The sequence below is a fragment of the Myotis myotis genome, unplaced genomic scaffold (genome assembly GCF_014108235.1).
Source record: "Myotis myotis isolate mMyoMyo1 unplaced genomic scaffold, mMyoMyo1.p scaffold_m19_p_14, whole genome shotgun sequence".
Classification (NCBI taxonomy): domain Eukaryota; kingdom Metazoa; phylum Chordata; class Mammalia; order Chiroptera; family Vespertilionidae; genus Myotis; species Myotis myotis.
In genome coordinates, this window is record NW_023416318.1 from 3,418 (window position 1) to 74,710 (window position 71,293).

At 47.9% G+C, this 71,293-nt stretch overlaps 2 protein-coding genes across 3 annotated transcripts in view; one reads left to right on the plus strand and one right to left on the minus strand.

The window, feature by feature from the left end:
* Positions 1-30,393: 30,393 nt before the first annotated feature.
* Positions 30,394-36,679, plus strand: FABP1 (fatty acid binding protein 1). The gene is made up of 4 exons (XM_036335572.1): positions 30,394-30,566; positions 32,486-32,658; positions 34,333-34,425; positions 36,570-36,679. The coding sequence occupies exons 1-4, from the start codon at positions 30,500-30,502 to the stop codon at positions 36,618-36,620; spliced, it is 384 nt and encodes a 127-aa protein (XP_036191465.1). The 5' UTR covers positions 30,394-30,499; the 3' UTR covers positions 36,621-36,679.
* Positions 36,680-46,521: 9,842 nt separating this feature from the next.
* The window catches only part of SMYD1 (SET and MYND domain containing 1), a 40,961-nt gene continuing 16,189 nt past the window's right edge, over positions 46,522-71,293 (minus strand). The window contains exons 2-10 of one of the 2 annotated variants that reach the window (XM_036333872.1): positions 68,069-68,245; positions 66,096-66,309; positions 63,328-63,458; positions 61,091-61,129; positions 57,610-57,799; positions 53,704-53,796; positions 51,501-51,664; positions 50,385-50,553; positions 46,522-48,886 (exon numbers count right to left, since the gene is read on the minus strand). In XM_036333872.1, the coding sequence (XP_036189765.1) occupies positions 48,728-48,886; positions 50,385-50,553; positions 51,501-51,664; positions 53,704-53,796; positions 57,610-57,799; positions 61,091-61,129; positions 63,328-63,458; positions 66,096-66,309; positions 68,069-68,245 (1,336 nt within the window). In that variant the 3' untranslated portion in view covers positions 46,522-48,727. The remainder of the gene's footprint in view (positions 48,887-50,384; positions 50,554-51,500; positions 51,665-53,703; positions 53,797-57,609; positions 57,800-61,090; positions 61,130-63,327; positions 63,459-66,095; positions 66,310-68,068; positions 68,246-71,293) is intronic. The other variant, XM_036333873.1, reaches the window with a different exon arrangement.

Genomic DNA, 71,293 nt, shown 5'->3' on the forward strand with positions numbered 1-71,293 from the left:
AGCCACTGCCCACAGGCGAGGGAAGGAAGGCCTACTCTTGCACAAATTTTGTGCATTGGGCCTCTAGTTATATATAATAATTTTGTAACATCCTAACCTTATTATTTCTATTTTTTATTTTTATGTTAATCCGCACCCGAGGATATTTTGTCCATTGATTTTAGAGAGAATGGAAGGGTAAGGGAAGAGGGAGAGAGAAACATCGATGTGAGAGGATATTTTTTCCATTGATTTTAGAGAGAATGGAAGGGTAAGGGAAGAGGGAGAGAGAAACATCGATGTGAGAGAGACACAGGAATTGGTTGCCTCCTGGACATGCCCCAACCAGGGCTGGGGATCAATTCTGTAACCCAGTGCACATGTTCTTGACCCGGAATGGAACCGAGACCCTTCTGTGCTCCGGCCGACGCTCTAACCACTGAGCCATACCCGCCAGGGCACTAGTACTTTTTAAGTCCACTTACATTACCCCTGTGCTCACACCTCCAGGCACATATTTGCCGGCTTTAATTTGCATGTGTGTGATGACCATCGGGGTCAATACCCTTCTTAAGTATATTTACCATTTCCGTGACATCTTCTGTGAAAGCCCCAGGGTTCCGGTTTCCGGGGTGCCTTCTGGGCCTCAGGAGAATCAGTCTTGGGATTCTATTGCCACATGGTCCTTGGCCCCTCAGGAGGGTGTCGGTGGAATGAAAGGGACACTGACAGGCATCCCCTGTGGCTCAACGTTCTGTGAGCGGCGCCCCGAGTGCCAGAGCGGTCAGTGTCCTAACACCCCAAAGGGCCCGAAGGGGAAGGGCCGGGCGTGCTGGCTGCTCGATCCTCGTGCTCCGGGCCTGATCGCCTTCAATGTCCACACCCAGGAGATTACACCAACTCCCTCGTCTTCCTGATAAAATACAAAGCCCATTGCTTTGCAGTTCAAGTGACGCTTTTGCTTAGCAAAGCCATTGGAAGGAGACTTCTTCAAGGCATGGACACAGCATTGCGCTGGTGGGACAGCGGCACCCCCAATATCTCACTGTAATCCCAGCTGACGTGGCCGCCTCATCGACTCAGTGTCGTTCCCTGGGCAGTTCTGGACGCCATGCTGAGATTCCTGAGGCTGGGAGCCCAGGGAGGCCTGCTTTCTGTTAGTAACAGGGAGGTAAAGGGCAAAGATTGTTTGTTTCTATCCTGTGACTGAACGTTTCTTTTCCAGACACTCCGTTTAGGGAAGAAAAAGAAGGGTGCCCTGGCCGGTGGCTCAGTGGTTAGAGTGGCGGCGGTGCCCTGAAGGGTGTCAGGTTCAATTCCCAGTCAAGGACACATCCTGGGGTTGCAGGTTCAATCCCCTGCCCTGGTCGGGTTCCATTTGGGAGGCAACCAATCCCTGTGTCTCTCTCACTGAGGTTCTCTCTCTCTCATCCCGCTCCCTCCTTCCCTTCCACTCTCTCAAAAATAATTCAATGGGAAAAATATCCCTGCGTGAGGATTCTTTTAAAAGGAGGGCAGGGGGAACTAGGCGCACTGCGCGACTGTGATGCTGGGCCTCTTGTCCGCTCCAAAAGCCTCGCGAGGCTTGGGGCAGCGATCTTTGTGAGGGCGTCGCCGGGCCAGGCGCTGGGGTCCGGGTGCCGGGATGGCATCCAGAGCGGCTCGCTGGCTGGTATTGGCGCCTGTCCGACATGGGGCTCTCCGGAGAGGACCCAGCTTGAGGAAACATGGAGCTATCTCCGCGGGACGGGGCGGCTCAGGTCAGAGCCTGGTACCATCAAGGTCAGTCATCCTTACTGGCAGCGTGCCATTTTGCCCAAACCTGTGAAAGTGAGTGTCTGCCTGGAGGCGGGGAAAAGGTGCCGAGGCCAATCATAGTGGGAAATGTGTGCGGGTAGACTTTGATTGATAGGAGCAAGGGCCAATCGAACGGCTGCCTTAGACTGGAAGACGGATCAAAAAGTTTTGCACAGGCAAAGGTGCTGATGCCTGGAGGACTGAAGGTTGGGTTCCTTCGGCCTTGCCTCTGAGTCAGGCATCCTGTGACGTTTACAGTGATCACAGGATTCTAAATCTCCTCTCAAGTAAGTTCCTGCTCCCCGAAGGCAGCGCCTGCCCGCATGCAGCTCCTACACACACCGTGTCTCCTCCTTAGACCCGTGCGTGGCCGCGCAGCACAGTCCAGACACTGGGCAGCATTGGGTTCTGGATGAAGGCGGAGAACAGGGAAATTAGAAAACCGAGCCAGCATAACCCAGCTGCCCCAAGAGCTCGCACCTTAAGTGTCCCCTTCCAGAGGGGCAGCACGTGTCCCGGCTCCCCCAGCTCCGGCCTGTGGCAGGGGGAGGCTGGGAGGCCGGGAGGCGTGGCCTGACACAGCTCTCCCATCTCAGGCCTCACAGTGCAACTAGGAGAAAGTGAAGACAAAGTCTGTGGCTGTCCCCCCAACACCCCCCCAAGTCATCACATCCCTGGGGTGTGACACACCCAGGAAGGCTGCGAACATCCTGGGCCTCCTGCCCATCCGCCAGGGCTCGGAGGTGGGCACGCGGCCCCCCTTCCACTGCTGCCCCACCCTGCCCTCCCACCTCCACGTTCCGGAGGCTCCGGTGGGTGGGGGGATGGTGAGTCTCTGGGACTCACACAAGAACAGACCCAGCTCTTGGCCACGCCACCCCCAAATCCTTTACTCCTGAGCCAAGTTAAGTCCGTGGACTGTCCAGGGGCCTGACGCCCTGTGTGTGGTGGTGCCACTTGAAGAAAGGGAAGCCAGGAGTGAGGGGGTGTCGAGCGCTGGAGCCTGAGTTTGCAGGCATCAGGGGGGGCAGGCTGCTGTCCCTGGGGGTTCCTCTGCATGCGCCTCCAGGACGGGGCGGCGGGGGCGGCTCTCTTGGTGGGTTTCATAGAAGAACGTTTATTTCATTGCAGCATTGTTCCAATTCAGGAGGAATCATCTCTAAGGGGAAAGAACGCTGGAAGGGGAATTGAAACTAGGGAGCAGGGACTGTCTGGGAGGCGGGCGTGACCTTCCCAGAGAAACTCCTGTGTGGACCCTAACTCGGTGGTGCCAGGATGGGGAGCTGATTGTTCTGCACCGAGACCTCCCCATGCAGGTAACACTGAAACAGGATGCTTAGCCTTCGACGGGGAGGGCGTGTGCGTGCGAGTGTGTGTGTGTGTGTGTGAGAGTGAGTGTGTGTGGGTGTGTGTGTGTGAGAGAGAGATTGTGTGTGTGTGTGTGAGTGTGTGTGAGTGTGTGTGTGAGAGTGAGTGTGTGTGTGTGTGAGAGTGTGTGTGTGTGTGCGAGTGAGTGTGTGTGTGCGAGTGAGTGTGTGTGTGTGCGTGAGTGTGTGTGAGTGAGAGTGAGTGTGTGTGTGAGTGTGTGTGTGTGTGTGTGTGAGTGTGTGTGTGAGTGTGTGTGTGTGAGAGAGAGTGAGTGTGTGTGTGTGCGAGTGAGTGTGTGTGTGTGCGTGAGTGTGTGTGTGTGTGAGAGTGAGTGTGTGTGTGAGTGTGTGTGAGTGTGTGTGAGTGTGGTGTGTGTGTGAGTGTGTGTGTGTGTGTGTGTGTGTGTGTGTGTGTGTGTGTGCTGCAACAGAGAGAGAAACAGACCAACACAGGGAGTCAGAGAAAGACACACAAAGAGACAGAGCGAGGGGCAGAGAGAGAAGAGGAAGTACACACAGAGGTCAGAGACAGAGACAGAGAAACCGGGTTTCGTCTAAGCTGCTCGAAGCCCCACCATAACCACAGTTTGAGGACTGAGGTAGTCTGCCCGCCACGCTGCTGTCTCTGTTGGCATTGCTGTCCTTCACCTCAGGGAATGACAAGGGACCTGCCTCCTGATGGGTGTGTGGCCGAGTTGCCCTTGAGTCCCAGGCGGCTTTTCAGGGAGCCATCCGCACGCCCTTGGTCCTGCGGGTGGGTCCGCACGGGTCGCACCAGCTGGGCACCACAGAAGGCCTTCGGCTGCCCACCCCCAAAAACAGCCTCTTGAAGACGCCCCACTTAAGCACCTGCAGCCACAGACAGAAGCATCTGCTGTCTTTTATCCCAGTAACAAACAGCAGCCCTGGGCGTGGGGCAGTATGTCAGCTCTCCAAGACCATTTTCCGCTCGGCAGCCATGGTATCTGACATCGCAAGCGGCACTGGGGTCAAGGTGGACAGAGGGAAGCAGAGAAAACAGAGAGAAGAAACCGAAACACATATCTTCTCTTCTAGTGTTTTCCGTAGTCCACTGCTTCCAGGTACCAGTTGTGTGATTCCAGCAAATTGTTTCAACTTTTCCCCCATTAATTTCCTTGGGCAGCACCGCCTGGGTGGCTGAGGGTTCAGTGGAGCTACTGGAGCTGTCCCCTCCTACCTCTGTCCCATCAGCCTCTGTCCCACCAGCCTCTGCCAATCAGCCTCTGTCCTATCAGCATAAGTTCCTACCCTTGAGTCCCAGGCGGCTTTGCAGGGAGCCATCCGCACGCCCTTGGTCCACACCCCCCTCTGTCCCATCAGCCTCTGTCCCCTCTCTCCTCTGTCCCATCAGCCTCTGTCCCCTTCCTCCTCTGTCCCATAAGCCTCTGTCCCCTCACTCCTCTGTCCCATCAGCCTCTGTCTCCTCAATCCTCTGTCCCATCAGCCTCTATATCAGGGGAGGGGAAACTTTTTGACTCGAGAACCACAATGGGTTCTTAACTGGACCGGAGGGCCGGAACAAAAGCAAAGGCTTGGGGGTTGAGTTGCCCAGGACCCATGGGTGGTAAAGTGGTGGAGCTGAGATTTGCATCAAGATCATTGGAGTTGGAGGGAAGATGGCGGCGGTATAGGCAGACGCGTCCCAGGTCGTGTCCCTGAGCAAATGGAGTGAGCAGCTGAAACTAGTAACATCCACCCCGAATTGGCGAAATTCCTCAGCTGGCGAGACGGTTTGCAGCCGGGAAGAGCAGAACTCCCCTGGAAAGGTAAAAAAAACCAGGGATTTGGGCAGGAAAGTTTGCCAGACCTCTGAGCCCAGAGAGTCGGAGGGAGACCGCGTGGCAGACAGCCGCGTCCCTTGGGACAGGCACAGCCCCTGACGGGGGAAAGGAGAACCGCGGGATTCCTGGCGCCGCCAGGGGAATTGTGAGCTGGGTTCTGTGATCACGGAGGACTGAGCCTAAAGGGGGCAGCCTGAAGAGCTGACCCGACCATGCAGTCCCGGTAAGAGAGGAAGCTTACAGAAACCAAGCCTTCCCCGTTTCCGCGGCCGGCGTTTGTTTGTTTGTTTTCACTGAACCCTGTTCATGGGACATTTCGGATACAGACACTCACCTGTGCTGAAGAGAGGGAGAGTGTGCGGAGGAGTGGAATCTGGGGAGAGACTGAGGAGAGAAGGGGGGCCGGGAGAGGTGGCAGCGAATTGAGTGCTGAGACACCCCTGAGCCCAGGGCTGAGGCAGCCATTCTCTCCGGAGAGTGAGACTCCTCCCCCCAGCCCCCAGGCAAGGAGCACAGCCACACCCAGATTCCACCCTGTAGGAGATCAAGGATTAAAATAACCTGATCAGTCCCTGGGAGTTAACAGGGTCTGGCCTATAGAGGGATTTTCAATCCCAGCAACAACACAGCACTGGTAACTCTTACGCAGCCAGCTCTGGGCAGTGAACTTCCACTGGACAGAGAGGCCCTATAGCCTCAGAGGCCAACCCCAGAACACTGCCACCCAGAGGCTGACCCACAAACTGACTCTTTGCTAAACACAAAATAAGGCAGTCTGGGAAACAAATGCGGCTTGCTTTAAAATAAGGACTGTGGTTTACAACACAGAGGAACAGTGTATCGCAGGGAAACTCAACACTCTCCTGAATACCTGGCAGGTCTAAAGCGAGCCACACTGAAGAATAGAAGAACCGAAGGACCTTCACTACTGCAATATTTTTTTTTTTTTTTACCTTTTAACTAAGAAACCATTTTTTTTTTTTTTTTTTTTTTTTTTTCTTTTTTTTTTTTTTTTTTTTCTTCTTTTTTCCATCACCTGATTTTACCCTTTTAATTACTACCTTCTTATTTTTAACCAGTATTATTACTGCTACCATTTTACCATTTTTTTTTTAAAGTGCCATTTTATTTTCTCTTTATTTTATTTTGGGATTAGTGTTCTCCATTCTATTTTCATCATTATATTATTGGTTGTTTCTAGTTTGCATTCATCTCCAGGGAGCTGTTGCTGGAATTTGTTGGGATTAATGGCTGTTCTATAGGAGTATTCTCCTCATATAAAAAAGTCTCTTCCCCTCTTCCACTTCATTCTCTCTTTTCGCTCTTTTTTTTTTCTTTTCTTTTCTTTTCTCGCTTTTATTTTCCCCCCTCCTTTTTCCCAATTTCATTTTTGCACTCCTTTTTTTGGTCCCTAATTTTCTTTTCTTTTTTCTCTTTTCTCTTTTTCTCTTCCTTCTTCCTTATCCCCTAATTCTCTTAATTCAGGTGGCCACCTTTATTTGGGGTTATTCATATCGTGAATATATTTGTGTATAGTGCCTGGTACGTGGTGCCTTGTTGTGTTGTATTTTGTGCCTTTAAATCAACGCAGCAGATCCAAGCAACAGCAACCTCCTGAGCACCACACCCTCTGCTGAGGAACAGCAGCTGTACGTGAAACCTTGCCCCACCAGCCAGAAGAGCCACCACAGCTGTGAACAGCACCCACCAGAGGAGCTGCTGCCAACTGAAGAGCAGCTGCTACCGCAACCACCCGAAGAGCAACCACAGACCAAGGAGTCACTGCCACCAAGGGAGCAGCCACTGAACGACTCAACGTCTAGATATGTCAGCGAGATCAAACATGGGTAGACAAAGAAACCCCCAAAGAAAAGAGAAGGAGGACTCTCCAGAAAAGCAGCTAAGTAATACAGAGGCATGCAACATGACAGAAAAAGAATTCAGAATAAGGGTCCTAGAGTGCATAAACCGGATGGAGGAAAAAATCGACAACCTCTGCAAGAAGCTAGAAGAAACAGATGAAAAAATCAACAACTTAAGTAAGACCCAAGAAGAAATGAAGAGTGATATAGCTGCAATGAAAAACTCCATTGAAAGTATCAACAGTAGACTAGGAGAAGCGGAGGACCGAATTAGTGATTTAGAAGACAAGGAAGCAAAACACACCCAAAACGTACTGCAATTGGAGAAAAAAATGAAAAGACAGGAGGAGAGCCTAAGGGAGCTTTGGGACAACATGAAACGAAACAACATACGAATAATAGGGGTACCAGAACAACAGAAGGATGAACAAGGATTAGAAAACCTATTAGAAGAAATAATATCAGAAAACTTCCCTGAGGTGGGGAAGAAAAAAGTCACACAAGCCCAGAGAGTCCCAAACAAGTTGAACCCAAAAAGACCCACACCAAGACACATCATAATTACCATGGCAAATGTTCAGGACAAAGAGAGAATCTTACAGGCTGCAAGAGAGAGACGGAAAGTTACATACAAGGGATCTCCCATTAGATTGTCAAATGATTTCTCAACAGAAACACATCAGGCCAGAAAAGAATGGACGGAAATTTACAAAGTGATGCAAAGCAAAGGACTAAATCCAAGAATACTCTATCCAGCAAGGCTATCATTCAAACTTGAAGGGGAAATAAGAAGCTTCACAGACAAAAAAAGGCTAAGGGAGTTTATCACCACCAAGCCAGCAATGCAAGGAATGCTAAAGGGACTGGTATAAAAATAAGACATAAAAAGCTCAGAAAGAAAACAGCCACACAAAAACAGAAATGCCTACAAACAAGTACCTTTCAATAATAACTTTAAACGTAAACGGACTAAATGCTCCAAACAAAAGACATAGAGTGGCTGAATGGATAAAAAAACATGACCCATACATCTGCTGTCTACAAGAAACCCACCTCATTAGAAGGGACTCACACAGACTGAAAGTGAAAGGATGGAAAAATATCTTTCAGGCAAATGGAAAGGAAAAGAAAGCTGGGGTAGCAATACTTATATCGGACAAAATAGACCTCAAAGTGAAGGCCATAACAAGAGATAAGGAAGGCCACTTCATAATACTAAAGGGATCAATACAACAAGAAGATATAACCCTGGTAAACATATATGCACCCAATGCAGGAGCACCCAAATTCATAAAAAAACTCCTGGAAGATATCAAAGGAGAGATCGACAACAATACAATCATAGTAGGGGACTTTAATACACCACTAACAGCACTGGATAAGTCCTCTAGACAAACAATCACCAAAGATACAGCAATCCTAAATGACTCACTAGATCAGATGGACTTAATAGACATCTTCAGAACACTTCACCCCAAAGCCAGGGAATATACGTTCTTCTCAAATGCTCATGGGACATATTCAAAAATAGACCATATATTGGGTCACAAGCAAAGTATCCCCAAATTCAAGAAAATTGAAATCATAAAAAGCGTCTTCGCAGACCACGATGGCATAATATTAGAAATAAACTACAATAAAAACAACCCAAAATACTCAAACACCTGGAAGCTGAATAGCATGCTATTAAATATTGATTGGGTTACCAATGAAATCAAAGAAGAAATTCGAAACATCCTGGAAACTAATGACAATGAAAACACAACAATCCAAAACCTATGGGACACAATGAAAGCAGTCCTGAGAGGGAAGTTTATAGCTCTACAGGCCTATCTCAAAAAACAAGAAAAAATGGTAGTAAATCATCTAACTCTACAACTCAAAGAATTAGAAAGAGAGCAACAAGAAAACCCCAGAGTGAGCAGAAGGAAGGAGATAATAAAGATTAGAGCAGAAATAAATGACATAGAGACCAAAAAAACAATACAGAAAATCAATGAAACCAAGAGCTGGTTCTTTGAAAGGATAAACAAGATTGACAAACCTCTAGCCAGACTCACCAAGAAGCAAAGAGAGAGGACCCAAATAAACAAAATCAGAAACGATAGAGGCGAAATAACAACAGACCCCACAGAAATACAAATGATTGTTAAAAAATACTATGGACAGCTCTACTCCAACAAACTAGACAACCTGGAGGAAATGGACAAATTCCTAGAAAAATACAACATTCCAAAACTCAATCAGGAAGAATCTAAAAATCTCAACAGGCCAATAACTATGGAAGAAATTGAAGCAGTCATCAAAAAGCTTCCATCAAACAAAAGCCCAGGACCAGACGGCTTCACAGGGGAGTTTTACCAAACATTCAAGGAAGAACTAAAACCTATCCTCCTCAGACTACTACAAAAAATTCAAGAGGAAGGAACACTTCCAAGCTCATTCTATGAAGCCAGCATCACCCTAATACCAAAACCAGGTAAAGACAACACAATGAAAGAGAATTACAGGCCAATATCCCTCATGAACATAGATGCCAAAATCCTCAACAAAATCTTAGCAAATCGGATCCAGCAGTACATCAGAAAGATCATACACCATGACCAAGTAGGATTTATCCCAGGGATGCAAGGATGGTACAATATCCGCAAATCAATAAACGTGATACATCACATAAACAAACTGAAAGAAAAAAACCACATGGTCATATCAATTGATGCAGAAAAAGCATTCGACAAAATTCAACACCCATTTTTGATAAAAGCTCTCAGCAAGGTGGGAGTAGAAGGATCATACCTCAACATAATAAAAGCCATATATGACAGGCCCACAGCCAACATCATACTCAATGGACAAAAACTAACACCATTTCCCCTAAGAACAGGAACAAGACAGGGATGCCCCCTCTCACCACTCCTGTTCAACATAGTACTGGAAGTGTTAGCCATTGCAATTCGGCAAGAAGAAGAAATAAAAGGCATCCAAATTGGAAAAGAGGAAGTAAAACTGTCCTTATTTGCAGACGACATGATATTATACATACAAAACCCTAGAGACTCCATCAAAAAGCCACTGGACTTAATACATGAATTTGGCAATGTAGCAGGATACAAAATTAACCCCAAGAAATCCAAGGCATTTCTATACACCAATAGTGAACTTTCAGAAAGAGAGATTATAAAAACAATCCCGTTTACCATCGCACCAAAAAAATTAAGCTACCTAGGAATAAACTTAACTAAAGAGGTAAAAGACCTCTACTCAGAAAACTACAGGACGTTGAAAAAAGATATAGAGGAAGACATAAACAGATGGAAGAACATACCGTGTTCATGGATTGGTAGAATCAACATCATTAAAATGTCCATACTACCCAAAGCAATCTATAAATTCAACGCACTTCCCATTAAAATACCAATGGCATACTTCAGAGATCTAGAACGAACTCTCCAAAAATTCATCTGGAATAAAAAAAGACCCCGAATAGCTGCAGCAATCCTGAAAAAGACCAAAGTAGGTGGGATCTCAATACCAGATATCAAGATGTATTACAAAGCCACTGTTCTCAAAACTGCCTGGTACTGGCACAAGAATAGGCATATAGATCAATGGAATAGAATAGAGAGCCCAGAAATCGGCCCGAACCAATATGCTCAATTAATATTTGACAAAGGAGGCAAGAACATACAATGGAGCCAAGATAGTCTCTTCAATAAATGGTGTTGGGAAAATTGGACAGATATATGCAATAAAATGAAACTAGACCACCAACTTACACCATACACAAAAATAAACTCAAAATGGATAAAGGACTTAAATGTACGACAGGAAACCATAAAAATTCTAGAAGAATCCAAAGGCAACAAAATCTCAGACATATGCCGAAGCAATTTCTTCACTGATACAGCTCCTAGGGCACTTGAAACGAAAGAGAAAATGAACAAATGGGACTACATCAAAATAAAAAGCTTCTGCACAGCAAAAGAAACCATCAACAAAACAACGAGAAAACCCACTGTGTGGGAAAACATATTTGCCAATGTCATATCTGATAAGGGCCTAATCTCCAAAATTTATAGGGAACTCATACAACTTAACAAAAGGAAGATAAACAATCCAATCAAAAAATGGGCAAAGGACCTAAATAGACACCTTTCAAAACAGGACATTCAGAAAGCCAAGAGACATATGAAAACATCCTCAGAGTCACTAATCATCCGAGAGATGCAAATCAAAACAACAATGAGGTACCATCTCACACCTGTCAGACTGGCTATCATCAAGAAATCAACAAACGACAAGTGCTGGAGAGGATGTGGAGAAAAAGGAACACTTGTGCACTGCTGGTGGGAATGCAGACTGGTGCAGCCACTATGGAAGACAGTATGGAGTTTCCTTAAAAAACTGAAAATGGAACTCCCATTTGACCCTGCGATCCCACTCCTAGGAATATATCCCAAGAAACCAGAAACACCAATCAGAAAGGATATATGCACCCGTATGTTCATAGCAGCACAATTCACCATAGCTAAGATCTGGAAACAGCCTAAGTGCCCATCAGTAGATGAATGGATTAGAAAAGTGTGGTACATCTACACGATGGAATACTGTGCTGCTCTCAAAAGGAAGGAACTCTTACCATTTGCAACGTCATGGATGGAACTGGAGAGCATTATGCTAAGTGAAATACGCCAGTCAATGAAGGAAAAATACCACATGATCTCACTCATTCATGGATAATAGAGACCATTATAAACTTTTGGACAATAATAGATACAGAGGCAGAGCTGCCTCAAACAGATTGTCAAACTGCAGCAGGAAGGCCGGGGAGGGTTGCGGGGCAGAAGGTAGGGGGGTAAGAGATCAACTAAAGGACTTGTATGCATGCATATAAGCATAACCAGTGGACATAAGACATTGGGGGGTAGGGGAGGCTAGGGGACTGTCTAGGGCGGGGGGATAAAATGGACACATATGTAATACCCTTTGTAATACTTTAAGCAATAAAAAAAAAAAAAAAAAAAAAGATCATTGGAGTTGGGATCAGGGAAAGGCAAGTCAGAGTGGCCAAGGGCAGAGGTAAGGCCTGTCCCACCCACCCTGAGAGCCCTAGACTCACCGCATCCATTGTTGTCAGTTGCTCGGCCACCAGTCTTGGAGGCAAGGTCAGGATGTTAACCTTCTCCTCCCTTATAAAATGCGTAGGGGTCCCAGCCCTGGGGTAGTCAGTTGTTGGGGGTGGAGCTGGCTCTGTTGTTGGGATTCCGATCAGAGCTGGTGGTCCAGATGGCTCCAGCACCCCCACAGCTGGACCAGGCTCTAGCCCAGGAGCAGGCCCTTCCTCCGGCTCTGGAGTGCGCTTGAGCTCTGGAGGTGGTTCTGGAGCAGGTTAAAGAAACAGGATTTCGCACATGCCCCACTTTCCCATGCATTTCCACAGACAGGAAAGATACAGCTGACTTGAAGGGAATTCTGGCCCCTGAAACACCCGTGCCCCCTGCCCCATGCCCCCAATCATCTTCCCCGACTGCAGTCCCCTCACCTTCCCACTATGCCTCAGTGGGCTCTAGATGCGCCAGCTCCACCCAAAGACTTCTGACGAGGCCCACCAGGTGTGGGGCTGGGCGGCTGTGCAGCACCTAGGCCTGCTTCACGATGAACCAGGGGGAAAGGAGGGTCTGGCCCAAATATTGTACCCAGTCTCGCCAAGTTCCCATCACAGAACTGGTGGCCTGGGGAGAGGCAGACGGGCAGCAGTGTCAGAGTCCTGGTCTTTCCCTCCACTCTGCCCTCCCATGGCACCTTGTTTGGGACTCAGCCTCTGTGCAGGCCCCTCCACATCCAGGGGACAGCCCCAAGCCAATCCCGGCCCCTGTGTGGCTGTCCGGGTTGTAGCAGGTGTGAGATCCAGCAGGTTCAACACGGAGTCTGTGTGAGACTCTTCTTCCCACTGGAAGCTCTCCTGAAGGTCCAGTGCACTGCCCACCCCCACCCTCCAGGCCCTGAGCATCTGGGATGAGGACTGAGACAGACTTGTGAGCACCCCGCTCACTACAATCCTGTTTGAGCCTGCCCGTGGGGATCAGGGGAGATGGATGTGGAGAGGGGCAGGCAGAGCGGGGTGGGTCTGTGGGGGGAGGAGACTCTGAGGCACAACTCAGCCCAGCCTCCGCTCTGGGTCCCCAAGGCCAGGGACCCCACCCACTGTCCTCGTTGACTCCTGTCCTCCTGGAATTGAAGCCACCAGAGCTCAGCCCTCCCTTGGGAATCAGAAGATGTGTAAGAGCAGGGTTCTGCCAGGCCCTGCCCTACCTAAGCCCCCACTCTGCCAACACAGGAGACCCTCCTTCTGCACCCACAGACCACTCACTTTGCTAATTGCTCCTGCGGTGTGTCGTCCCGGTCATTATGAGGAGGTGTCCCTCCAGATGTGGAAAACACCTTGATGGCATCCAATCTGATGGATGGTGGACAGGACCTGCGAATGATGGACAGTGTGACTGTCTGACTCGATGACTATAACTGAGGCCCAGGGATTGTGTCTGCTTCATTCCTTGAGTCAGGCTAAGTGTCGCCAAAAGTGGCTGCCTGTGGGAGGAGCTGAATGCACATTGTCGAGTAAATGAGCTCCAACCAGAACCATCCCAGCCATCTGAGTAGGCCTGGGGCCCTGCTCTCCCCTGCCATCCCCCATGTGGCTCCACCAAGGACCAGGACACGGTCAGCGAGGTGACATCTCTCACTGCTTGACAGGTTGTTTCCCATGTGCTTTTCCACGCTCAGATGCCACAGGCTGCTGATGGGAGAGTCAGGGGACTTTCCATGGGACAGAGAGACATAATCGGCATGAACAACCACAGCTGGTCCAGCAGCCCTTTCTGCAGAGTTGGCAGCAGATAGGCCCTGCCATGGCTGGTCCCCACAGCAGTGCCTACCACAGCCCTATGAGGTTGTCATTGTCAAGACCCACAGCTGGCAGTGGACAGAGTCCCCACTGTGCTGAAGAGGGGACCGTGCTCACCTAGTTAACAGCTCATCCAGGAACCACTGGGCTCTGGAGAAGGCCGGGTTGGTGGGCATCAGGGTGCAGATGTGGGGGATGTTGCCAGCCTGGAAAGCTGGTACCAGGGATGCCGCCACCTTCTTCAATGTGCCTTTCTGCAGGGCTCGCATCCTGCGGGCCTCACACAGTGTCAGAGTGAACTCAGCTGCACACTGAGGGGGCAAGGAGGGACATCCAGTCAGCGGCATCACCATGATTCCCAGGAGGATGGAGGTCTGGAGCTCACACAGGAGTCCCAGGCCCTCAGGGTCGTGCACAAGAGGAGGGACAGGAGGGCCCAGGCTGAATGTGGTTCTAGGTTTTCAAAGTTCCACTTTAGTTCGGCAGGTGGGAGATGTTCATACAATTGTTACCTTCTTGGTATGTTTTTTGTTTGTGTGTTTTAGCTGAGAAACAACAAACCTCCTTGTATTAATAGTTTGTATGATGAGCATTGTCCCCGTGAGTCCTCAAGAAACATCCCCATTACAGAGATGAGAACACAGAGGCTTAGGGATGTCACATGCCTTCTCAAGGTCCTGCACGTCAGAACTGTGAACTGTCCTGGATGCCATTCTGTCTCAGCTACCTGAGACTGATCTGCTCCCGAAATCGATAGAAAGGGCGTGGGAACCTTGCCCATCCCTGTGTGGGGACAGTGAACATGGTAGATATGCCCTATGAAAACCACTAACTTCAAAAAAGACATTTTTCATCCTTTTATATTAAAGGGCATTTTAAGACCCTCATTATGGAGATGCCAGATTCTGCAAAGGGGCAAGTCCTACAGACTCCACACTGGAGGAGGGTGGTCATCAGGCATGAATCTGAGCAGAGGACTCAAGAGGGAGCAAATCCATGTAGTGGGTGAAAAGTGACAGGTGACTCAGTGTCCCTGTGAGGCAATTGCCAATGAAAGAACACTGTGATTGCCTTGGACAGCCTGACGTCAGACAGGTGAAAATTTCAATGAGTGAGAAATCCCCGGGCCCGGCTGGGGGCAAGGCAGCAGCCATCATCAGAAACTGCTGTTGGCAACGTCCCTGCCACAGCCCTGTGGTTTGGAATCTGCCTGCAGCCGTTACATTTTACATGTGCACGTCCTTCCAGCAGCAGTGGGCGTCCAATCCAGAGGGGGGTGGTACATATTGTGATCTGAATTGTGATTCCCTAATTCCATGATTTGGGGACCCCTAGAACTTCACAATGTGTCTGTATGTGAGTTTTAGTCTTTAAGCATGTAATTAAGGTGACGTGAATTCAGTGGTGTGGGTCTTCATCGAATCTGACCAGTGTCCTGAGAAGAGGAGGGGAGGACACGTGGCAGTGCAGAGGGGAGTCCATGTGACACACAGAGAGAAGACAGCCATCTACAAGCTGAGGAGCGACCCCCTCAGGCACCAGCCCCGCTGACAGCACCATCTCGCACTTGTAGCCTCCGGAATTGTGAGAAAATGAATGTCTGCTGTTACCACCACCCAGTGTGGCCCTATGTTATGGCAGCCTGAGCAAGCAACCTAACGCAGTCCATTCCAACACACATCAGTGTTCCGGGCGGCACTGCTGACATGGCAGCTGAACTGCATCAGACCCATGTCCGACAGCACTGAAAGGCCGCATCGCTGGCCAAACGACCTCCGCTATTGGACCAGGTCTGCAAGGACAGTGGAGCTGACTGCTCCACAGGATTCTGGCAAGGTTGGTTTAAACAACAAAAACCGATAGGTAAATGTGCTTCTGGTCTACCATGAAGTGAAATAATATTTTTTCACTCTAATATTTCCACAAATATATGAGGAGCGTCTTTCTACTCTCCCATGTAACTGAAGGGAAGAGTGGAGGCCCAGATCTCTCTGTCATGGGGCTGAGGCACACCCTAGAGGCCATGGGAGGGCATCCGGGGTCCCCAGATTTGAGTCTGGGTTCTGGGCACTGCCAGATTGTCCCGGGTTTGTGGGTGTAGAGAACCTCAAGGCCAGTTCTCACCTGAGTCCGGCCCTGGATGGTGTCTGTGGCCTGATGCACCTTCCTGGCCCATGTTATCTCCATACCTGTATACAAGCGTCCAACACAGCCCTCCCCCCAAGCTCCCTGGGAAGGTACCAGGTCCCTTGCTTGGGGTGAAAGCCGAGTTCACACCTCCTTTTTCTTAGGTGTTCTGTGCCCTGGGGGAAGCCTCTGTGCCTCTCAGGGCCTCCCCCAGGCTCCCAAGCTGCCCAGTGAGGATGATGCTAGACACCATTTCCCTAGGAAGTCATCAGGTGCAGATGGGACAAGGCCCCTAACAGCTGTGGGCTGGTGTCCCATGAATCTGGTACACAAACATAGAGGTGGAAGGTGACAAGAACGATTGGCACACAGCATGGAACACTAGACCAAAGAGCCCTGGGCCCAGCCTGTGATCTCAGGGAAGTCACTGCTCATGTGGGCCTCATTTTCAAGTCTGTACCTTTAAGGGTTTGAAAGGACAGGAAATTCCGATATGGTCCCTCACTGGCCTAAAGCCTCACGGTGGTCTCTTGTTAAACTTAGCCTCGGACAAGTGCCTCATGTGGGTCCAAGCGTTAGGGGCCTTCACAGTGGCTTCGAGTGAGTCCAGCCTCCTGGTGGGAACATCCTTGTGTGTCCGCTGAGTGCTCAGTAACTGGCTTCTGAACAACATAGAGGACAGCCCAGCTGATGGGGTGTCAGGTCCTGTCACTTGTCTTGTACTCTCGTTCTTGAGGTCCCTTCCTTCCTCTCAGGCTCTATCTCGGTTTCTCTCTGTGTCTGTGTCTCTGTCTGTCTGTCTGTCATATCTCTGGATCAAGGAAAACAAGCACCCATGTTTTGAGCTGCCCTATGTAGAGGCCCCACAGGAGAGAACCCAGGGAGTTCCCAGGACAGCAGGCAGGAACTTGGGCTCTCAATTCAAACTGCATCCTGACAAAAACCACACAAGTGAGCTTGGGAGCAAATCTATCCTCAGTCAAGCCTCAGTGGAAACACATCTCCTGCTTCACGGACACCTTGAGGCAGAGGCACCCAACGTGCCCAGAGGCCTGCTCCACAGAAGTTTTGAGGTGTTAATATCCGTACTTCACAGGGTTTGAGGGCAGTGTTGTTTGTGTCCCCAGTGTACAATAGGAAAAGGGAAAGCATTGCTGGTTAAAGTCAGGAAGCAAGAACCTGATACAAAGGGATTAATCAAACTCACCTCAGAGTTGCCTCCCTAAGAAGATGGCAGAATCCCGTCTGGTATTATTTCGTTTCCACATGCCACCTACTCCCAACCTAATGTCCGATTCCAATTCTCGAAGACTGTTGCTTTTTGTTCTGTTGTGGTATTTTTTTGAGGAAAGTTGGTTATTGAGGTTTGAAAATGTAACATTTCAATTGTGAAATGACAATGTTACAAATCCTCTCTTTGAGAAGAGAAAATTTTATATCAGAAACATTAACTTTCCTGTGAGATGAAACAAGCCTGGAATAAATGACAAAGCTTCTAAGTTCTTATGTTTTTAGACTTTGCGTGTGTTTGATGATATAAATTGCCCCTAATGTTGGAACTGATTTTTACAAATACCTTGTGAAAGGTGGGCCAGCCAGGCTAGCCAGAAGTTTGAAATGGAGAAAACACGGCATTTTATATGCTGTGGGTCCATTTCCATCAAGTGTACCCAAGACCCAAGGTCCCAGAAGGTAAGATTTTGTTCAGATGTGTATAAAGCCCACCTTTTAGCACTTGAATTAAGGTAGCCAATCTCAGTCCTAGCCCCTATGCTTGAATTGGCTTTAATTTGTGACCCATGTATTGGAAAATTTAATAAATTTAGAGGGCGTGGCTATGTGATGGTTCATTAATGGTACCAGTTGTCAATCACATACCATGTAAATCAAGCACATCAAACTCACGGCCCGTGGGCCACATGGCTCATTCATTTGGCCCGTGCTAGCCTTCGAGTTTGACACGCTTGAAATGAACTGATAATGACCGCCATACTTTTTCCCCTTTTTCCTTTCTCCCTGACCTTTTGGTTCTTTCCCTCCCAACTCTACAAAAATCAGGTGCGATTTTAGGTGTTTGAGAAGCAGGTTGTTTTGCCAGTCTACCCAGCAGTAATTAAAAAATACAAAACTTTTGCTTGTCTTTTGGATATTTTCTAAACATTGAAGAACTAGAGGGTGAGAAGGGTGAGGCCCTCTGCAGGCCTGGCTGAGAGGCAGGTGTAGGCACCAGTGCCGCCTGAGGGAGAGGTAGCCGTGCTCTGTGAGGGTCTGGCAGTGAGGCAGCCTGGGCCCACCACAAGGCCTAGCAGAGAGGTAAAATGGGGTCCCCTGGAGTCCTGGTGGCAAGGTGGCTGTGCGCCCTGTGCAGTCACTCAGAAAGGCAGCATGGGGCCCTGTGCACACCTGGCACAGACGACATTGAGGGGCCCTGTGCAGTCAGGTCCAGAGGCAGCAGGGGTTCTGTTCAGTCCTGGCTGAGAGGCAGCACGGGGTCTGCCATGGGCATGGCAAAAGCGCAGAACAGCGCCTTATGCCGGCCTCTCTGAAAGGCTTCCTGGGTCCTGTGCTGGCCAGGCAGAAAGTCAGTTTTAGGGTTTTGTGCAGTCAGGTCCAGAGGCAGCAAGAGCTGGTCTTGCCAGATACAAATAGAATATAAATTTCCCCCACCTTGACCAATACATTAGTAGCGAAGCTTCTTGGGAGTGATAAGGGATCAAGAATATCCCAGGCTATAAGAAAGCAAACATTTAGCCCTGGCTGGTGTGGTTAGAGCACTGAAGGGTCACAGATTCCATCCCAGGCTCCGGTTGAGCACATGCAGGAGGCAACCAATAGATGTGTCTCTCTCATGCAGATGTTCTCTCTCTCTCTCTCTCTCCCCCACCCCCCACCCACCTTTCCACTCTCTCTAAATATCAATGGAAAAATATCCTTGGGTGAGGATTAATATGAGAGAGAGAGAGAGAGAGAGAGAGAGAGAGAGAGAGAGAGAGAGAGAGAGGAAGGAAGGAAGGGAGGGAGGGAGGAGGGAGGGAGGGAGGGAGGGAGGGAGGGAGGAAGGGAGAAAGGGAGAAAGGGAGGAAGGAAGGAAAATATCTCAAAAAGTTGCATTTATCTATTGTAAAAGATAAACCTGTCAACTTGCGGAAGTGGCCCCAACTCTCCTTCTCCTTCAGATCCTAATAAGAATGGCCTTTCTAGATAAGGAATGATTTTGATAATGGCTGTTCCTCATTTCATCCATTGGCTCAGATTTGCTGGGAAGGGGTAGGGCAATCAGTGCAGTTGTGAGGTCCAAAGGTCTTTAGCCATCTTGTCAATCGTGAGAAGACCTTTCATCCAGACAGGAGCCAGGGTGCAGCTCTGCCCATTATCTAGGACCATCGGAGGCCTCTGGACTGAGTGCTGAGTTCAGAACATTTCAGGCCCCATCAAAGAAGCCATTGGCTCCTGCTGCTTCCTTAATCTCAAGGAGATTAATTTTATCTGCAAGTCCATGGTCATAGGACCAAGTTCTTAGATAGGAAGAGCAGACTCAGGACCACTAACGCTGTGATCCGCCCACTGGGACGTGTGTGCTGACACGGGACTCCCAACCACAACCCATCATTCTTCCCAGCCTAGAAAGAGAGGCCCCAGATAGAAGGAGGGTGAGAACAGGGGAGACACATCAGAGGACTCACCTGCCCAAGATATTTATTTCCCCCATTCACCTGCTGTCCTCCTCTTCTCATTCCCGGTCTTAAAACCCCACTATCACATCATGACTGGGTTAGATAACATACCAGAATAAGATTACCAACTGTTCTATCTGAGATGATGCCTTTCTTATTTGTTTGTCTTTTTTGTTGTTGTAGTTATTTATGATATGACATGATAGTCCATGGTAACTATTATTATTCTATTTTAACATCTTTGTAACAATTCTTTTGAAAATGTTACTGGTTTATGAAGTCCAAAAATTGGGGGCACTGGGCTATAAAGTAAGGTTAGTAAAATGCCCCCCTTCACCATTCCCTACCCAAGTCCTCTTATTCCACTAGACCTCTTTTTTCACTTCATCTGGTTGACAATGAAAACCAAAAAGTAATAAGAATAGACAACATACTCCCAGAATTTTAAGCCCCACATCTACATAAACATGATTCACAGATTTACCTCTACTCGACTCAGACAATAGGTACCCTCCAGAATGAAAGTTAGTGTATCCAAAGGTCATTAAACCCAACCAAGTATACTTTTCCAATCTCACTTCTCACCAGGTCCATCCCTCCGTCAAACACTCATCGTTCACAGTCAAATAGACTATTTGCTTTCATAGCTCTGCTTTCTTTTCTGCCTTTAGTCAATCTGTTGAACTCCTACTCATTCTTCAAGATTAGGCCTCAGTATCACTGCCTCTGTGAAGTCCTCCCTGACTTCTCCCCACATCTTTTCTTTCAGGCAAATCAAATGCCCTTTGTCCCTATGTCCTTAGCACCCTAGACATATCTCTTGTTCAGCATGTAACACATTGTATTTGGAACAGCTGCCTTGCTCTTCTGCTTTCCCTAATAAGCTACAGCTGTCCCTCAAAGCCTTTACCACCTCTGTCTTTCTACATCCAGCACCTAAAATAAACTATTTGGCATATATTTGTGCTAAGGAGATTATTGAATTCAAAAGAAACAGATCAGAGCAAGTAAAGCTTATTGGCTAAAACGAACATCAACCATTATACTTAGTTAAAATATTAAGAAAACTTAATAAAATTAAAAGTAAGGCAAGGTAACTTACTATGACCATTATTGTTATCACAGTTTTGGGGGTCCTGGCCAAGACTATAGAACAAGAAAAAGAAACTATAGGCATAAGAATTATAAAGGAAGGGATAAATTATTATTATTTAAGATTATATGATCATCAACAATTAAGAGAGAGAGAGAGAGAGAGAGAGAGAGAGAGAGAGAGAGAGAGGATTTCAGTTTCTGGCCATGATTAACCTTCCTGCTTGAAACAACCAAAAACCTAACAAAATATATGAAACAACAGTTTTGAAGCTACTGGACAGCATGCAATGAGGGAAACTGATCTCCAAGAGACTGGAAATCATTGATGTGGACCTTACAATCATCCCAATTTATGACCTTGAGAGAGTTTCCAGGCTGTGGCAGAGGTAGGGGAATCTCAGGCAGACCATGGTGAATTCCCTGAGCTGAGTTGCGTAAACAGAGCTGAAATTCCAGGAGGACTAAGTCAGCTGGGGTTTGCAGAACAGAGTTCTGGGAAAGACAGTGGCTTAGGCAGAGAGCCCAGAGATCTGCAGAGTGTGGCTGTCAAGTATTCCCCAGAGAACTGATCAGCAAGGGAACTACTCAAAGCCAAGCAAAGAATGAAGCACATGGATTAAAGCTAAGTGTCTGGTGCTTACATGGGCCCAGAAATAGTGCCTGTTCCTATGACATGGTTTATGGGACATTGAATATATCACACTGAAAGGTCTTGTCTCAATACTGGGGAATAATTATCTCTAGTCAGAACACTGATCAGGTCCTGCCTGTCGAATCTTAAGACCCAAAAGGATCAAATTATTTTGAAGTAATGAAACTGTATCTCAGAACAAAGGTCAAGAATATTAGTGGGAATGCAAAACTATCCACAACTCAACGGGGTAAAATTTACCAATAAAAAATTACCAAGCTTGGCCCTGGCAAGTGTTTCTCAGTGGTTGGAGCATCAGCCCACATGCCAAAGGGTCTTGGGTTCAATTCCTGGTCAAGGGCGCATGCCTGGGTTGCAGTTTTGATCCCTAGCCCCAGTCAGGCATGTGGGGGAGGCAACCAATCAAAGTCTCTCTCCCACATTGATGTTTCTCTCCCTCTCTCTCCCTCCCTCCATCTCTCCTTCCCTCCTTCCAGTTCCTCTAAAAATCAATGGGAAAATATCCTCAGGTGAGGGTTAACAATAAACAAACAAACAAAAAAAAAAATTACCAACCTTGCAAAGAGACAGGAGAAAACAACCCATAATAAGGAGAAAAATCACTCAATTGTACCTTCTCAGACTGACATAGATGTTAAAATTGGAAGATAAGGATGTTAAAATGGTCATTGTACTTATATTTCATATGTTCACTATGTTAAGTACAGATAGGAAAGATTATTTAAAATACACATTGAACTTCTAGAGATGAAAACTGCAATGTCTGAGATGAAAAATACAATGAAAATAATTATATCAAACACTAGATGAAATGTCAAACAAAAAAGAGTGCATAAGATATGATTTCATTTGTATATAAAATTTTAGAAAATTCAAACTAATTCATAGTGACAGGAAGCAGACCAGGGGTTACTTAGGTATGGGGGCAGTTAAGTGGCAAGGAGTGGTAGGGGGAGGGGAAGAGACATGAGGAGACCTTAAGCTTAAATATGTTAATTATATTGATTATGGGGATGGTTTTAAGAATTCATATATGTCAAACATAAAAGTATACACTTTAAATATGTACAGTTTATTATATGTCAATTAGTGCTAAATAAAGCTGTTAAAAATTATCTCCTAGTAGAATATAGTTCAGCAAAGTTTCCAGATTTCTATCAACCAAAAAATAGCATTTTTCTATATCAGGTATAATGGATTAGAAAATATGATAACCTGACTGGTGTGGCTCAGTGGTTGAGCGTCAACCCAATAAGCAGGAGGTCATGGTTCAATTCCCAGTCAGGGCATATGCCCAGGTTGCCGGCTTGATTCCCTATAGGGAGCATACAGGAGGCAGTCAATCAATGATTCTCTCTCATCATTGATGTTTCTATCTCTCTCTCCCTCTACCTTCCTCTCTCTGAAATCAATAAAAACATATTTGGAAAAAAAAGAAAATATGATAGCATTTACAAAATCAGCATTTAGGAATCCTATCTAATAAAAGAGAAACATGGTAATTAGCTATAACTTCTCTACCCTTCCCATTGGCTAACCAGGGAGATATGCAAATTAACTGCCAACCAAGATGGCGGCTGGCAGCCAGGCAACTGACGTGAACAGGAGGCTTGCTTGCTCCAGTGATAGAGGAAGCCAACGTTCCCTGCCTGCCACTGCTGGGCTCTGAGCTGCACTCTAAGAAACATTGTTACAAATATAGAAGCTAAACAAAACCCCAGAAACCTGCTTTCAGTCAGCCGGGATCTCAGAGCTGGAGTCGCAACAAAGTTTCAAATACAGAAGGTAAACAAAGTCCAGAAATCTGCTTTCAGCAGCCGAGGTCTGACCTAAGCCAGCTCTCAGCTCCAGTGACAGCCATAGAAGATAAATAAATCCCAGAATTAAAAAAAAAAAAAAAAAAAGGAAAAAAGGAGAGTCTGGGAGCTTCAGTCACCCGCCAGCCTGAAAATGGCCCTCAGCCCCTCACCCAGACTGGCCAGGCACCCCAGTGGGGATCCCCACCCTGAATAGGGTGTGACCAGCTGCAAAGAGCAATCATCCCCTCATCCAGGCTGGCCAGGCACCCAAGTGGCGCCAGGCACCCAAGTGGCTCCCCCACACTGAAGGGGGTGTGACCAGCTGCAAACAGCCATCATCCCCTCACCCAGGCTGGCCAGGCACCCAAGTGGGACCCCCACCCTGATCCAGGACACCCTTTAGGGCAAACCAGCTGGCCCCCACCCGTGCACCAGGCCTCTATCCTATATAGTAAAATGGTAATATGCCTCCCAGCACAGGGATCAGCGGAGCCGTGAGGCCTCCCAGCACCGGGATCAGCAGAACAGCAAGGCCTCCCAGCACCGGGATCAGCAGAACAGCGAGGCCTCCCAGCACCAGGATCAGCGGAGACGCGAGGCCTCCTGGCCCCTGGAGCAGCGTGACAGGGGGCAGTGCCCAAACCCCCCGATTGCCCTGTGGCTCTGTGTGTGAAAGGGGAAGGCACCCTAAACCCCTGATCGGCCCTGCTCTACACCTGATAGGGGGTACTCCCCAACCCCCTGATCGGCCCTGCTCTGTGTGTGACAGGGTGGAGCCGCAACCTCCCCATTGGTCCTGTCCTGAGTGTGACAGGGGGAAGCTCCCCAACCCCCTCCATGGTCCCTGCTCTGTGTGTGACGGGGTGGAGCTGCAGCCTCCCCATCGGCCCTGCCCTGAGTGTGACAGGGGGGAGTGACCCAACCCCCTGATTGGCCCTGCTCTGTGGGTGACAGGGGGCGGTGCCGCAACCTCCCCATCAACCCTGCCTTGAGTGTGACAGGGGGCGGCGCCCCAACCCCCCAATTGGCCCTACCCTGAGCATGACTGAGGGTGGCATCGCAACCTCCTGATCTGCCCTGCTCTGTGCATGACAGGGGGCGGCACCCCAACTCCCCAATCGGCCCTGCTCTGAGCCCGACCAGGAGCTGCGGGGCAGGCACCTAGGGATTGGGCCTGCCCTCTGCCACCCGGGAGTGGGCCTAAGCCAGCAGGTTGTTATCTCCCGAGGGGTCTCAGACTGTGAGAGGAAACAAGTGGGGCTGAGGGACACCCCTCCCCGCCCCCACCAGTGCACAAATTTTTGTGCACCAGGCCTCTAGTTAACATTATAAAACACATGATACCAGCCCTTCCCAGGTATCTCAGTGGTTGGAGTATCAACCCATGAACTGAAGGGCCTAGGGTTCAACTCCCAATCAAGGGCACATGCCTGGGTTGCAGGTTCCATCCCTGGCCCCAGTTGGGGTGTGAGACACAAAGATGGTTTCTCAATCACTGCCTACATTTGGAAGATTTATTCAAACTCCATTCTATTCAAAAGGCAGCTTGAACTGCCTTCCTGCTCCCTGCTAGACAGTAAGTTCCTTGGTAGAGTCACCGTGTAACCCCCACATGAAGTTACATGGTGGGTCGGAGTATGCTTGTTGAATAAATGATTCAGAAGTGGATGAGTCATGTGTGGCATGAATGGAACCTGAGGCTGGGTCAGGCAACCCTGGACAAGGGAAGAGAATAATGAGCACAGGGATGCGCTTACAGAGCGACCCAAATGGGATGGTCCGGTAAATCCAGGGTAAGATAACTGCAGATCCTAGCTTCAAAGACTTAGTATTCAGTGAAAACGCTTTGCTCTGTACCACTACCGAACACATGGGCCAGGCTGCCACCTCAGGATCTTCCATTTCTTTGCGATCTCTCTTCGTGTACATGGGCTGTCAGGTTTTTTTAATTAGAGTAATAAGACATTTCTGAATCAACAGTCATCCAACAACCATTAATGACTCAAGAGGTCAATAGCACCTGGACTATTGTCCTATCCACATTTTCCAGACACGCATACTCCACGGAAATGCAATGCTAAGCTCTGGTTCAGAAGAATCTTCAGGAGAGTAACCAAAATACACCTTTAAACATTATATTATGGAAATAATAAAAGTCAAAGACACAAGCTTTGGAGTCCAACAGACTGGGTTCATTGGTCCTATTTGGCAGCTTTCGACTTAAGGAGCTGGAAGCAGTTACTAACCTCTTCATACCTTAGTATTCTCATCTGAAAAATGGGAATAATATAATGCTTGCCTTGCAGTGTTGTTTTGAGATTTCAGTGCGACCGTACAGACAAAACACCTACTTGGCGTCCAATTAATGGAAGCTGCTATTTTATCACTATGAATGGAACTAATGGAATAGAATAGAAATTGCTATTGGGGACATTGAGCTAGAGGAGCTGAGAAAGCAGACCTGGGGGTGGGGGGCGGGTGCGGGACTGTATAAAAAGGACTGTGCAGCGGAGCCTGGAGGGATGTCAGTGGAGTGGCTGTCCTGGTTCTGGAAGGCTGATGGCTCACAGCTCAAAAGCAAAGAGGACGCAGGATTGCAGGGTGTGGATGGCAAGTTAGCCAAGGAGCACTTGGAAGAGGTTTCTCTTTGATGTAGCAGGCTGATCTGACACCAACTGGACCAGCTTTCAACCCTCAGAGGGCAAAGGAACACGAGAACCCAGTGATACGAGACAAACAAATGCTATTGGCTTTTACAACCAAAATATGAACTAGCCTTACAGGCAAGCTTTGAGTTCTTCCTGATTGCATCAGCCCTCAAGTGATCTCCACTGTAATCCATGGGTTTTCCTCTACTGTTCGCAGCAAAGGAGATCCTGCTGGGGACCTAACCTAAGTCCAAGGAAGGTCTCACTTTACACAATACGGATATTTCTGGAAGTTATTACATGAGAGGGGATTTTGCTGAGTACACTTTTCAGTGTAGTCTGTGTAGTCTGATTCCTTTTACAGTGCAAACCACCACCCACAATGTTTGTTTGCCATACGTGTACTTTTGACCCTCAGTGGGTCTATCTCTAAAATGCCCTCCCTGAGCATTACATGGCTTTCACCCAGATCCCAAACTAGAAACTGGACCGTTGTTACAGGGCACTCTTTAAGGAATTTACAGTGAGAAGAGACAGGATAGGCATTTGAAAGAAAAGGCTTAAGAATGTCTTTTAAAAGTTTTTCCTTCCGTCCTAACCGGTTTGGCTCAGTGGATAGAGCATCGGCCTGTGGACTGAAGGGTCCTGGTTTGATTCCGGTCAAGGGCATGTACCTTGGTTGCAGGCACTTCCCCAGTAGGAAATGTGCAGGAGGCAGCTGATCGATGTTTCTCTCTCATCGATGTTTCTAACTCTCTATTCCTCTCCCTTCCTCTCTGTAAAAAAATCAATAAAATATATATATTTTTTTAAAGTTTTTCCTTCCTTGGCCGGTGTGCGAAGTGGTTAGAGCATCAGCCTGTGGACTGAAGGGTCTCGGGTTTGATTCCCGGTCAAGGGCACGTACCTCAATTGAATGTTTCTCTCTCTCTCTCTCTCTCTCTCTCTCTCCCTCCCTTACCCGCTCAATTAAAAACTAATGGGCCCAGCCCCAGGCAGTTTGGCTCAGTGAATAGAGCATCGGCCTATGGACTGAAGGGTCTCGAGTTGGATTCCCAGCAAGGGCACATACCTAGGTTGCAGGCTCCTCCCTGGCCCCAGCCCTCGTCAGTACTTGTTCAGGAGGCAACCAATGAATATGTCTAATATCTTCTCTTTGTCTTTCCATCTCTTTTCCATTCTCTCCAAAAATCAATGGAAAAATATCCTCAGGTGAGGATTAATAATGGGCCCAGCCAGTATGGCTCAGTGGTTGAGTATTGACCCATGAATCAGTAAGTCGCTGGTTCAATTCCTGGTCAGGGCATATGCCCAGGTTGTGGGCTTTATCTCCAGTAGGGGGTGTGCACGAGGCAGTTGATCAATGATTCTCTCTAATCATTAATGTTTCTATCTCTCCCTCTCCCTTCGTCTCTCTCTAAAATCAATAAAAACACATTTTTTGGTAATTAATGGGGAAAAAATCCTGGGGTGAGGATTAATATTTTTTAAAAAGTTTTTCCTGGAGGATATACGTATATCCTGAAATCCCACCAAAAGGATTTAAAACAGCACAAAACAGCCCAGCCGGCGTGGCTTAGTGGTTGAGTGTTGACCATAAACCAAGAAGTCACCGTTCAATTCCAGGTCAATGCACATGCCCAGGTTGCAGGCTCAATCCCCAGTCGGGGATGTGCAGGAGGCAGTTGATCAATGATTCTCTCTCATCATTGATGTTCCTATCTCTCTCTCCCTTACCCTTCCTCTCTGGAATCAATGAAAATATATTTTAAAAAATAAAACAGCACAAAATAAAAACACAACAGTTCCAGGACCTACAACATGGCCAACAGAGCTGATGCAAACTCTTTACTCAGCACAGCAAGAAGGTACAGAAATATAGCTGAGGTCACAAACAAGGATTAAAATCCCAGGTGCCATGAGCACAGAGGGCACTGAAGGTCAGAGCAATGAGCAGTTAGATGAGTCTGGGCACCTGGCGTGGTTGCCAGAACTGGAGACAGGCCCGGTGCCAGGAGCCTGGGTTTTCCTACCCCTCAGGAGAGGAGGCCGTAGGCCTGACACAAAGTGGGATGTGAGACACCTGGGAAGGCAGCTGCACCATAGTAAACCAGGGACTGGAGACACTGGCAATGGCCCAGGGAAATAGGAAGGAGCTTGTCCCCAAGCCCGGAGACAAACATAAAAATTGGTCCTGGGCTGGTGACACCTGATAACCTCTGGACACGTGGCAGAAGCAAATGCAAAGTGCTCTGAGTCCCTGTGATACAAGCTCACATTCCAGAAGGACTTGACCGTCACACAGGGCTTTCCCAGGCGGAGAGAAGGAGTGGACGCTCTCAAAGGCTGAATCCTTGTCCAGGCGGAGAAAAGAGCTGGGCCCAAACCCAGTACTTCCCATCTGTAGTCCTGCCTCTCGCCGATGGGTTCCCAGGGCACACCGGGAAGTGGGCAAGCTGGTACTGTAGGCCGCCTGGGATCAGACACAGGTGCAAAGGTGCCTCACTTAGAATGAATGCCAGTCATATCCTGGACATCACCTCCTCTCCCTCACCTCCATGCTGCTCAGCTGAGAAGGGAGCGTGAGAAGAGGGGACGTCTAGTGGGGACTGGAGGGGCACTGGAGTCTCTGGTTGACAAAAATCAGAAGCTGTTCCCATGAAGTGGGAATCTCTTTCTTGAAAGCCACTTGAACTTTGTCATCCCAATCAAGCTTATCTCTTCTTGTGTTTGCTTAGCTCATGGGTGGGAAATGTCATTCCCCTCTCCTCATTTTATGGAACACTGTTCACAAGTGATAAATTTTGAAACGGCCACTAACTTCCTTGGCCTCAAAACTCACACACAAGAAACCTGACCCAAAGGAGGCTAGTGGGGGTTGCCTGAGGGAGGATTGCACTGTCTAGGACCTGGGGGCAGGGGGCAGCGGGGGTTGGGGGGGGGCCAGGATTCTTGCCTTGTGACTGCCAGCTTAGTCTACCTGCCTCTCCAACTGTCAGGCTTCCATTTGCAGCGGGAGCTGTCAGCTCTTCACCGACTGTGCCAGACCCCTGACCAGGCCGCGTGCATCTGCCCAGGCATTGCCTGGAGAAGAAGTACAGGCAGTCACCGGCCCCGCTTTTCCTCAGACCCCGGGAAAGGAGTACCCAATGGCTCCAGGCTTCCTAGAGGCCTCTGGGATGGGTGCTGACTCTTCTAAGGAGAAACTTTCTCGACCCTCCTTCCCAATCTCCACCTTAGAGCCCAGTTAGCAGCACGGGGGAGGGGGGAGGGTGTCACCTGACATCTGTGGTCATGGGAGAGGGTCTGATGTGGCGTTTATATGCCAGGTGTGAACCAAAATGAATCTTAGGCTGTAATAAAGAGTAAAAAGCATTTCTTTCAGCAAAAAGGGGCAGCAGCCAGGAAACACAGATTCAAATAGCACCCTAGGTTGTGTTCCACCACAACAAAGTGGAAAGTTCCCAGCCAGGTTCTCAATCTCCCGGCTGCCCAGCCCCAGTGATTCCGTGGTTTGAGAGTGTGTGCCCACCAGGCTACTCCATATCTCTCTCTGTCTCTTCTCTTCCTTTTACGGGAAGAGCTATGGCCTCGTTATGTTTTGACGGCCTTATTTATTGGCCCATCATTAATTGGACATCTCTCAAGTGCCAGGTATGGGAATCCCAAAGAAGAAGTGCTGTGAAAGAGGATACATAGAGAAGTAATCCCAGAAGGAATTAGAATATAGGTGTTCGCCAAGTGCTCTACGGGCCCAGAGGAATCCCAGAGGAGGTGACCAGGTGAAGGGAAAGATGGGCGCAGAGAGCAGAGTGAGAGCGAGCACAGGGCATGGGCGGCCCCGATGCATCCAGTCGGCTCAGCAGGTACTGCCTTCTTTCTCTCCACTACCCTTTAGCTGCCTAATAAAATGCATCTCAGTTGCCACACAGCTGGTTTAAAGGCTTAAACCTTCCCTTTAGTATGTAGTGTTTTAACAATCTAAAAAGGAGACCTATGCCCTAGCCAGTTTGACTCAGTGGATAGAGCATCAGCCTGAGGACCAAAGGGTCCCAGGTTCAAATCTGATCAAGGGCATGTACCTCAGTTGCAGGCTCAATCCTCAGTCCTTGTCAGGGCACATGGGAGAGGCAGCCAATCGATGTGTCTCACATCCATGTTTTTCTCTCTATCTCCGCCCCCCCCCCCTCCACTCTCTCTAAAAAAAATCAATGGAAAAATATCCTTGGGTGAGGATTGAAAAAAAAAAAAAGGAGACTGATTTGGACTGTGGAGGAGGCATTCCCTCTAATACAAAATAGCTCCAGGGGCTGATGACATCTTTGTAAAAATTAAGTCTGTGGGAAGAGATCAAAAGGTTATGTAAATAAGGTGAGGTTTTGAGTTTAAAGGGATTATTTAGTATTTCCCTGTCTAGATCTAGATACACACAAGTGTATATACACACAAAACATGTATGTGTAGCTACGTATACACACACACACACATATATACACACACATTTCATGGGTGAGGAGCACCTTAAAGGCTGCAGGACCATAGGGCTTTGCATTTGATTGACACCGGTTAATGTTTGCTGAATTAGAGCAAATCTCTGCTGTGCCTCTCCTGTGTGTTTTTTATCGTTGACCATTGCTCTCGAGTTAATATTTGAACCTGGCCATAAAGGAGGTGACAGATGCTGACCTATGGCCAACACTCAAAGGGGAAATTACCTCTTATAAATCAGCCCACACTGGCCAGCCCCACCAGCAGAGCTGCCGACCAACTGTGGAGGGAGTCTCATCGCCACCATGAATTTCTCCGGCAAGTACCAGCTGCAGAGCCAGGAAAACTTTGAGCCCTTCATGAAGGCAATTGGTGAGTGCTGACCCGGGCACCAAGCCGGCGGTCATGGCAATCAGTGTCTGAGCTGGCAGGGGATGGCTGGTCACAGATGCAGGCTGGATGCTGGGATGGGAGGAGAGGCTCGGGCTTTCTGCAGACCAGGGCCCTGTGGTGCGTGTTCCTTTTGCAGTCACTGGCAGCTTGTGCTGGTCCTCACTGAACGTGGCCACCCACAGGCGAGTGCAAGGAGCACTGAACGAGTGTCTGATTTGGATTGAAGCCACCTCTGCTAGTAACTCACTGTGTGACCTTGTTCATTCATTCATTCATCCAGCCAGCCATTCATTCTCCTAGCATTGATTCAAGCCCAACCATATTCTAAGCACCGTGCTGGACAGATACAAGGGACACATGACATTGAGCCCCATTTCCAAAGTCACAGTTTAGCGAGGAAAAGGAGACAAAATAAATACAATAAAGAATCTCCTAATGCGTACTGAGTGTTGACTCAGTGCCAGGCACTGTGCCAAGCCCTTGATATGCAATATCCCATTGAATCCTCAATGAAAGAACTCTGCATTGGGTACTATTATTTTTCCCATTTTACAGTCAAAGCAACTGAGACCTTGAAAGGTTAAGTAATCCCAACCAAGGTCACTCAGGTAGGGAGTGTTTGCACCAGGAATTGAAGCAGGCACTGGCTCCCAGAGACCCCACTTTCACCTGCTGTGTCCCCCAGAGGATTGTGCAGGAGGATGTGGTGCTCATGGGAGGGCAAGGAGAGGAGGTTTGATGTGATGAAGGTGAGCCTTGGCTAACCTTGGGAGATGAGCAGGTGTCCACTAGGGGACTGGAAAAGGGGATGGTACTCCCAGTAGAGGAAAGCTTATAAGCAAAGGGGCCATGTGACAAGGAAGGGCGCCAAGAGGGAGAAGGGTGGGAAAGACAGCAAAGACAGAGGGAGGAGGGACTTCAGGGCCAGCAGAGAGCTTGGATCTACTGTAGGGCAAGTGATGCCACCTCTCTGTGGCTCACATCCCTCACCTGTGCAACAGGACACTATCAATGCACGTGGGTTTGTAAACCTCAATTCATATGACACCACAGACATGCTCTGAAATTTGTAAAGCTCTGTCCCAGGGCAAGGGACTCCTGATACCTCCTCTTCGAGAGCCTTGCCAGCAGAGGTTGAGATAGGGCTGGGTGGACAGATGTTGACCAGGACAGGCCCAGTTGGTGCATGTTGCTCTGGCATCATAGCACCCCAACCCCACGTCTCACTCTCAAGAGTGACCTGGCCTGGAAGGTAAACTGTATCAGCCAACTTGAGTGTGAAGGATGAAATGCTTATGCTCAAAGAGAAAATTCTCTGGGTGTTAAAGGAGGAAGAGTGAGGAAGGAGAGTGAGCAAGAACCAGGTGCTCACGACGGGAGAGGTCTTCAGCCCTAGCCGGTTTGGCCCAGTGGATAGAGCATCGGCCTGCAGACCAAAGGGTCCCAGGTTCGATTACAGTTGGGGGCACGTACCTTAGTTGTAGACTCCTCCCCGGTCAGGGAGCACACAGGAGGCAACCAATTGATGTGTTTCTCTCAGATCGATGTTTCTCTCTGTGTTTCCCTCTCTCTTCCACTCTCTCTAAAAAATCCTCTGGTGAGGATTAAAAAAAAAAAAAAAAAAAAAAAAAAAGACAGGAGAGGTCTTCAGGCCAAGGAGTGTCTTCTTTATGAACCAACTGACAAGATGGTGAGCCGGCCAGGGCAGGTCAAGTCGGGCCACTGACCTTTCCTTTCAAAGGTCAAGGCCCATGTTACTCATAGGATTCCATGCCTGTGGCCTCCAGGGAGTCACAGCACCTCCCTCTCCCCCCCTCCGTACTACAAACTTTCTCTGTGGCCACTGCCTGGCAACTCCAACCTCTGCCCATCTCTAAACCTCAGATGGTTTCCACCAGGTCTGCCTGACGACCTCATCCAGAAGGGGAAGGACATCAAGGGAGTGTCGGAAGTCGTGCAGAATGGGAAGCACTTCAAGCTCACCGTCACCACCGGGTCCAAAGTGATCCAGAACGAGTTCACCTTGGGGGAGGAGTGCGAGCTGGAGACCATGACTGGGGAGAAGGTCAAGGTAGGAGATGCCCCTCCAGCCACACTCTGCTTCTGGAACTTTTCTTGGAGCTTGGTCCCAGGGCTTCCTCCCTCGAGGGTCACACTTCACAATTCCCACCATGGATGCCCTATCTCTGAACTTACTTCTGGGGCGAGAAGCAGAGGGACAAAGTCAACGCTTGGGGAAGAAGCTCTTAGTGAAAACTTCCCTAAGGACTGATGATGGGGTGGGCTGGCCCAAGAATCCGAGCTCTCCCAATGCGGAGGAACTGGCGGAGCCATGCCTACAGCCAGGGACTAAGTCCCAGGTTCTTCCAGGCCCAACAGTGGGCAAGTGGGGGTCAGTGAAAAACCCTTCACAGAGCCTGGGTCTCCTTGAGTCCAAATTAAACTGGCTTTGCTGGGCTTCGAGCCAGTGGTCCTGGGGAGAAGCTTCCTGGAGGAGGTGCTGGCAACCCCAGAATATCAAACGTTCAAGGGTGATCCCCAAGCCCCCAGCCTCAGCTACCTCATCTGTAAAACAGGCACCATCACCCTTCCCAGACTGAAGGCAGGGCCACATCCCTCCCGCTGGGCTGTGGCTCAGGTGTGTAATGAGCACTGGGTGCGGGCTGTGTGAGCGTCAGCAGGCGCTGGCATGGAGATCCAGGCACTGGGGTGCCCGCCACAAGGAGCCTCTCTTCCTTGCTTAGAAACTCCATCCACCCCAGCACGGCCAGCACCGCTGAACAGCCACCTCCACTCCTCCCCTCCAGACAATTTCGTGCATTGGGCTCAGCACGTTGGTATTTTTACCTCTTCTGATCAGTCTTTATTTCTGCTTCTCCAGATACAACACTACAGGTCAGGAAATCTGTGATAAAATTTAGGAGGAAAAATCCTTTCTATGTGCCCACAGGAAGGGGCATGTGGTCATGTGTTTTACCATAGACCTTTTCCGATTGTCCATTTTTGAGGAAAATTTTTAACCTTGGCTGGTGTCTTCTGCTCCCTGTTTCCTCTTCCTGGGCTTCTGTTGCCTCTCCCTGGATGCATAAAGCTTGAGAAGGAGACCCCAATAAGAATGATAAGCATGCTGGAATGTGCTCTCCCAACTGGCCAGTTCTTAAATCTTGCTACCACCTCCCTCTATTAGCTTGGAGAATTGAGATTTTACTCAAGTTTACCTTAGTGTTTTGAGCCAGTTAAGTGTTGTGTTGCTGATTTCTAGATCACCTAGCATAAATTTAAAAGTCTGGCTAAAGATACCCTGACAGTTTCTTCTAGTGATTTTCTTTTAAGTAAATTTTTTAATGTTTTTATTGATGTCAGAGAGAGGCAGGGAGACGGAGAGAGAGAGATAGAGATAGAAACATTAATGATGAAAGAGAATCATTGATTGGCTGCCTCCTGCACACTCCCCACTAGGGATCAAGCCCGCAACCCAGGCATGTGCCCTGACCAGGAATTGAAAGGTGACCTCCTGGTTCATAGGTCGACGCTCAACTGCGAGCCACATCAGCCAGGGCTTCTTTTAGTTTTTAAATACAATTCACTTCTATTAGGAGTCAGAGAGCTGGGACATGGGCCTTCTATAAAGAGGAGTGGTGGGTTGTTGTCAGCAGAGACCCATGCCAGGGACCCAACCTCATTAACAAAGGCCTTGCTCCCTGCCAGACCCTTCCTCACGGGCCATCTCTTCTGTCCCCTGCAGGCAGTGGTGCAGCTGGAAGGTGAGAATAAACTGGTGACATCTTTCAAAGGCATCAAGTCCGTGACGGAACTCAATGGAGACACAGTCATCCACGTAAGTTGCCACTCTGAGCTGTGGCTCCCAGTGCTTGAGGGGAGAAGTGCGGGGCCGAGTGAGGAGCCGCCTTTCCCCCCACCTTTGCAGCTGTTCGTCTCTGCTGCCACCTCCTGAGGACCCACTATGTGTGTCAATATGTGTGGCAATTGACACACATATCTGCAATCTTCTCAGCAACGCTGCGTTTTCTAAATGGGGACACTGAGGCAGCAAATAGCGAGGAAAGGCAGAGCTAGGGTTCCTCTCAGTGGGGTCTGTCTCATAGGGCTGCCACCTACAGTTGCAGCACAGCACACCTTCGGGGGAACCACTCTCCTTACAGACAGGTTAGATTTACATACTTATTACAATTGTGCAGTGTCTGCCAGTCAGGAGTGTTAGTCTAGGAGTTCAGTGCATTAGGGTAGCTTTCCAACAGATCAGTGAGGAAGGGGCACCCTTTTCTAATTCACCAGACTCCATATGTGCAGGCAGAGGCCCCAGCTGGGGCTTCCCCACTCACCCTGGGCTCCTTCGGGCTGTCCTTCCACCACCACATTCCTGGTCCGGATTCACCACTCCAGCCTCCCCACTTCCTTCTCTCCTCCTTGCCCTACCCTTCCTTCACCAAACCTAAGTAAGATGGGGCAGGAGAGGTCTCGGTAGGAGGAGACCGGGGTCATGGAGAGCCACCAGCACAGCCCACCCTCCTCAGTCTCCACTGGGATTTGGCCTCGGGACACGCTCACGGGCCAGAGGGCAGGAGTCCACTCATCGCCTCCTGTGTGCCTCTGATTCACAGAACAGCCCTTCCATTGGCACAGAACCCACACGCGAGGCAGGCTTTGTTTGGCCAAAAGTTGGTCCTTTTGTTGCTTTTGCTGTTGTATGACAGTGCCATGATTATTAGCCAGAGCCCTTCTCTTCCGCCTCCACGCTGACCAAGCAGCCACAAAGACTTCTACGTGCCCTACAAGCCCAGGGCAGTCAACAAATGCCTTTGCCCATTCGGCATTAATAAGGAGAATCCTATTCATGGCAGTTTTATGGCAGCTTACGAATCTGGCACACTGCCGTGGTGGGTGCCACGTCATCCTTGGCGCCTGGCTGCCAGCCACGTCTGTCTCCGACCCAGTGCAGTGTCTCTCCATCAATGATGTCTCCTGACTCTTCCTTGCCCCAGACTGTACTTCAGGGAGTAACAGCCGGCAGGATGCTGCTCAAGGGGTCTGTCCCCACTCAATCCAAGTGGAAAAATCCCTCAACTTGGAAGAGTGTGAGAGTCAACCATGAAACATGCGGTCCCAGCCCCAACCCGGGCACATTCACAGCAGCTCAGGGAAGCACCAGCAGGGGAGCAGGAGAGGATCAGTCCTGGGCTTAGCCTTGACCATTGTCCTTCAACACTCTCCATCTCTTCTAGCCCTCACATCTCCAGTGAAGGAGGCAGGATGAGGGGTTTAATAGACAGGTTGACCTGTCCAAGGTCTTCGACAATGAGTTGTAGAACCAAGGTTCAAACCCAAGTCTTTCCATTCCATTCCATTGCTACAGAAACTAAGAGACCCCTTTTTAACGCTAATGACATTGCCACAGTCTTGTACAGAGCATTAGTGGGAGGATGGGGTGGGGGTAAAGGGCACATGCCTCAAAAACTCAAAAACGGATAAGCCCAAGAAATCCAGGGGTTTTATATGCTTCGCAGTTTTGGAGGTAATTAGGCCCTACCTGCTATGTTCCAGGCTGGGTGCCTCGATGTTTCCATATACGTGTGTCCTTGCTACTCAACATGTGTTTGGTACATATTAGGCACTCAATCAAACTTTGAGAAATGGGATTGGACAAAACTGGTTTTGATGGTCACGCTCTAACAGTCATTAATGTAGAAAAGACTTCAGTAAGAGCCAGGATAACTCTCCACATGAGGAAGGAAAGTGACAAAAAGTTGGCCTGGGATTTTAGAAAAGATTGCCAACCCTTTCTCTGATCCTATAAAAAACAGAGGACTCCTTGGGCTGTTACACATGATAGCATATTTACAGCTGATTTGATGACTTAGTCATCTTTTACAATTCAACATCAGATGGTTAGAGAGGTTAGATTGCATGCTTAATACAATTTTGCAGTCATACTTATTGCATGATTTCTTTTCTGACTTTCAGACCATGACATTGGGTGACATTGTCTTCAAGAGAATCAGCAAGAGAGTTTAGACATCTGCACTTCATATTCTCTCACTGTGTAAAATTAATGTAATAAAGTAAACTTTGTTAAAAAAAAAATGTCTTTGCTTCTTGGTGGCCTCTCATGGGTGCTGTTATTGACATCAGTAAGCACTGACCACCTATATTTTCATAAACTTTGATAACCTGCACATTCCATCCTCATGGGGTCAGGTCTGAAGCAGACCCCAGGCTGCCCACTTGGGGGATGCCACAAGGAACATGAAATGTGGCTGGATTTGTAGAACAGCCCTAAATGACCTTTCCTAGGAGTTGGGGCAAATGGATATGCGGTGTGCTGGCCCAAAGGGAAAGGTGGGTCCCTGTGGGGACAGAGAGTGTGGCCACAGCGGCCTCACCCACCAGTGGACATGCACAAAAAGAGCAGGCGCTGGCCCACCAATGAACAATTCTCCTCCTGGGGGAGGCCTGAGTGAGGAGCTTAGCAAGGGGTGCCAGAGCAAACAGAGGAAGCTCAGAAGGAAAGTCCCTACATGCAATGAGCAGAGGCAGAATGTGGGAGAAGAATGATTTCTCTGAACAGTACCTATAACAGGCTCTGGTAGTTGTTATGGGTTAAGCTGCATCTCCCCCAAATTTGCATGTTAAAGTCCTAACCCTCATTACCTCCAGAATGTGACCTTATTTCAAAATAGGGCCATTGCAGATGCAGTGAGTCAAGTTAACGTGAGGTCACACTGGAGTAGGGTGGGCCTAACCCAATACGCTGGCATCCTTTCTAAAAGGGGGAATTTGAACAGAGACACCTCACAGGGAGCACACAGCGTGAAACTAGGAGGTGTGCTGTCCCACGCCCAGGACCCACCAGAAGCTGGAGCGGGGCCTGGAGCAGGTCCTTCCCTGGAGCCCTCAGAGGCATTGCGGCCCTGCCAGCACCTTTCTCTCAGATGTCTGGCCTCCAGACACCCTGCTGTGCTGTAAGCCGCCAGTCTGTAGCAGTTTGTTATGGCAGCCCCGGCAAAGTCACAGTGTCCATTCCCCAACGTCAAAGAGCTGCCATCCTCGGCATTTCCATCTTCTTCACACCTCCCAGCTCCCAGAACTTGCCCAGCTCCCAGAAAGCTCAACAAAGAAGCTATTTGGGGAAAATCCAGTTTTCCTCTTCTGTTTGCACACGGAACACTTTAGTCTTTTTTTTATTTTTATTTTTTTGTTTTTCATTTCTTTTTTTTTTTTTTTACAGTATTGTTGAGTATTTTTTATTTTTATTTATTTTTTAATAACTCTTTATTGTTGAAAGTATTACATATGTCCCCCTTTTTCCCCCATTGGCCCCCTCCAGCCCGCCCTCCCACCTCCCGCCCCAGGCTTCAGCACCTAATTGGGTTGTGCATATATGCATACAAGGTCTTTGGTTGATTACCTCCTTCCCACCCACCCTCCCCCACCTTCCCTCTGAGATCCCACACTCTGCTTCATGCTTCCATGTCTCTGGATCCACTCTGTTCATCAGTTTATTTTGTTACTTAGATTCCACATATGAGTCCGATCATGTGATAGAGTTGTCTTTCTCTGACTGACTTATTTCTCTGAGCATGATACTCTCCAGGTCTCTCCATGCTGTTTCAAAGGGTAAGAGATTCTTCTTTTTTACTGCTGCATAGTATTCCATGGTATCAATGTGCCACAGCTTTTTTATTCACTCATCTACTGATGGGCACTTGGGCTGTTTTCAGAGCTTAGCTATTGTAGATTGTGCGGCTATGTACATAGGGGCGCATATATTCTTTCTGATTGGTGCTTCAGGTTTCTTAGTATATATTTCTCAAAGTGGGATCACTGGGTCAAATGGCAGTTCCATATTTAATTTTCTGAGGACACTCCATCCTGTTTTCCATAATGGCTGCACCAGTCTGCATTCCCACCAGCAGCAGAACACTTTATTCTGATATTTCTGATCACCCAATGTGTGTGTGTGTAGGACACCAGCTGGGTGTGCCACAATTTAACTCTGTTCTGACACTGTCTACCTGGAGATAGTGTCAGATCCCACAGGTTAAGGGCTCAGTCCCGTGAGACCGCCACCCTCCCACACAGGTTAGAGCCCAACTTGGCTGGAAATGACCTCCTCCACTTTGGATCTGATTATTTGCTAGAATAGCTCACAGAACTCAGAGACACACGCACATGCATCTGTTTATTAAAGGATATGATTTAAAAAAAAAATACAGGTGAACAGCCGGATGAAGACACACAGGGAGGTCTGGAAGGGTCTGAGCACAGGAGCCTCTGACCCTGAGGAGTTGGGGTTGTCACTCCCCCAGAACATAAATGTGTTCACCGTCCTGAAAGCTCAGAACCCCATACTATTGGGGTCCGTGGAGGCTGCCTCCTGTAGGCATGATCCAGTATTAACTCCTTTTCTAGCCCCTTTTCCTCTCTGAAGAAGTGGGAGGTGGAGCTGAAAATGACAACCTTGGTCTTTCTAACTGCTTCCTCTTTCTGGGGACCAGACCCACCCGGGAGCCACCTGGGAGCCACCCGGGAGCCCTCCCCAAGTTCCCTCATGGGAACAAAAGAGGATCCTCATGTTCTTATGACTTGAGAATTAGGAGGGTTCCAGGAGCCCTGTTTCGGGGACTGAGGATGAAGACCAAATGCATATTTCTTATTATAAATCACAATACCTTAATAAATGAATGAATTAACAAATGAATCTGTCACATTTCAACTTCTAGATTTGAAACCCAATTACTTGTTACTTAGATTATTTCACAGTCAACCTAAGGCATCTCCCTTCCTCCCTCCCTTTCTCTCTCTCTCTCTCTCTCTCTCTCTCTCTCTCTCTCTCTCTCTCTCTCTCTCTCCTGCAAGCCTCCACCCTGCTCATAGCCATCTTCCTCAACAGAGCTGATCCCATACTTCCTGGTTCATTGCCCAGCACATAAGGGTCAAACTCCTAAACCTGCATTCAAGTCTCTGTACCAGGGGTCAGTCATCTCTGTAAAAACCTAGAAAGAGAACAGTGTCCGTCACCATCCTCAGTTATGCTGGCAGCACAGAAACAGCCACAGATAGTGCACAAATGGGTGTAGTTATGTTTCATAAGACTTGACTTATGGACGCTGAAATGTGAATTCCATATCGTTTTTATGTTGTAAAGTAATCATCTTCTTTTGTGTTTTTTTAATCATTTAAACATGTGAAAACCATTCTTAGCTCATACATTGTACAGAAGCAGGCGGCAGCCACCTCTGAGCCATGGACGGGAGCTTGCCGACCCTTGTCCCATCATAGCTGCCCCGCCTTACCTAGCGTCGCTCCCTTTCCTCTAACATGCACACCAGCCAAGCCACACAACCTCTCGGTCCCCTGGTGATTGAAGTGCCACCTCCTGCAGGAAAGCGTCCTGCCCTGCACATCGGCATTTGATCTGCACCATTCTTGTGGAATGAAGTTCTTCCTGCCTTCCCCGATAGCAGCGGTTCTCAACCTGTGGGTCGCAACCCTTTGGGGGTCGAACGACCCTTTCACAGACCTTTCCTAAGACCATCGGAAAACACATATAATTACATATTGTATTTGTGACTAATCACTATGCTTTAATTATGTTCAATTTGTAACAATGAAAATACATTTATGGTTGGGGGTCACCACAACATGAGGAACTGTATTAAAGGGTCGCGGCATTAGGAAGGTTGAGAACCGCTGCACTATAGTGTTCTCCATGCCTGTGCCTTCCTTCTCCCACAGGGACTAGGGTCTTGGGAAAAGGGGAAAGCAATCTTTCAGGAGCTAAGGCAGACTTAAGGAAAGAGCTTCAAAGCTTCAATAAAGACTCAGGGTTGGGAGATACAAAAAAAAAAAATCCAAAGAACCAACGGCATACTACAACATACCACTCACAAAAATAAATTCCAGATGAACTAAAGAGCTAAAGGGATAAATGTGAAATATTAGAAATAGACATGATGATAGGTAAGTAACTTGAATTGTAGAAGACCTTCTTAAGCACAGTGCAAAAACCATGAAGAAAAAGGTTAATTCATTTTACTACCTCAAGCATTTTCAATTTTATATGAAAAAAGGCACTGTAAACACAATTTCAAAAAAAAAAAAAAAGCAACCACGTGGGAGAAAATATTTGTGGCTTATGTAACCGAGGTTAATAGACAGGATATAAAAACCTCCCCAAATTAATAAGACCAACAAGTCAATGGCAAGGTGGGCTGAGGACATTCATGAGGCATTCACAATATGAGATACGCTTAGTGTCACAGTAATCAGGAAGGGGGAATGTAAGATGAGATATCATTTTACAAATCAAACCAGCAAAAAGTAAAATGATTGGTCGCATCCAGTGTTTGCAAGGGGGTGAAGCTGGGAAACTCGTGCGGCCCATATGGAATACCGTGTAACGGTAGTCATTACTTTTTCTCAGCGTGACTTCCCTAGCACCGAGCAATGCCACTGCTGTGTATGTCCCAGAGAAATGCTGAGACGTGTGCACAAAGAAGCATATAAGGGCGCAACACCAAAAACGGAAAACAAATTCCCATCAGCTAGAAAAGGCGAAATCAACTGTGGAACAGCCATGCTCTGAAATAACCTCTTGGAGATGAATTGGACAAGCAGAGCTATATGGACCGATATAGAACTACCTCTAAGACAGGGGTTCTCAACCTCCTGGCCCTTTAAATACAGTTCCTCATGTTGTGACCCAACCATAAAATTATTTTCATTGCTACTTATAACTGTAATGTTGCTACTGTTATGAATCGTAATGTAAATATCTGATAGGCAGGATGGTCTTAGGCGACCCCTGTGAAAGGGTCATTCGACCGCCAAAGGGGTCGCGACCCACAGGTTGAGAACCACTGCTCTAAGACAAAGCTTAAATCTTTTTTATTTAAAAAAGCAAGTTTTAGAACAATACTAACAGTATAATATCATTCATGTAAATTTTGTTAAAATGTGAAACAAAATTATCTATTTATATAGAGATACAGGGTGTGTGTGTGTGTGATAATGGGTGGTTATATAATAGCCATTATCCTACAGTGGGAACAGGAATTGGTTGGGAGGTCAAGAGAGCTTTCTGCATTATTTGTATTGTTTGAATCTTTTCCAAGGAAGTAATTTTGTGGAACTATTTTTTTTTAATGAGCAATGATTTTTTTTAAAAAGCAGATGATGTAAAGTAAAAATATTGGGCTTCAAGCTATTGTTCAACTAATCTATGATTTTCTATCTCAGTTTTCTCATCTGTAAAATGGGCAATACAATATCTTCTCTCTTTTATAAGGAGCCTATGAAACAATGCAAATACCATCCACGTGAAACATGTGATTATTGCCACTTGGATTCCTCAGGGAACTGCAGTGGGTTTGACATTCAGACCATGAGCAGAAGCTCTATTATGCCCAGAGGAACATCGGTGAGTGGATGAAGGGGCACAGAGAGGAAAAGCAGTTTGCCTGGGACTACCCAGCTGATAAATGGTGAAGCTGGGGTCCTTGGACTCTCAAAACACAGGAGGAGCGAAGTAGTAGAAACAAGGTACCTCAGCCAGGCCTCTAGGGAGCTGAACAAACCCCCAGTCTCCTCCTAATTGGGAACACGCCGGGTTTAGAAGGGGATTGTTTGTATGTTTTCGCCTGAAAAGGAGAATACATTTTAAATGCTGAACTTAGATCTTGTACAGGTGCCCGAAGCCTGCTTTGAGTAAATTGAGAAAACAGCTGTTGGTTGTATCAGCTATTTTTCTCTCCTGATCCTTCTGCCTTCTCGGTCCGGCTGTTCTGTGTACATCACACCAACAGAGGGCGCTCCTTCTCAAAGCCAATTGATTTGAGAAGAGCCAGTTTGGGTGTACATATCCATACAAAAGTAGACATTTCTGTGTGGCTTCTTCTTCTTTTTTAAAAAATATATTTTTATTCCAGAGAGGAAGGGCGAGGGAGGGAGAGATAGAAACATCAATGATGAGAGAGAATCACTGATGGGCTGCCTCCTGCACACTCCACACTAGGGATCAAGCCCACAACCCTGGCATGTGTCCTGACCAGGAATAGAACCGTGACCTCCTGGTTCATAGGTCAATGTTCAACCACTGAGCCACGTTGGCCTGGCTTTTCTTCTTTTTCCTGTTTTTAACTGTTTGCCATTAGAGTAAAGAAAGTGATTTTTTCTGTCTTGTGGGAGGGGGCTCTCAGTCCATAATCTTCAGAGCACTTTTCTATACATACTCGAGGCATAGAGTGACCACCTGATCTTTTTCTAGTACTTCTTACCAGAAAAACGTGGAGACGTGGAATTTATTTATCTGCTTTACAACCTAGCCTCGTTAAGCCAAGTCAGGGCTGGGCGGCACTCAGCTCTGAGGACACAGTGATCCCTGGGAGACTTGCCAACTTGCAGTCTAGCAGGGAGGCCAATCCATAATCCACATGGTGACAGTATGATCCGTGCCATGACGCCGGTGTGAGCAAGCTCCAGAGGCTGCCTGCCCAGATCTTAGGGAGCTAGGTAGGTGGTGAGGTGGTGAGTAAAGGTCTAGAACAGCAGTTCTCAACCTGTGGGTTGCCAACCTGTGGGTCGCAACCCCTTTGGGGGTCAAACGAGCCTTTCACAGGGGTCGCCTAAGACCATTGGAAAATACATATATAATTACATATTGTTTTTATGATTAATCACTATGCTTTAATTATGTTCAATTTATAACAATGAAAATACATCCTGCATATCAAATATTTACATTATGATTCATAACAGTAGCAAAATTACAGTTATGAAGTAGCAACGAAAATAATTTTATGGTTGGGGATCACCACAACATGAGGAACTGTATTAAAGGGTCGCGGCATTAGGAAGGTTGAGAACCATTGGTCTAGAGGGAAGTGAGGAGTGAGTTCAGATATAAACAAGTTGAGTATGAATGGCCTGAACACCTAAAACCACGAGGAAAGCAATGGTCTTCCATTCAAGAAACACACACTCTAACAAGACAGATGGTGAATAAAATGCAAAGGACTGTCTTACAAGGCCAAATGCAAATGCCAGTTAAGGTCACAAACATGTAGCTGGGATTCCAGCTGCTGCTTCAATTGCAGTTCCCTGCGCTGCCCCAGCTCTTTGCCGTACCCAGGAAGGTGCCGGGTCTACAGGGGGATTCCACATGGGCCACACCTGCCCAGGACTGGTGGGCAGGGGGAAGCACGGAGACTGGCTGTGGTGTGCTAAGTGAGAACTTAGAAACCCTGACTAGGTGAAGGAGGAAGAGAAAAAGGCCGATTGGACGTGGCTGTCAGTGTGACGGATAAGAAGGAAGAGTCGTTCTCCTGGGGCCTGGGCGTCGGGACTCCAGTCCCAAGTCTTCTGCTCAGAGGCTTGCAGCTGTGCCTGCAAGACTGGTCTGAGGGCTTGCTTGAGAGCAAGCCTGCTGCATGGCAGAATGATGGCCTCCAAAGCGGTCCATGTGCCAACGCCCGGACCTGCGAATGTGTTACCCTGCATGGCAACAGGGATTTTGCAGATGTGATTAGGTAAGGACCTGAGAGGAGGAGGTTATCCTGGGTGATCCCAGTGGCCCCAATCTAGTCACAAGTGCTCTTATAAGTGAAAGAGGAAAGCAGGAGGGTCAGAGAAAGAGGGATGCAATTGCTGGCTGGGGGGCCACAAGCCAAGGAATGGGGGCATTCTAGAAGAAGCTTTTAGGAACTGAAAAAGCAAGAAACAGATTCCTGCCCTGGCCAGTTGCTTAGTGGTTAGAGCATCGACCCGTGCGTGGAAGGGTTGCAGGTTCAATTCCCGGTTGAGGGCAAGTACCAGGGTTGCAGTTTGCACTCCGCCCCCAGTGGGGGCATGTGCAGGAGGCAACCAATCAATGTATCTCTCTCACATCAATGTTTCTCTCTCTTTCTCTCTTTCCCCCCTCCTCCCTCCTTTCCACTCTTTCTCTGAAAAGCAATGGAAAAAATATCCTTGGGTGAGAATCAACAAACAAAAGAAAAAATAAATAGATTCCTCCCCTACAGCCTTCACAGCTCTGCTGACACCTAGATTTCAGACCCATTTGGACTCCTGGTCTAGAACAATAAACTAATAAATCTGCATTGTTTTAAGTCACTAAGGTCATGGTGATTTGTTATAATGAAAGGCAACTCCTAAAGACACCTGAGAAACTGTGCCTGGACCAGAATGTTCTGCGACCAAGCCCTGTGAGGTGGAGAGGCCAAGGCTGACGGGGAGGACTAAGTTCATGCCGGAGTTAGTGGGCCCAGATGCTGGCTGTGGTCATGCTACACGTGGGTGGTGCCTTTCTGAGCTTGATGAGCGCTCCTGGACACCCCGTGGTTTGTATGTAATGCTGCGCCGGGAGGGAACCAGGGGTTTCAAGAAGTGCTGTTTACCTCCATGCACTGAGTGTCCATCCTTCACCAGTGTGCACACGGTGGTCCAGAAGCGTGCACCTCTGACTGCCCTCAGACATGGTGCTACTCTCTCTTCTGTGCCCCAACTATATGGATTCCCTGCACCCATAGAGAATTCCCCCAATAAGTGGCTATACCTGGACCTTAGTAGTTATGTCTGTCAGTGCATTGGCGGCTTAGTCTGAAGGGTATGAATCAGAGGCTTTACTCTGGTTTGTTATGACCCGGGGATAGAGGTTTCAGAATGCAGACTTCACTCCAGTTTAAGTGAAGACTTCTTTAATGGTCTCTATCCATTCTTCTATTTCCATGTAGCAAACCCCATTTTTGCAGACTGAAACACGACCAATTAATGTGTTCTTCCAAAGTTAAGCCAATTACCATGGTGTAAATATTCCCACCATGGCCAATGTCATGGTGTCAATGTGATGTTGATGAATGCAGAGTTGGGAAGAGAAGTGTACGATCAGCGCTCACAGGCTGGTAAGAGCTGGTTCCAGCATACACTGTTTGTCTCTACCCTTTCCCTTCACGTTCTCATTGGGAGAAGGAACGCCCCAACAGTAGCAAGGTTGGAATGCTCATGGAGCACTTATGATGGGCCAGGCACTCTTCTAAGGACTTCACATTTAAAACATTTAATTCCTGCCCACCCAGTGTGGCTCAGTAATTGAGCTTCAACCTATGAACCAGGATTTCGTGGTTCAATTCCCAGTCAGGGCACATGCCTGTGTTGCAGGCTTGATCCCCAGCAGGGAACATGCAAGAGGCAGCCAATCAATGATTCTCTCTCATCATTGATGTATCTATCTATCTATCTATTTATCTATCTAGCTATCTCTTCCTCTCTGAAATCAATAAAAAATATTTTTTAAAAAATAAAATATTTAGCCCTAACCAGTTTGGCTCTGTGGATAGAGTGTCAGCCTGCGGACTGAAGGGTCGCAGGTTCAATTCCAGTCAAGGGCACATGCCTGGGTTGCAGGTTTGATCCCCAGTGGGGGGGGTGCAGGAGGCAGCTGCTCGATGTTTCTCTCTCATCGATGTTTCTAACTCTCTATCCCTCTCCCTTCCTCTCTGTAAAAAATCAATAAAATATATTTTAATAAATAAATAAAATATTTAATTCTCACAGCAACTCTGTGTGGTGGGTAGAAATGGGGAAACTGAAGCATGGGTGAAATTACCAGTCCAAGCTAAGAGCTTGTGATATAAACTTAATCTGCTTCAGTGTCCATAATCTTAAACACGACACTAAATTATTCTCTAAAACTGCACTAATACAGTAGCCACTAGCCACATGGGCTATGTTAATTGAAATTAAATAAAATTAAAAATTCAATTCCTCACTCATACCGGACACATTTCAAATGCTGGATAGTCTCATGCTGCTAGTGGCTACTGTATTGGGCAACACAGATATAATACATTTCCATCATCACAGGAAGTTCTATAGTGCTTCCCTAAATAGATTGTCAGAAAGAAAGAAGCCACACATATCTGTTTGGAAACAGTGGATTTAATGGCCTTTATTGACGGCTGTAACATAAAAACTCAAAATACACAGTCCCTATCGCTTCTGCTCTGAGACGTAAATTCATTCATTCATTCATTCATTCATTCATTCAACACGCATTAACTGAGCACCTACTATGTTTCAGGGCCTGTGCTAGGTTCTGGGGATAGAAAGATGAATAAAGGGACACAGCTCCTGCCCTCCAGGAGCTCACAATCCGATAGAGGAGGCAGACAATTAAACTGCCATGAGGAGAGAGTTATGATGGGAGATTCAAGGGTAATACCAGAGACCCAGGCAGCCAGCTTAATTGAAGGCATTCAGGAAAGGCTTCACAGATGGGGTGATTTCCAAACCGGGTGCTGAAAGATGAATAGGAGTCGGCAGGTTTTAGCTATTTTAGGTAGGAAAGTCAGAGAGGCGTGGAGAACATGGGTCACTCAGGGACCAGGGAGTGAGTGGGTTTGACTGAAGTCTAGGATGCCACAGAAGCAGAAGTCAGGTGTTCTCGGTGGTGTGCTGAGGAGGGACAGATGTTGGGGAGGGGAGATAGGGAGAGAAAGAGAAAGAATTTTATTCTGGATGTGCTGAGTTTGATGTGCCTGCAGAACATTCAAGAGGGTGTGTGGGGCTGGAGCTGAAGAGCAGGGTTGGGAAATACGGATTGAAGACCATCAAACCAAGGGCCTGGCAAACTCCTGCAGGGAGTGTGTGCAGACTGCGATGAAAATAAAGTGAGAGTGGCCACAATGAACAAAACCAACTACGGGAAATGGCACATATCAGGGAACGTGGAGAAACAGGGACAGAGGGAGACTGAGAAACCACATCAGAGCATCAGCACGGGGAAGTGGTGTTCCAGAAATCAGCGCGGGGAGTGTCAACTGATGCAAAGATGCCAAGAATCACAACAACCAAAAAAGGCCCTCTAGAACTGACCTGGGTAAAATCTCTTCTAGTGACGTTCAGGAAGCCAGCCTGCAGTGGCGTCAGGAAGAAATTAAAAGTGAAGGAAAGAAGAGGAGCCCTGGCCAGTTTGACTCAGTGGATAGCCTGTCAGCCTGCGGACCAGAGGGTCCTGGTTTGATTCATATCAAGGGCACATACCTGCTTGTAGGCTCCTCTCCGGCCCTGGCCCTGTTGGGCGCTCGTGCAGGAGGCAACCAATTGGTGTGCTTCTCTCACATCGATATTTCTCTCTGTCTTTCCCTCTTCCACTCTCTCTAAAAATCAATGGGAAAAGATCCTCTGGTGAGGATTTTTTAAAAAGAAAAAGAAAGAAAAGAGAAAAGGAGATAACTGTGGGAGATAAACCCTTTAAAAAGTACTCAGCGTGAACATTATTACTGCCGATCGCCCCCAGATGTTTACTGCCTGCACTCAAGAAGCCAGAAACATGTCAAGGATCCAGGGTGGAGAAGGAGTAATAGGTGAAGCCGGGCCCAAGACAGAGGGGAGGAAGGAGCCCAGAGCACAGGTGGAGAAGGAGCGGGGGTCCTGTCCACTGGTGTGAGAAGGAGGGGTGGGTGCAGGCATGGCGTGTGTGACTGTAGGAAGAGGAAATTGAGGGAATCCAGGTATATGTGTTTCCAAGTCTCCCTCAGCTTCATCCTGAAAAGAGTCCTCGTTACCCAAACACTGACTATCCCAGTCCACGGGTGAGACCAGCAGCCCCAGAGACACCTGCACAGTTGGGGTGAGCAGCCACCTGAGGCTCCAAGCACCTGCCACCCCAGCTCAGATGTGATCCCCTCTGTGATAGCCCACACTGCATATACCCCACCCACCGGACAGGCCCTCTACTGCACCCCTCTCTCCACACGGCTTACATTGCATTGTGATTACACGGCGCTTTCATTGTCTGCTTGCATTTTGCCTCCCCAGCTACTCTTGGAACTTCTTTATCTCTAGGGCCTACAGATACTTGTAGGATGAGTTGAGCTATAGGATGAATTAAATTGAATTAAACAGAGTTGAAATGAACCAACATGACACTGAGGAACCCAGAGCAGTACATTCCCATAGCAAGAGGGTTGAGCAATACTCTAACTTCCCCATCAAGGGTCTCCCCAGAAGCCCACTCCCTCCAGAATGTCTCCCCAGTTCCTGAGCCACAGTGCCCCCCCCCCCCGCAACACACACACACACACACACACACACACACACACACACACACACCAAGCAGGTCCTCATTGCTTCTTATGGAACAGAGATGGCGCCGGCTCGCTGCTGGGCTCAGCCATGACCTGCATGGGCTGGTTGTTCAGGGCAGCCTCGCGCATCTTGCGGTACATGAACTCGTTCTGGTGGAACAGGCGCAGCTCCATCTCCGTCTGCATCCGCATGGCCTGTGGGACGCAGACACACCAGGAACAGTGATGACAAGCCCCAGGACATGGTGGCGCTGGCCTCCCTGGGCCCTTTTGGAAAAGGCAGGCAATGGGGTACATGACTCCCAGTCACCAAGATTCGACAGTGCCCCCTCAGAGGATACATCCACCGGGGCCCAGGGTCCTGGCCGTGGGTCAGCTTGTTAGGGAGTCAGACCCCTGAGAGAGTAGCTGAGGGGGTGTTCCCAGGAACCGTCAAGTGGGGATCTAGATCTGAACCCTGGCCCCTGCCCTGGGCCCCACCTTAGGCAAGTGATTGAATCCCTTCAGCCCTCGGTTTCCTCGTACATGAAAGGGGTAAGATGCCTTCCTACTTCCCAACAGGCCAGGAAAATGACAGTATGTGACACACACAACGAAGTTCTCCCTTCCCCATGTGTTCTTTTAAGAAATACTTATCGCCCAGCCAGTGTGGCTTAGTGGTTGATCATCCACCCATGAACCAGGAGGTCACGGTTCGACTCCCAGTCAGGGCCCATGCCCAGGTTGCAGGCTCAGTCCCTGCAGGGGGTGTGCAGGAGGCAGCCCATCAATGATTTCTCTCTCATCGTTGATGTTTCTATCTCTCTCTCCCTCCCCCTCTTCCTTCCTCTTTCTGAAATCAACAAAAACAAATTTTCTTTAAAAAGCATACTTAACAAGCGCCAGACATCGCTGAGGGGCTAAGGATGCAGCAGTGAATAAGATGGGCAAAATCTCTGCCTTTGACAAGCTTAAATCACTAGGCATGACGTCTGTCTCCTCATATACTTGATGACACCGAGTCTTTCATCTTCCCTACACTGCACTGTCTGAGGACAGCTCCTTGAACGCGGTCATTCTTGAATAAACCAGCCCTTCAAAGTGCAGAGGAAACCAGCAGAGACTGGGAGCATGCCATGTGCCAGGCACGGTTCTCAGTGCTGTTCACACATCAAGTCACTGCACCCTCCTTACAACCCTCTCCTCTTCCTCCGGTTTACCGACGAGGAGACTGAGGCCCACACATGCAGTATTTGCGGCCACATGGCTAGAAAGTGGAGAAGCTGGAACTCAGTCTCAGCAGTCTGCTTCTAGAGCCTGTGTTCTCCAGTCCACTCATTCTGTAATGCACATTTCGTCACATGCATAGCTACACACACACACACACACACACACACACACACACACGCACGCGCACACGCGCACACGCGCACACACACCATTATCTAGGTTTTCTCAGTCAAGCTTGGAGCATCTTAGGTTTCAAGTCTCAGCTTGTCATCCACCGGCTATTTGACTATGAACAGCTTACTGCCCTTCCCTGGGCCTCAGTTTCCTCATATGTAAACAAGGGGAGTGGGCTAAAGCCTTTGTGAGCTCCCTTCAGGTCTCGCAGGCAATGTAGGGACTTTCCCAGAGCAGAGTTCAGAAGTCAGCTCTCATCCTCAGAGAGCTCAGAGCAGGCAGGGGGGCCCGGCGTCAAGGTGCTACTTGCCTCTAAGTCCTTGGTAATTGGGTGGGTGGGCCCGTGTGTCACCAGGAGAATGGCATAGGCTTTGCAGATCATACCGTGCCCCACCTCAATGTTACCAGCATGCCAGTTGGTCAGCCCCGCCCGCATCACAGCCATGCCCAGTTGGGCATTGTTGGGGTGGTAGAGCTTCCTGTAGAGGCAATAAATAATCATAACACATAATCCCAGCCTCCCTTACATCGGCAGAGTATTTGACATGTTATCAAGTGCTCTCATTGAAGTCCTTCTGCTTTCCCACCAGTGCCACCATCTGCAGCCCGCTGGGAGGGGACTGAGGCGCAGGTGGGAGGTGGCCAGAACCCCACACAGGGAAACTGTAAGAGCTGAGACTTTCATCTGAGTCTCTGAGCCACATCGTCTTGGGGAAAGGAATCAGGATTGTACTCTGAACGTTACTACGGGAACCTGGGAGCTCTCTGGTGCACCCAGCCCTCTCCTGGGAAAGCAGTAGAAAGGCCAAAGGGAAAAGATTAACAAAAATGTCCTTCTTGGGGCAGAATTGCATTTTTCCCTCCATGGCACCTTCTTAACAGAGCTTCATTTTAATATGTTATATAGTTTTCCCACATTTTATTTATGAGTAACATCCTCCCCCAAAAAATGAACCTTCTTGTGCCAATGTGGTCATGTAGCCAGATACACAAACGCACATGCCACTGTGAACAGGACATCGGCAGAGGGAAGGCAAGGACATTCTATTTTATACTTTACAATTTTAATGAACGAAAGCTCACAGGATTTTCTGTGTTGGTTGTTAGGGTGGACCCTTTCTAAACACTTAAAATCCAGCTGGACTTGGCCATCAGGAAATCAGAAGCCACCAGCAAACAATAGATGCGCTGCAGGATTCGGGAAAGACCGGGGATGACAAATAGGTTTCACCTTAGGTACCAACTCTGAGTATTTGGTCATTATTACTAGGAGCACCATGATTAAAAGGCTCCGTTGTAAAGAGTCCCAATTACTGCTGCTTGCTGTGGGTTCAGGAGGGAGAGGTAGCAGCATGCGCGCCCTCTATTTGTCCTGCCTGGAGTAGACACATTTCCAGATTATCTGACACCCATGATTGTCACCTACACATAGCCCTCCACCATCCTCCTGGCGTAGTAGGAGGCCTCCTCAAACGCCTGGAGGTAGGAGAGGACCTCGGAAACGATGCTCAGCATCCTCAGCATGTAGATATTGGTGTCAGCAAACACCGAGTCCTGCTTCTCCAGGCACTCCCGGCACAACTTCACAACCTGGAAGAGACACAGACCTGGCCCGTGACCAATGCGCCATGGCACATGCTTAATCCACATACGGGAGCCGCACAATGACATTGGACACTCCTTTGAAAGTTGAGATTGCTCACAATATGCACAGTGGGGGCGAACAATCAGGCTGTCCTGCTTGAAGTGTTCAGGATGGGTGGGCAGAGAGGGAGGCTCCTGGGAAGCTGGAAGACCCATCAGGAGATCGCCCCATTGGCCCTGGTGAGAAGTAAGATGGGCCTGACCCCAATCAGCTTGGAGTCAGGCGTTTCCAATTGATTCACGTGCAGACATAGGCTTGGGTTGCACTCTACAGAGTCCAATGGTCCTTAGACTGGGGTTGTTCACTGTTCTCTTCTCTTTCCCTTGCCACTCTCACGGAGAAGTGCCGCACACTTCTTTCCATTTTAAGTGAATGGAAACTAACTTTGCTCTGAGACTCTCCCAGAGGCCCATGAGGCAACTGGGTGGGGGTGGGGCAACATATGGGCTGGCAATCAGTCCGTCCTGAAAGCAACTCCCTTAAACCCGTGGGCAGAGTCCAGCCCTACACCTGCCCTGACGATTTTGAATGGAGAAAAGGAGAAAAGGAGAAAAGGAGAAGGGGGAGGGGGGAGGGGGAAGGGAGAGGGGGGAGGAGGAGGGGGAGGGGGGAGGGGAAGGGAGAGGGGAGAGGAGGAGGGGGAGGGGGAGGGGAGGGGGAGGGGAGGGGAGGGGAGGGGAGGGGGAGGGGGAGGGGGAAGGGGAGGGGGAGGGAGAGGGAGAGGGAGAGGGAGAGGGAGAGGGAGAAGGAGAGGAGAAGGAGAGGAGAGGAGAAGGAGAAGGAGAAGGAGAAGGAGAAGGAGCAAGGAGAAGGAGAGGAGAAGGAGAAGGAGAAGGAAGAAGGAGAGGAGAAGGAGAAGGAGAAGGAGAAGGAAGGAGAAGAGAAGGAGAGAGAAGGAGAAGGAGAAGGAGAAGGAGAGAAGGAGAAGGAGGAGAAGGAGAAGGCGAAGGAGAAGGAGAAGGAGAAGAGAGGAGAAGGAGAAGGAGAAGGAGAAGGAGAAGGAGAAGGAGAAGGAGAAGGAGAAGGAGAAGGAGAAGAAGGAGAAGGAGAGAGAAGCCAAAGGAATGGAGCGAGTAGAGCCCTCCGGATTGCTCTGGCTCCATTACTGTGTCTCTGACATACACTTTCCATATTGTTCAATAACACTTTGTTCATGTGACCGCTTCCCCTGCCTAACAGAACTCCTGGGAGGCAAGGAGCATGTCTTGTGTGGATCACCCCAGAAAGGCCTCAAAAATGGGCCATGAATGAGTGAGTACAGGATGAAAATGAAGACCAGATACACACCTGAGTTGCTTAAGGAGCCTGGAAAAAATATGGATTTATGGTCCCTGTGCTCTGTTGCAGATAAGTTATATCTTAGGGGATGAGCACAGGAATCTGTTTCCAAGAAGCTATCTGGGTGAGTCCAATGCAAGTGCTCTGCGGGTCAGTATTTGGCAGTGGGTCTCAACTTTCGATGCACTTTGAAACCACGTTTGAGCCTTAAAAATCCCGATGTCTGGGTCCCACCCCAAGAGATTCTGGTAGAATTGTCCTGGGTGAGGAGCTGATTTTTCAGTGATGGTAGGATTTTTCAGTGATGGTAGTCTTCAGCCAGCTGAGAACTCCTGGTGCCCTGAGAGCAGGGCTGAAGGCTCAGTTACTGGAGCCTGGAAACTATCTCCAGGACATGCATTTAATTATGGGAAAGCGAGCAACCCTCTGCCACCCCCATTTCTCCATTTCTGGTGCCAACTTGTAATACCACAACCCCCCAGGGGCATTTGTCAGGCTGCCAGAGTTCTTCCCAGACCCAGTTTCAGCAGGTTGAACAGCCCCTGAGAACACACCCCTAAGAAGTGCTAAAAGCTTGAGGGCAAGAGGAGTCCTGGTCTCAACCAAAGGACATCTTTAGAAAAACAACCTGCTTGGTAGCCCACCCCATTTCCCTCCCTTTCTGCCCTCCTCCCCACCCCTATCCACCATAAAAATGAATTCTTACCTCGTGGTACAAGCCCTCAGAGCGAGCCTTGTCAATCTTTTCTAGTGTATCCTTGGAGAATTGTATAATCTCCTTGACCACATCCTGAGAGGGCTGGGAGAAAGAGGGACACTGAGTTACAGCTTTGCATAGTCACATCTTTGACATTCAATGTAGTACAAAATTAATGCCTTCCTCATTCTTTTTTTTAAAGAAAAAATATGTTTTTATTGATTTCAGAGAGAGGAAGGGAGAGAGAAACATCAATGATGAAAGAGAATCATCCATCAGCTGCCTCCTGTACACCCCCTACAGGGGGTTGCGCCTGCAACCTCAGCATGTGCCCTGACTGGGAAATCAAACCGTGACTGAAAGGACAGAATGGAACTGATAGCTGTGTCCCTAACGAAAGGACAGAACGGAACTGATAGTAAAAGAACAGAACGGAACTGATAGCTGTGTCTCTAACTCCTCTCCCAGGAAAGCCACAGAATGTATCAGTTACTCAGCCTACCCTTATCTCAGCCAATGGGAAAGCAAGGAAAAGTAGCCCCCAGCCCTCACTCAACCAACAGGGATCGACCAAGTGCCTCCACCCCCCAACCCCAAGCCCTATAAATTCTTTGTTCTCTTGGGGCTCTGGGCTCTCTCTCGCATCCAGTAATGGAGGCAGAGGGGGACCAAGCCCCGGCTTGAATAAAAGACTCTATGCTTTTGCATCGGACTCGGCGCTCCCTGGTGGTTCTGTGGGACGTCTTGAAATCTGGGCATAACATGACCTCCTGGTTCATGGGTGGACGCTCAACCACTGAGCCACACTGGCTAAGCACCTTCCTTGTTCCGAATGCTTCACTTCTATAAATGCTGTGCAAGATCCCTACAGCTTTTCCAGCTCCCTCAGCATGCTTCTGACTCATGCTGTCCTTTCTATTGACCAAGCCCCAGCACCTTGCTGCAGCCAATCATTCCTGCCCTGTGCTAATGCCTGGGCTTTGGACCCAGTGCAGAATCTGACATTGACCCCTGTTGTGTTTTCTCTGGCATTTTGGATTCTTATTTTATCATCCAAAGTATTTTCCACTTTTCCTTTGTACTTCAAGTCAACCATGTATACTAAAGATATCCTCTTGTTTTTTTGTCTTTACCCAAGTCATTGATTTAGATACTGGCCACCACAGGGCTGAAGCCGAGGCTGAGGATTTGACTAAAACTTTGTGCTCCAGTTTGCCATCGGAGTTCATGAAAGATAGCCTTTGTGGCTATGGGTATCCAAACCCTTCCAGTGCCTTAGCACCCAGTTCATGTTTCCTTGTTTTCACCAAAAACATATTATGAGAGACTTTGTCAGCTGTCTCCGTGAAACAGCGGTTCTCAACCTGTGGGTCGCGACCCCTTTGGGGGTTGAACGACCCTTTCACAGGGGTCGCCTAAGACATCGGAAAACACATATATAATTACATATTGTTTTCATGATTAATCACTATGCTTTAATTATGTTCAATTTGTAACTGAAAATACATCCTGCATATCAGATATTTACGTTACGATTCATAACAGTAGCAAAATTACAGTTATGAAGTAGCAACGAAAATAATTTTATGGTTGGGGGTCACCACAACATGAGGAACTGTATTTAAGGGTCGCGGCATTAGGAAAGTTGAGAACCACTGCCATGAAATGTAGACTCATTAGGCTTACCACATTTGCCTGAGCAGTCTAGTGATATTGTAAAAAAAAAAAAAAAAAATTAGGAAAAATTTATTGGCTATGCTTATCCATATTATAAGCTCTTTTCTGATTTTGTTCCTTAGGCAAATCTGATAAAGCTTTTTTCCAAAATAAAAATAACTTTATTGTTTATTCTTACTATAAATAGGCATGTGGAAGCTGTAAAAAATTAAAACATATGAAAAAAGTAGAAATCCCCAGAACCTACCCAAAAATGAACACAGCATTTTGAAGAATATATATATATACACTTTTTACAAAGTATTCCCACCAATATTTCCAGTACCCCCCTGGCACTGTACATAGTTATCAAAATATTATTGACTATATTTCCTATGCTGTACTTCACATCCCTGTGACTATTTGGTAACTATCAGTTTGTAGTTCTTAATCCTCTCATCTTTTTCACCCATCCCCCAAGCCCCTCCCTCTGGCGACAATTAGTCTCTTCTCTGCATTTATGGGTCTGTTCCAATGTTGTTTGTTTATTTACCTTGTTCATTAGATTCCACATAGAAGTGGCACCATATGGTATCTGTCTTTCTCTGACTTATTTCACTTAGCATAATATCCTCTAGGTCCAGCCATGCTGACTGAAACGATAAGATTTCATTCTTTTTCATGGCTGAGTAATATTCCATCGTGTATATGTACCACTGCTGGCAGGCCTCACGGGGCAAGCTGCCCTCCACCCCTGACTTGGTGCACAGACTCTGAAGGGTGTTGCAGTCCAGCACTCAGGCCCTGCTGGCTGCTCCTGCTGATGGAATATTTGCATTCCTAGCCCAGACTCCTTTATTCCTAGGTCTCTTCTCCTGAGGCCTTGGGCTGAGGTCTTCTTTAGGCACTTCTGCCACCGAGGCCTCCTTACTGGGGAGGTGGGGAGACTTGCAGACACTTCCCTGCTCTGAGTCCGTGCCCAGTGCTTTTCCTCTCCTAGCCCTTTCCCCATGCCCTCTCCCCAGGCCCCTCATCTCAGGGTCCACAAGCCCTTTATTCTGGGTCCCTCAGCAGGGGGAGGACCCCTACATCTGAACTGACCCACCTGACCCTCCACCAATGTACCTTCCCAAGGGGGCTAACGAAGCAGGGGGAGTGGCGCTGCCCCAGCCCAGCCTCCAGCTTTCCCACTGCAGGAAGTGATGGAGGGCACGCTGCTTTCATCGGCCGTTCCAGCACCTGCAGCTCCACCTTCTCCCAGCTCCGCTGAGCTCCTGACTGTGGGAAACTGTTTATTGCCTTCACTATCTGATAAGCATAGACAGAGAACACCCCGAAACCCCCGAAGGCTGGGTGCTTTTGAAGCCCTAGCAAAGCTCGGAGCTAGGCGTCACCTCTGTTTGTCCAGACAGTGGTAGCTGAAACTACTCCCCCATTTATTATTATGTAAATCCTTGCTGATGGGCTAGTCTGCTTGTTACTAGGGGGTCACCTGCCTAAGGGCTATGCTATGGGTGCATCCCAGATCAATAAAAGCTTGGTGAGGCCTGAGCACGGAGGAAGTCCTTTGGGACTTGCTGCCTGGTCCCCCAATATTGCAAAATTATCTCGTGTCTTTTTCTCTCATTTGTTGTGCGGCTCCTCTTTCAGATACCGAACCCTACTCCACGCGGGTCGTGGAAGGAGTCTCACTCAACACTGACATGCCCCTCAGTAAGCCTTCCCGCTGCTCAGTGGTCCCACCATCCATTTGGCAACAGCTCCTCGGGACTTAGGCGAATTAACCAATGTAAACAGTGCCCGATCTCCACACTGCCCATTTCCATGGGACCAGGAAAATCTTTGTGATAACCAGACAACGAATCTCTGCCCACCTGGTCTCAATATGTGTAATTCCCAGCATTATTTAAACGGCAAAGGGGCAAGGAGATGACTAAAACTTACTGGGTTTCCACTCGCCATGCCACACCCTTTATAGATGTACTTTTGTTTAATGCTCAGAACAACCCCTTATCATGGTTGCCATCATTCCTATTTTATAGACGAGAAAACGGCGTGATATCCCCAAACTCAAACACCTTGCACGTGGCAGTGCCCAGACACTAGCTGGGACGTATGAGCAGTGCACTGCCCCCCACCCATACAGCCTTCCCTGGTCCTCTGGGAACTACGGAGCAGGGTGCATTGATTCGCTGTGGGATCCCCATGCCTGGCTTCTGTGGAGGCGGCACAAACACCCCGCAGTAGGGCTGTGTGTACCTTTGGGTCATCTTTCACCCCCAGGAAGAGGTCATCCTTCAGCCCTTTCTGGCAGTGCTCGCACGTGCAGTCGAAGTAGTACTGCTTCTTCAGCTGCTTCTTGCGTTCTTCGCTGACGTTAAGGAAGTCGATGTAGGACACGGTCAGCTCTTCTCCTTCTGAGATCTTGCCCAGGGCCCGGAGCTCAATCCTGGAGCAGGGCGAAGGAAAAGAGCAAATCAAGTCCCCGGCTTCAGGGTGGCACCTGTGCTCTTCCGGTTTCAAGGAGCTGAGTCTCAAAGACAGTGACTCCCACTAGCACATGAGGAAACTCCCATTCCCTCCAAAATTAGAGAAGATGTGGCCTAACGGACAGTTTTCTGAGTAATTCTGCTCTACTCATTATAACAATCAAATCTGCTTCATTCCGTAAATCGCCCTGAGATCTGCTCAAATAGATTCCCGGGAGAGGACCGGCCTTGGTCTTAAAACCACATTGATTCCATGCCCACAATCATCCCTGTACATCAGCTACTGGTTGTTGGCAAAGAAAGGGAGAAATAATAATAAGGTGAAAACTCAAACAAGAGAAGACTCAAGAGTCATTCCTGCTTAGTTTGGGGACTGCTCGCTCAGAAACACACACATTCAGTGATCATCCATCTTGGCCTATTCTGTGAGTGACTGCAAGTCCCTTCTTACCTCAACCAGTGGTTGAGGAGACTTATTCAGCAAAGGCTGGCTCTGTTAGTCTGATGCATTGTTCACTTTTGTGTTTATTGGGGGACAGGGCTTTGTGGTCGAAGGTGGTTAGCAAGAGCAGATGGCATTTCAGCTCCCTTCCAGCCTAGACCTGACCCTCCAATGACCTACAGCACAGCCCACTCTGCCATGTAATAGATGTAGAATATGCTGAAAACAAAAGCCCCTGGTGAAACTGACACCCAGATTAGCCAATCATGCAGAGATCAGCCTGTGGGCCTCTCAGCCATGCACCAGGCCAGAAGCTACAGAAAACAAGTGGTGAGCCCTGAGTTGTGCTCCTGTGTCTCCCCAGGATCCTGGGGCCTCACCACCCAGTAGAAACGATCCCCCAGAGAGTGAGTGGCAGGTTGCAGAGGCTGGGCAGAGCATCTGCAGAGAGGTCCATGATCATTTCTTTTACTTCCCAGAGCAGCTGTCAGACACCATGAGAAAGGCCGGGACACAATTTCAGCACCACAGAAGGGTCCCAGCCAGAGGCATTCCCTTTGTGCTCCAAAGTGACAATCAAGCAGGCAGCTACTGAACAGCAGTGACATGCATGTCCAAGTGTCAGAGGTGACATGCCTTCTCTCAAAGAGGAGTCCACTGACATGCCAAATAAATGTGACACTATATATAAAAACAACTCAAATGGCACCTGCCAAGATGCAAGCTCCCCTTCATCTCCTGTTCCTTCCTCCCTTTCTTCCCACCCCAATTTTTGGCAGCAGCTGTTACTGAAGTGATGAAAGGCAAGAGGGAGGGGAGGGCCCGGTGATTCTACTCCGAGGTCTGCTTGGAATCCTAATATGTCCAAACTGCAGGGAATCCATCTTCTCAGTTCAAAAATGAGGGCGCTGATACCCAGAGAGGTGAAGTAACATCCCCAAAGGTCCTACATACTTTGGCCACAGAGTCAAGATTAGAACTCAAGTGCCATTCACACCTCACCTCATCGTATTGGCCTGATGGTGTTCAGTCGGCCTCCTGAGCCTGCAATGCATGGGAAGTGAGGTGCACCAAAGCCCTCAATTCTAGGACTCTGATGATGTCCTAAGTAGGTCCATGAGAGCAACTTTAGAGCCAAGGTTGAGTGTGGATCTTTGGCATTTGGTCCTGGTTGGGTAAGTAAACTGCTAACCTGCCCCTTTTACAGAGGCAGTTCACCATAGTAACATATCCCCATTCAACAGTGACTCAATGGTCAATAAGTTAGGGTTTCCAATAGCTTTACTTTCCATCATGGTTAAGCCAGTTCATACAAGGTTTCAGAATGTCTCAAATTATTTCAATGCTATTAACGAATTTTCAAAACCAAATTAATTTAATGTCACTTAAATATGAAAAATGCATACCCCATTTACTAACTGGGAATTTGGAGTCAGGGAATGAATAGTGATTACCGCTCCATTCTGGACCCCAGACCCCTCCCATCCGTAATGCTCTGCAATTTTATAGTTCAGTCAATTGAGCCACAAGTAGGCAAGCAATTTAAGCGTTTTTTAGAGGTTTGGAAGGTCCCTAGAGATGCTCTCATCTTGACCTTTGCTCTATGGATGTGGAACAAAATGCCCAGATGATGTGAATCATTCAAAGTCACGTGCAATGCATGCCAACACAGTCTCAGGTTCACAAACCACTCCTCCCCTGCATTCCCAAAGCACGAACCCCCATGCAGCATTTTGTTCTAAATCCAAAGAGCATTTCAAGTACTTTTAAGCCCCATTTGAGAAAAAGACCCATCTGGGACCTTTTGGTAGTGATTAAGAAAAGTCAAGAGTAAAATCTAATCTAAACCACGAATTCATAGCTGGCCAGCGCAGTAAACGGAATGCTATGAATAAATATTTATCAAAATATCACAGTTATGGGTGCGATTTTCAGAACCCAGTCTGGGTGAGAGGTTGGGGGTTATAAGCAAACACATAGTCCTTTAGTAGGTCAGTAGTATCAGCAGTCCTCACTTCATGGCAAGCAGGGTTTAGAGGGATAAACCTGGGTTTTTGCCAAGATGATGTGGACCAGAAGAAACAGTTGCACTTTGAGGTTGGAGGAACGAAAGAAGTAAGGAGTGAAAGAGGAGAAAGGAAGAAAACAAAGTAGCCCTGGCCAGTGTGACTCAGTTGGTTGAGCATCGTCACATACACAAAAAGGCTGACAGTTCAATTCCCGGTCAGGGCAGGTGCCTAGATTGCAGGCTCAATCCCCAGTAGGGGGAGTGCAGGAGGCAGTCTGTCACATTGATGTTCCTCTTTCTCTCTCCCTTCCTCTCTCTCTAAAATCAATAAAAAACATTGTTTTAAAATGGAAAACAAAAGCATGTCAGGTAGTGGGTGAGTAAAGAACAAAATGATTAAATGCATTAAGAATAGGCCTGGCCGGCAGCTCAGTGGTTAGAGCATAGACCCAAGCACCAAAGGGTCTCAGATTTGATTCCCAAACCCAGTTGGGGTACATGGGGGAGGCAACCAATCTATGTGTCTCTCTCACATCAATGTTTCTCTCTCTCTCTCTTCTCTGTCTCTCCTCCTTCCCTCCCTCCTTTTCACTCTCTCTCTCTCTGAAAAAGCAATGGAAAAAAATATCCTCGGGTGAGGATTAACAAATTTTAAAAAAAAGAACAAAAAATACAGCATTCAAAAAAGAAGGACATACGGACAGACAGCAGCCACAGAATCTTGGGAAGGGGCATCTTGGGAACCGGGTAAGTGAGGGAGGTGGGTCAGAGGAGCAGGGAAGTTTGCAAAAACTGACCCACCTCATCTGGGTGTGAAACATGGATTTCACTGCCTCATGACTGAAAGACAAAACAGACACCCAAATGGAAATCATTACCATTGACTGACCCCGCGCGGCTAGCAAACGTGCCCAGTATTTCAGATGCAATCAGAGCTTTGGCCATAACAACGACCTCTAGCCCAGCCCCTGTAGCCCAGCCCCTGAAGTCCAGCCCCTGTAGCCGGGCTCACTTGACAAGGTGTGCCTGGTATACAGTGGGGCCTTCACTTACGAGTTTAATTCGTTCGGAGACCAAGCTCGTTAAGGAGTTCGTTAAGGAGTTCGTTAACTCAAATTACTCTATCAACTCAATGCAAAAAATCAGGGGGAGAGACAGCTGGTATCTCAAAAAACTCGTTAGTCGGGACACTCATAAGTTAAGGCCCCACTGTAGTGGAAATTTCACTGGATTTGGAATGAGAGGTTCTGAGTTCAAAAGTACACAGCCCTGGACAAGTGACTTCCCTTCCCAGGCCTCACTGTTCTCATCTATAACTGGGCAATAAGACTCATGAGACAGTGCATTTAAAAGTAGAGCACTTTTTTAAAAATGTACGGGAAGCGTATTATCCCACTAACAAGAACCTTGGACAAGTAAGTGTTGCCTCTTGATGTCCATCTCATGGAGAGTTGGAGCCCTATAGGGAGGCTGGGTAAGTCACACAGGTGGTAGATAAAATGATTGAGGTGTGAATTGGGCTCCTAACATCACGACCAGTGTTCTTTCCACGACGGCAGGCAGCTAGGCAGCGACTGAAAAGTCACCTTCTCTTGGACAACAACCAAGAAGCCCGGGTGAAACCTGGCTGCTCCAAATGAGTGGCTGCATAGAAGCCCGAGCAGACACTGGAGCTGATCTGGAAAAAGGGTTCTGCGCTCCTGTGGCAGTTACACGCAGCGAAAAGAAGAACCTGGGTCACCATTGCTTAGTGAAAGGGGTTCAAGAAAGACCAGCCCCGTACGTGAGTGAATTTGACCCTCTCTACCAACCAGGCTAACCCTGGACAACAGCTCGTCTGGGGAGGATTCCATGAAGTGATCCCAAGAGGCGTAGGAAGGGAAACACAAATGCTGTGAAAAAGATTATCATCTGGATCCAAAATAAACTTCCCTGTCTTGAGTGACTTTCTCAATTGCTTAGGAGCCTGGTGTCATGTGGGCCCTTGCTTCCAGAAATAGGAAGGAAAAGGGAAACTAGAGTCCCCGCTATATTGGAGCTTAAGCTTGAATCTTAAGCTAAGAACCGAAACCATTGACTTTGTTTTCCAGGAAGTTTTGGGGAGAAACTTGCTCATTGTTGAGAACTCAGTCAACTTGTATCTGTCATAAGAGCTTGTCTCTAAGAGCAAAAGCAATATTGCTCAGGCCTCGTTCTCAAAATCCCCCCAGCCTGAGCCAGGGACAACCGGGGCTCACACTCTTTGCTGACTCTTCTCCATTTGTGTCCCACCCCCAAATTCCCTTCTGTCCCCTCTGTGCCTTATTTGGGGGAGGGCACTAACTGACCTCTGAGGACTTCATCACCTGTTTCCTTTGCCCTCTGGCTTCTGGTTGGGGTTTGGCCAATGGGAAGAGATCAGAAGATGGGAGGAGTGCGGTTGGGCTGTTAGGTCTCCTGGCTCCCTCTCTGCCTTACCGTGGTTCTAGCAGTGGCTGGTTTCTCTACAGGCACAGCCACGCTGTTGGAAGGGCCTCTCCCGTGGCTGTGGCTCTCAGCAAGCACAAAAACAGTACTTCTTCCATTTGCCCTTCCACGCTAGAGATGATCGTGGTTTCGTGCTGTAGCTAGACCCTGGATACCTCACCATTCTTTATTAGTTGCTTAAATGCTACTCGCACTTCTAAGTTCTCTTCAGATTAACGCTGACTGTGCCTTTGGATTTCTGCTGGGACCTTGACGGACATATGCTTCTCAGTTGATGTTTTGTAATGACCTCAAGGCATCAAGTTTTAAAATAGTAGTTAGAGGTTTATCTCACATATCTAGGCAACCTCAAGAAACATACAGAGACTCAGAAATTACCCATGTGGAGTTCTCTGCTATCCTCCCCATTACCTTTCTCCTAACCACAAACATTCTACAATGAAATTTCTATTTCTTTCCCATTTGAAAACCATGTTAGTTCATGAACCTTAGGCTTAAGTCAAGTGGCGAGAACACCATGAGGTCTCTCCCCCACCCCAAATCACAGCACCCCCAGTGAGAGACATACTCACTTGCCGTTGTTAAAGATGACGGTGCAGTTGGGCCAGCAGTCATGGTTCACCAGGCCCAGGTTGGGGAAGATGCCCACGCCCACTGCCTGCAGGCCCCTCTGATCACTGAGTGTGAAACCATTGCAGTTAATCTACCCAGAGAAAAAGATAAAGAGTCAGCTGACACACACAGACTGGGGACACAACACCATCCTCGCTACTGAAAGGTGTTTTTTAAAAAGTAGAAAACCAGTCTCATCCCAGAAATGCTTAGAGTCTGGAAACAAAAGGGTCTCTGCTCTCTGTGTAATTCTAAATGACCCTCTAAATTAGTATCGGGGAGACTCCCATGTTTGCTAAAATGCAGCACTACCTTGAACGTTTTGGGTGGCTGTATTCTAAAAAGGCCAAAGAATGTCGGGCCAGTTGGTCTAGTGGTTGAGCATTCACCTATGAATCAGGAGGTCACAGTTCAATTCCTGATCTGGGCACATGCCCAGGTTGTGGGCAGGAGGTAGCCTATGAATGGTTCTCTCTTATCATTGATGTTTCTATCTCTCTGTCCCTCTCCCTTCCTCTCTGAAATCAATTTTAAAAAATGATAAAAAATAAAAAGGCCAAAGATAGAAATGTTGATTCAGACAGTCTCTCCTTTTCCTGTACCTGGGTCTCACATGAGTCTTCCCCAGTATCTATTTGGTTTCTCTCTCCATGCACTACTCTGCCTTCCGGTGTGTGTGTGTGTGTGTGTGTGTGTGTGTGTGTGTGTGTCCTCTGCTTTCTTTGTCTCCCTACCCTCAACTCCTATAGCTGTTCATAAGAGAAAATTGACATTTCTGTTTTATTGCGTCTGCTGGATATTTTATACTCCCTGTTCACAATTTTAAATTCTGATGGGTGCAACATTTATTTATAAATCCAAGACAAATCAAGTTGGTTATTATTTATATGACACTCGATTTATTTCCTTTCCCTTAAAAATAAGTGGTTCTTTATAGAAACAGATTCCAAATATCTGCTAGCAGGGCATGGAAATGCATAAGAATAAATATAACCTAAACTACATTGACAACTGCAGATATTTCTGCTTTATATTTAAATAATAACAGAAATACATACTATGCATAATAAAATATACATTTGCATGTGTATATTGATATATATGGCACATGGCTATTTGCTCTAGAATTGGAGGACTGTCACTTTCTCCATTCATCTCATCAGTCATTCAGCAAATACGTGAAGTTAAGCCTGTCAGGACTAACAAGCTGTGTTACCTTAGTCAAATCTCTTTCTTCTCTGAGCCCCATTTTCCCATCTGTAGGTTGAGAGAGTTGGACCAGATGATCTCTACGGTCCTTTTAGCTCTACACTTCGGTAATTATGCCATCCTGTGGCTGCAGTCCCCAGGCCCCTGGGGTTACCCAGGATGGTCTATGACACACAAGCCTGTGGAGCCCAAGTGCTAGGAGTAGCAACTCCAGCACCAGGCAGGCCGCTTCTAGCCCTGCCACGGACACCAGCTCACTGTGTGGCCTGTGGAAGGCATGTAAATCTCTCTGGGCCTAGGCTTTCTGTTCATAAAATAGGAATGTTAAAGGCATGAATTTCACCGTGGGTGGTAAAACTTGCATAAAATAATACATGGGAAGCTATGGTAGTTAATTTTATATGTCAACTTGGCTGGGCTGCGGTGCCCACATATTTGGTCAAACATTATTCTGTGTTTCTGTGAAGGTGTTTTTTGGGTAGATTAGCATTTAAATCAGTAGATTTGGAATAAAGCAAATTATCCTGCACAACGTAGGTGGCCTCACGTGATCAGTTAACAAACTTAATAGAACAAAGACTGACTTCCCCTGAGCAGGAAGGAATTCTGCCAGCAGTCGGCCTTTGGACTCGAACCACAACTATTTTGGGGGGCGTCCTGCCTGCAGGCTTATCGGCAGATTTTGAATTTACACTCTACAATCTCAGGAGCGAATTCATTAAAATAAATCATCTCTGTCAATAGGTAGATAGATAATTGATATAGATATATAGATGATAGATAGATAGATAGATAGATAGATAGATAGATAGATAGATAGATAGATAGATAGATGACTGTTTCTCTGGGGAACTCTGACATTACAGAGGCACTGGCACATGGTAACAACTAGAGATGTTGGTTATGATCCTGCTGTTGTTATTATGACAATAACCTCCCTCTTCAGCCCGCTTACCAACCCCACAGAAGGTGCTGGGCCTGCCAGAATGAAGACATCTATCCCCACAGCCCAAGACCTGGTGACCCTCCGGACTCCCACCCCCACCTCCTGGACTCTCAGGGCTGCGAGAGAGGGGCCCTTATTCTCCTCTCTCTGGCTTCCACACCCACTACTCCCATTATCCTTCCCCTCAGACCTCAGAAAAGGAAGGGCCATATTTTCAAGGTGACTAATAGGCAAGAAGGGATGGTAATTGGGTCTTTGTTTTCAAAGTGGAAAGGAGAGAATACAGGACATGCAGATAAACAAGGAGGTAAAATAACATCCGAATCTACCATTCAGAGATAATGGAAAGTCTTGTTGGGATGCCAACGTCAGATGGGGCAGGAATGACCTCACAGTAAGCAAGACCAAAAGGACAGAGGACAGGGTGACAGTTGTCCATTCAAGGGCTCTGTCTCCCTCCAGTTCTTCTCTTGGCCCTTCCTCCCCACTCTGGCCTGGCAGCATCTGAAAACTTATTCGGTGGACAATCCCAGCTGTCACCCACCCCCACCTCCACTTCATGAGAAACCATACCACGCCAAAGATGTGGGAGATGTACTGCATGCTGAACTGCTGGCTCTGGGGCAGCCAGTACTGCAAGAAAGTATCCACGTCCACCCGCAGCTGCTTCTGCTCCTCCTCCCCAAAGTTCTCCACGTGGTTCTGCAGGTCGTCCACGGACACCAGGCAGCCCTCTGTGAGCCCGGTGCCCTCTCTCTCCACCCGCCACATGATGCGTGCAGCCAGCCTGTGGAGAAGGGCCGGGTTAGGGAGACCCACTGCTTCCATTCATTCAACAAGTACGTACTGAGTGCTTAATGCATGCCAGGCACAGTGCCAGGCCCAAGATAGTTTTGAAATAGACAGAATTTCTTCTATCATGAAGTTTCTTATAGTGGGGGAGACAAAAGTTTAAAAGATCATTAAACTGGTGTTAAATGCTGTGCAGAAAATAGAATCAGGTAACATGATAGAAAGTGGCAGGGGGTGGAGGAGAAGACAAGGGGACCCGGGGAGGTGGCAGGGGTGAGGCACACTCGAGCTGAACAGAAGGAGCCAGCTCTGTGTGCAATGGGGAAAGAGCAGCGAGTACAAAGGCTCTGAAGGAGGCATGAGCTTGGCATGAAGAAGAAACAGCAAGAAGACCAAAGAGGCTGCAGCACAGAGCGTGAGGAGTGGAAAACAAATAAAGGTGGAGAGGTGGGCAGAAGCCAGGTTATGTGGGTCTAGCAGAGCCTGCATGGGGTCTGGGGACACCATGAGGTATGGCAGCCTGGGTCTCTCCTGGTAGTTTGGCTACTGAGATGAGCACTGGCAAAGGAGCCTAATGACCTGGGTTCAATTCTGTTTCTGTTTCTTCCTGTGTGACCCTGGGCAAGTCATTTGACCTCCCTGAACCTTTCCAAACATCAGTAAAATGAGGACAACATATATTCCCTGTCATGCTAACCTCCAGAGGCATTTGGGAGATCTTTGTGTGTAAACTTATTTATATTCTTAATGATTGGATAAAGAGAAGGTGAAGAAGACAATCTAGGTGGAGAGACAGTATAAGCAAAGGCCTGGATGCAGCCAAGAGCATGGCATCAGCAGGAAGCAGGAAGGGATCTGGCCTGGCTGGAGCAGAGGGCTCAGGAGAGCTCAGGGCTTTGAGTGTGAGACAGAGGAGTGTACTTAATCCTGAGGGCAGAGAGGATCCCCTGTTAACGAGTAAGCAGCCCATACCTACAAGATGAAGCCTTTACCCTAGGGACACGTTGGCAACTCTGCCATTCACTGGCCAGGCACCAGGGAAGGACTGGTGGCCTAGGACAGAAACCCCCTGGAGAGGAACCCCCTTGGAAAAGTATGGCCCTTGTTTCCTCTCATTTGGGACATGGGGTTATTTCCACAGAGATGCCCTGCCAGGGACCCCAGGCGCCTGAGAACCAAGATGTCCCCACATGGAGCACAGGATAGAATTGGGGGAAATAAGATTTGGTCTGGGGTGTCTGCTACCTCCAAATATTAGGAAGAATGTCACAAAGCTCAGAGATTAGAGACTAATGGGTGACATTAGTCACCCATTAGACTGGACTAATCAGTCCAGTATCAGTATTTTGTAAACAGGGTAGATGTATTGAGCTCTAGCTCATTTTGCCAAATCTTCAGATTTTTTTTCAAGACAGGCCAAAAAAAACCTCATTTTTTTAAATGTGAAATTTCCAATTTTTGAACATTGGCAGATTAATATTTTTAAATTAAATATTAGGGAGCCATACAGAATGGGTCTGCAGCCAGCTCCAGCCCGGGTCTGTATTTTGGTGCCATTAACCTGTCCTCCCTCTTAGACGGGCTCCCAGACCTAAAGGGAGCTCACAGACGTGGCCATATCCGGTCTCTTGGGGGCGCTGTCCTGCTTTTGCACTTAGCCCGACTTCCTTGGGCCTGGGAATGCTGTCACTGCCACCACCCCCGCCCCCTGACATCCGGAAATCCCAAACATTTCCGCAGGGCCCAGCTCTGACCTGATGTTCTCGTTGGGCACCTTCCCGTATCTCTTGATGGCCAAGCACTCCTTCTTGTGGTCTACCCACGCATCCTTCTGGCAGGTGCGGTCACAGTAACGAGCAAACTTGCACTGCCCACAGTGGTGGAGCTTCTCCTGCCTCTTGAAGCAGGTGTGGCACACAAAGTTAACGAGGCTGGAAACAGAGGGAGAAAACGTGACTAAATTCCAGGGGCGCCACTGGCCTTTCAAAGACGGCAGGGCCATCCTTGTCTTTCTAAGCTTCAAACTCCCACTTTTCAGAGAGAGGGGCCAGGCTTCCAAAGGCCATTAGCTGTAACTATCTTTCTAGCAGATATTTTAAAGTGAACCAAATGGGAGCACTACCGAGCTCTGCATATAAGCCCTTCAAGTTAACTCGGCAAGTATAGGTGTATGACCTACAGGCACTGGGACTCCCACAAGTGGCCAGAGGGACAGGGGAACCTGTAATCACCGTACAGTGCGGGGAGCGCTGGGATAGGGGAGGCACAAAGTGTTCCTGGCACTGATATGTATTCATGTACATATATTCATATACACATACACATTTCATGTAGAAACTAAAATTTGTACCTACCAAACATATATATTACATTTCATGGTTCTCACACTGTTGCATTGTTTTACATTTTAAATGCTAATGAGCCCTGGCCTCCGTGGTTCAGTAGGTTGAGCATCATCCCATGCATCGCAATGTCCCCGGTTCAGTTCCTTGTCAGGGCACAATGCCCAGGTTGCTGGCTCAACCCCCACATCCCCAGTAGGGGGCGTGCAGGAGGCAGCCGATGGATGGTTTTCTCTCTTCCTCTCCTTTCCTCTCTAAAATCAATAAAAACATATTCTTTTAGAAGCTAATAAAAACTCCAAGTGGTCACCTAGAATAACAGAAGTTCTGCTTCTTTATCTTTTACTGCTGAATTCTAAGCTGCTTACACTGCAGGGAGAGGTGGTGTCTCGGAGATTGGAGACATCACTGTGGCCAGCGTAAGCTCCAACAACTCTGAACCCTAAAAACTTACCTGACAGCAAACAGTGCAGCCAAGTGCGCATGTGTTAGGGGCTGGCGATCCAAAAGAGAGTCCTCCAAATTAACTTCCAGGCAGAATACAATGTTTGTTCAAGGATAAGTAATTTTAAATGTGCTGATTTGAAGTTTACTCAACAGCAATCTTTCTTTTTTTAGAGCAATATAGATTTTTTTTTTCCCAAGGGAGAGTATTTCGCCTCTAACATTGTTTAGAATTGCTGGGGCACGGTGAAAACTGACTTTTACTAGTTTTGTTATTGTTTTTAAATCCTGTGCAGAGAGCGCCCCCTTACTGCCTGCACTGGGTATGCACCCTGGCACTGCCCTCTCGGCTGACACTGCCTGGGTGTCTCATTAGGGCAGACCTTCCTAACCTGGCACAAAGGGAGCGAATACACCTGCCATGGCACTTGCCTCCAGGCTCCCGGGAACTGACTCAAAACACTTCAACAGCGCCTGCTTAGAGAATAGTCTACCTGCCATGAACTACAGGTATGTCCATAAGAAATTCAGTAGAATGCCCCTCCGGTCTTCAAAGTCACTAATAACCACTTTGTCCAGGAGGAGGCGAGACACAGCCCTGGAGTGAGGCAAAATAAACTTCACCCCAGCCCAGCACAAGCTGGGCTTGCGGGCTCAATCCCCAGTAGGGGGCGTGCAGGAGGCAGCTGGTCATTGATTCTCTCTCATCATTGATGTTTCTCTCTCTCCCTCTCCCTCCCTCTCTGAAATCAATAAAAACATATTTAAAAAATAAGAAAAAAATAACTTCATCCCATACTGGGTGGTAGACCTTTACAATCATGTATATAACCACTTATCAGGTCTTGAATCAATTCAATATCAGTTCAATAATATGTCACTTTCATATGAGATTCTTTACAATCACTCTGCTATAATAAATTTCTCATTACTTTTCAGAAGAAGAAAATGTGTCCTGGCTGGGTGCTCAGTTGGTTAGAGCGTTGTCCTGATACGCCAAGGTTGTGGGTTTGATCTCTGATTAGGGTACATACAAGAATCAACCAATGAATGCATAAACAAATGGAACAACAAATCTCTCCTTCTCTCTCTCTCTCTCTCTCTCTCTCTCTCTCTCTCTCTCTCCAACAAATTTTTTTAAGAAGAAAATAAAATGTGATGATTTTGAAATGATTCTTTTTCTCATGATGAATTCATAGTGCAGCGTTTCTCAACCTTCTGGCCCTTTAAATACCGTTCCTCATGTTGTGACCCAACCATAAAATTATTTTCGTTGCTACTTCATAACTGTAATGTTGCTACTGTTATGAACCATAATGTAAATATCTGATATGCAGGATGGTCTTAGGCGACCCCTGTGAAAGGGTCGTTCGACCACCAAAGGGGTCGTGACCCACAGGTTGAGAACCGCTGTCATAGTGGGTTCCAAGTGTTAACTACCAAACTCTTGTCTACAGGCTCACACACCTGTTTTAGATTCCATCCCAGTTCTTCTGGGGCCTGGAGTCAAGCTTTAAAGGTTGGAGAAGCCCAGCAAGCATGTGAGTAATCTCCTAATTTAGATCCCCTAAGAATGAAGTCGACCTTTCTCCCCATTACCTCACCTGCTGGTAAGGCTTAACTGAGAAGGAAGGGAGAAGCTGTGATGCGAAGCAGGGCTTCTCAGACTCTGGTGGGCATCACGTCATCAGAGATCTTTTAAAAACCGGATTCTAATTCAGTGGGTCTGGGGTGGGGTCCGAGACCCTCCATTTCTAACAAGCTCCAGGTGATCCTGATGCCACAACTCTGAGCAGCAAGACTCTGGATGTGGGGAACCGATATAGGGTTGACCTGCTGGCAAAGTCACAAACAAGTCCCAGCTTAGAGGGCTCAGTCCTCTTAGCATAATTAGGCTTGACCTTATAACACTCCCAGATCTTACCTGGGAAGCTAATGGGCTGAGGGAAGTGCAGGAAGTGTAACTATGGTCAAAACAGGTGAAACTCACAAGAACTGTGTAACTATGGTAACCACTACCTTGTTTACCTCTGACTATAAAATGGTTGGTGTAGCCTGAGCACTGGTGGAAGTCCTTCCTCTTGAGTTGGACTTACCCGCCTGGCCCCCCAATATTCCCAAATTATCTCGTGTCTTTTCTCTTTCATGTGTGTGCAGCTCCTCTTCCAGATCCTGAACCCTGAACCACACGGG

What these genes read in the sequence shown, in the direction of transcription:
- FABP1 (XM_036335572.1), top strand. Translation starts at nt 30,500, where the DNA reads ATGAATTTCTCCGGCAAGTACCAGCTGCAGAGCCAGGAAAACTTTGAG. An exon ending in TGACTGGGGAGAAGGTCAAG is followed by an intron (nt 32,659 to 34,332) that starts GTAGGAGATGCC and finishes TGTCCCCTGCAG; the next exon opens with GCAGTGGTGCAGCTGGAAGG. An exon ending in ATGGAGACACAGTCATCCAC is followed by an intron (nt 34,426 to 36,569) that starts GTAAGTTGCCAC and finishes TCTGACTTTCAG; the next exon opens with ACCATGACATTGGGTGACAT.